General features: G+C 39.5%; 6 protein-coding genes and 1 pseudogene across 9 annotated transcripts in view; 3 read left to right on the top strand and 4 right to left on the bottom strand.

Annotated features, from left to right (window-relative positions):
• ptger4a (prostaglandin E receptor 4 (subtype EP4) a) overlaps positions 1–2046 on the bottom strand; it is a 4317-nt gene extending 2271 nt beyond the window's left edge. The window contains exons 1-2 of the mRNA XM_039804129.1: positions 959–2046; positions 1–466 (exon numbers count right to left, since the gene is read on the bottom strand). The exon at positions 1–466 is cut by the window's left edge and continues 2271 nt beyond it. Of these exons, the coding sequence (XP_039660063.1) occupies positions 1–466; positions 959–1837 (1345 nt within the window). The 5' untranslated portion in view covers positions 1838–2046. The remainder of the gene's footprint in view (positions 467–958) is intronic.
• Positions 2047–11680: 9634 nt separating this feature from the next.
• Positions 11681–24548, bottom strand: mrps27 (mitochondrial ribosomal protein S27). The gene is made up of 11 exons (XM_039804591.1): positions 24454–24548; positions 24099–24176; positions 21564–21634; positions 21378–21436; positions 20292–20406; positions 19652–19730; positions 18627–18742; positions 18416–18518; positions 18163–18305; positions 14260–14421; positions 11681–12142 (listed from the first exon to the last, which is right to left on the bottom strand). The coding sequence occupies exons 1-11, from the start codon at positions 24524–24526 to the stop codon at positions 11894–11896; spliced, it is 1248 nt and encodes a 415-aa protein (XP_039660525.1). The 5' UTR covers positions 24527–24548; the 3' UTR covers positions 11681–11893.
• A 3065-nt stretch (positions 24549–27613) lies between these two features.
• znf366 (zinc finger protein 366) lies at positions 27614–35679 on the bottom strand. 2 transcript variants are annotated; one of them, XM_039804601.1, is made up of 7 exons: positions 35508–35678; positions 32577–33593; positions 32323–32490; positions 31643–31793; positions 30888–31079; positions 29094–29268; positions 27614–29008 (listed from the first exon to the last, which is right to left on the bottom strand). In XM_039804601.1, the coding sequence occupies exons 2-7, from the start codon at positions 33584–33586 to the stop codon at positions 28329–28331; spliced, it is 2376 nt and encodes a 791-aa protein (XP_039660535.1). In that variant the 5' UTR covers positions 33587–33593; positions 35508–35678; the 3' UTR covers positions 27614–28328. The 2 variants fall into 2 exon arrangements, with proteins under 2 accessions (XP_039660535.1, XP_039660536.1); XM_039804602.1 differs by lacking the exon at positions 30888–31079 and having other exon boundaries at positions 35508–35679.
• Positions 35680–37397: 1718 nt separating this feature from the next.
• Positions 37398–39448, top strand: oxt (oxytocin). Of its 2 annotated transcripts, none has more exons than XM_039803752.1 (4): positions 37398–37501; positions 37618–37739; positions 38249–38453; positions 39183–39448. In XM_039803752.1, exons 2-4 carry the CDS (start codon positions 37620–37622, stop codon positions 39323–39325), a joined length of 468 nt encoding a protein of 155 aa, XP_039659686.1. In that variant the 5' UTR covers positions 37398–37501; positions 37618–37619; the 3' UTR covers positions 39326–39448. The 2 variants fall into 2 exon arrangements, with proteins under 2 accessions (XP_039659686.1, XP_039659687.1); XM_039803753.1 differs by having other exon boundaries at positions 37440–37501; positions 37615–37739.
• Positions 39449–49766: 10318 nt separating this feature from the next.
• LOC120560572 (fatty acid-binding protein, liver-type-like) lies at positions 49767–50735 on the top strand. The gene is made up of 4 exons (XM_039803218.1): positions 49767–49902; positions 50157–50329; positions 50473–50565; positions 50649–50735. The coding sequence occupies exons 1-4, from the start codon at positions 49836–49838 to the stop codon at positions 50697–50699; spliced, it is 384 nt and encodes a 127-aa protein (XP_039659152.1). The 5' UTR covers positions 49767–49835; the 3' UTR covers positions 50700–50735.
• Positions 50736–54502: 3767 nt separating this feature from the next.
• LOC120561050 lies at positions 54503–56836 on the top strand (annotated as a pseudogene).
• Positions 56837–59108: 2272 nt separating this feature from the next.
• smyd1b (SET and MYND domain containing 1b) lies at positions 59109–65146 on the bottom strand. 2 transcript variants are annotated; one of them, XM_039803214.1, is made up of 10 exons: positions 64885–65146; positions 64370–64546; positions 63738–63951; positions 62676–62806; positions 62440–62478; positions 61360–61555; positions 60912–61004; positions 60607–60770; positions 60305–60473; positions 59109–59402 (listed from the first exon to the last, which is right to left on the bottom strand). In XM_039803214.1, exons 1-10 carry the CDS (start codon positions 65004–65006, stop codon positions 59238–59240), a joined length of 1470 nt encoding a protein of 489 aa, XP_039659148.1. In that variant the 5' UTR covers positions 65007–65146; the 3' UTR covers positions 59109–59237. The 2 variants fall into 2 exon arrangements, with proteins under 2 accessions (XP_039659148.1, XP_039659149.1); XM_039803215.1 differs by lacking the exon at positions 62440–62478 and having other exon boundaries at positions 59238–59402.
• Positions 65147–70297: the final 5151 nt, after the last annotated feature.

Genomic DNA, 70297 nt, shown 5'->3' with positions numbered 1-70297 from the left:
CTCTACTCTGAGCCTCAACGCTGCCCTGCTCAGACGAATAGGAAGTTTGTGAGTTTCTGACCGATGAAGGTCGTGAACCAGAGACTCTATCTGCTTCATGGCAGCGTTCGTTGTACATTTCACTTCCCTCTGGCAGGTAGAGGAAGGTCTGGGAGCTGCAGGTGAAGTCTTGCAGGTTTTGAGAAACCAGGGAGTGTGAGTCCCGGTTAGAGATGGCAGAGGAGAGTTGATGAGCATCTATACAGTTGAAGTTTTCCTGTCTCTGTTGCCTCCGCGCTCCCATCTTGCAAAACAAGCACTTGATTTTCTCAATGAGCTTGAGAAGAACAGCCTTGCGGAGCAGGATGTAGATCCAGGGGTCAAGAATGGGGTTAAAAGAGGCGAAGCGTATCGCTCGTAGATCAGGGTTTTTCTCCAACCTCAGCTCCACTGGAGTCTTATACAGCTGGTTCAAAAACACCTGAGCCTGCAACGGAAGAAAAAAAAAACTAAGTAAATGGATAAATGTTTCAAAACACATGTGAGAGTCCAGCTGCGGGTGTGTTTCTGAGAGGAAGATTGAGAAGCACACTAATAAAAGCATGGAGCAGCAAAAGAGAAACAGCAGGGCGAGAAAAGTAATTAAAAGCAAAATAACATTATGTTTGAACTTTTTTCTCTAATAATCCGCTTGGTTTGTATCAAATTCCATGTAAAAAAATAAGTATTTCCGCGTAAAAGAGCCGTGCGTAAAAAGTGCGTAATGGATAGAAGAAATAAAGGCAAGAGTAGAAATTAGTGGCTTAAAAGGCGTAAGGAAAAAGTTATTGAGTACAAAAACTATAATGTTTTAACTTTGCTTTCTAATCATTCACTTGGATTTGGGTCAAAATGCTCGACCAGATTCCCTTTTATTTAAAAAAAATATCAGTGCGTAAAGGATAGAAAAAGCTTACATAACGCGGAAAAAATAACTTACAACAAGTGGGATGGAGCAGATAAGCACCACTACCGAAGTGCCTATAAGAAGAATGACCATTTGAATCTCTGCACCGGCCAGACGTCCAAAGCTGCGTCCTCTCCTCTGCGGGTCCACGTTGCGCCCCTGATCGGTTCCCAGCGACATCCTGCGTACGAAGCGTCGGTGCATCCGGATCAAAGCCACGCACACAAGCACGTTACAGATAACAGTGGCGAGAATAAGAATAGAGCTGAAACCCGCATACATATAGGAGTAAGCGGCATCGCTGGTCTTGTTGCTCCTCCACTCTAAAAAACACCAAGTTTGCGGGTATTGCTTCTTCACCTGTCCAAAGCCGCTTATCGGCAGGGCGCAGAAAAGCGCGTTTGAGATGTAGATAGCCAAAAGAGTTAAACCCGCCAGTTTTTGGTCCACATAGTCATTGTAGAAGTAAGCATGGTTTATAGCGACGTATCTCTCCACCGACATGGCACAGATGATACTGAGCCCCGCCAGAGAGAAGAAAAGCAAGGTGAATCCAAAGTACTGGCAGAGCGGGTCCTCTCCGGGCCACGAGCCTTTCACATAAGTGGCGATGGTGACCGGACTGGCCAGCAGTGTGCCCAGGAGGTCCGTGACGGCCAGTCCACACACCAGCGTGTAAAACGTGGTTTCTTTCTGTTCTTTGCGAGATTTACAAAGAACCACGATGGCGATGACATTCCCAACAACCCCGAAAATGAACATAATAGACGGAATGGTCGGGACCATGGTTTTCCCTGTCATGGATTCATTATAATGATTCATTGTTATGTCCTTCAAATGCCGTTCAACACGAGTGAAACAACTTTTCCTAACGCCAGTATTTCCAGTCCAGAGCAGGAGGATCATTTGCATTTGAAATAAGCCTAGGCGACATTGTCAATTCAGAAAAAAACAACCTTATTTGCACCTTATCTTAATATCAAGTAAAAAAGTGCTTCCCCTTGCAGAGCATCATGTGGCTGCTGTGGTAAGCGACGACAACTATCACATCCTCAGCTAGACAGACTCCGACAAAAGCACATTTCACTCGCCACGACAGAGAGATAAAGCCAGGCAACAGGCACCGGTGACTTCATTGAAATAAGGTTCTGCCTTCAAACTTCCTGCAGGGCTCAGTCCCTCCCCTCAATTTCACTTCACAGCCCTCAGCAGCTGTACAGTGGTGCAGGAAAGGCCTTGGACATACCTAAAGCACAACACATCTTGTGCAACACGGTTTAACAGAAGTAAAAAATATATATATACAAAAGTAAGACACTTGAAATTCTTACAGAATGTAAATTTGTGATTTCGAAGTTACCACAAGAGCAAATTGATATTGTTTTTACATTATATTTTAATCATAGATGAGGCCTGAAACCCAGAGCAATTAATGGTCATAAAAGAAAAAAAAAGTAGAATAACCTAAAATAAACTTAAAATAAAGTAATATTAAGAATTAAGAATAACCTTTGCAGAAGCAAGGTAAACAATAAAACATAAAAAAGATCATGTAGGGCATGATATTACAGTAGATATATGGTATTAAAATGTATAATAAAAAGACACTCATAACTGCATAATACTCCAACCTGCTGTAACACCCAAAGAAATAATTCAGTTAGAGAGGTTATCCTAAATTGATTTCCATGATTTCCAATCATCTCATAACAGGATTGATTTAGGATCAATACACTATCTTTGGTTACTCCATAATTATGGATAAGGGTTGACTAATGACTAATGACTAATTAAATATTCCTGGTTCACTAAATGTCATGCAAATATACTGTATGATAAAGCTATCCTGCTTAGTCTTAATGTTTCTTAGATTAAAAACCATGTATAATTTTGATATAAGAACATTTGATCAAGTCTTTAAAATTCATTCATCTAACACATTTAGTAAAACACATGACATGACATGACAAATGACTGCAACATGAAGTAATTTGTGCCCATCATTTATCGTAGAGCAGATAAACACGCTGTCCTGCTAAAAACAGCGATGACACCAGAGTCCCTGATATGATGGCAGGTCTCATGACTTAAACTGCAAAACAAAACATGCAATTATTCACTCTGTGTTGCTTGGTCTCTTTATAAAACACTCCTGGAATCAGATATTCCTCCGTTCAGTCTATTTGGAAGTGATTTCTTTCAAAAGAAGGAAAAGAAAGAAGCTGAAGTCTCCTGTGTGTGTGTAAGCCCACTGTGAGCTGTGAGGTTAATTTAAGAAACAACAGGTGGACTAGAAAGGAAGTCTTAGCGGAAACGTATCATATTTATCTTCAATAGACAAGCACCATTTAGATTGATTCTTCAAAACATCATCATATGTGTGGAAAAAGCAGCAAGGGTTTGTTGTCGAAATAGTAGAATTTTCAATACTGTTAGTACAGATCTGCATTAGTAAATACTGTGACTGCTTTCACAGAACGTGTTGAACCGAGACCCTGAGCCCCGCTGCCTGACGTCATCCCACTAGACTGACCCTGTGCTCTTGGAAAACACACTTGTTGTTTTCTTTGTTGCCAATTTCTGGTATTTATTTAAAAATAGAAAAGGGGGAAACCGTGCTGTGATTATGGTCGTTGTAGCCTTGAAGAAAATAATATTTTCTTAAGCATGCCATTGATACGTAGACTGAATCTAACATCGCTGGCCTTGACATGTCAACACTTTGAAACCTAGCTGTTATGTAATGTGTTTGTGAGTGTTTGCCACCATATGTGTATGTATTAAATATGATTTCAGCCTCCAGTTGGGTTTTTCTGTACGCGTATGTCCGGTTTCAAGCCTCACAGAATGTTCTGTAAGTAGATTTGAAAGATTAGGCTTCTCATGAATGTGCTTTTCCTGGATTTGTTTGTTGAAGTCAGATAACCTGGCCGCAGTGTAGACTCAGAGCAATGACCACCAGCACTGCTGAAAGAATCAATTTTCCTGTAAATAAAGTTATGCTCTGTGGATAGACAATCACACAGCCGAGTGGGACTTTGTGTTTGTGCATTTGTTTTTTTGGTAGACTTTGTAGTTTAAAGAAAGCAAAGAAAAAACAACTTCCAAAACACAGCATTTCTTCCAGGGCTTTAATTCCTGTGCCAAACAATTACTACATTGTGTCTTTGTTGGCTCTATAGACTCTTATATCGTCCAAGTAGTGCCAATTGGTGGAAAACACTCCATAATTTTTTCTCATGTAATAGCTCTTAGGAATTTAAATTTGTAGCTAGAAAAAGAGGGACAATTGCACCAAGGGAGGGAAACTAGAAATGCAATTACAGGTATGTGGCACACTGTTTTTGCCACAGTATTAAGGTGTAGTTCTGGATGATTTCCCTTGCAACAATGCGTCTGTGTTTTGGTTAAATGACTGAGTTCAAGCCTATGATTTTTTTTATGATCATAGTTTGCCACAGGCCTTTTGTTTAGTGAATCCACAGCTACCTGCAGAGTAAAACATGATATGTGTGAACATGTACGAACACAGTCGGTAGCTTGTGGGATGGGTCAAAGAAAACAGTCTTCATTCCTGGTTTATTCTGCACAATGTGTGCTGGGAATGGGACACACTGCTTATTGTACACACCCAAACATTTCATAACTGACAAAACTGACTGTATAAGCACAATTTACAATTTGTAAATACATTTGCATGCTGATGATTTAAACCTTGACAATAATATATATATATCATTTTTTTTCTGAGCTCTTTCTCAAACATATTGGCTGAAAGGAATAGTTCAACGTTTTGAGAGATACACATCCACCTTCTTGCAGAGAGTCAGATGAGAATATTGATACCACAAGTCTGTACAGTAAATATGTATTTTGTTAGCTTAGCATAAAGACTTAAAATAGGGGGAAGACAACAATCCTGGCTCAAAAGAATTTAAATCCACCTATCAGCACCTCTAAAGCTCATTAACAAACATGTTGTATCTTGTTTCTTCCATCTGCACAGAAACCAAAATATTGGCAGGGAACTGTTGCCAGGCAACTGGCATAGACTACAGGAAGTTGCTGGTCTAGCTTTTATGCTAAGCTAAGCTCCTGGCTCCAGCTACACATTAACAGAGAGTGGTTTCAATATTGAGCTAACTCTGGGCATATACAGGGAATACATATATTTTCCAAAATGTTGAACTAGTCATTTAAAAGTTGAGTTGTTGACAAATGAAAAAAACTTTTATCTCAAGTTTTAAGCTGTTTTACATGTTGTAGTAAAACAAATGAACGTATTCACTAATTTATAAACGTATAGACATTTAAAATATAACCATCAACCATTAAACTGGTACTTTCCAATAGAGCAGTTTACAGTTACTTTACTATAATCAGTGGAGTCATCCCTGTTGAATAGTCTAGGATTCCCAGCATCTTTAAGAATTAGCCCAGGTGGATGGATTGTTGTGCTTGACACAGCCTGCCGCCTGTTTTTCAATGTAAAGTTTAGAGAGATTTTGGACGTGTTTATTCTGGAGTCTGGTAGATTTGTAGATAACATCCGTATGCGATCTCACTCATCATAACAAAGCTGCAGTGCAGAGAATCAAATGTAAACTGTTTGAACTGGCACAGAGTTTGACATGAAAACAGAAACACTATGTCTGCTTTTTGAGATTATTCACAGTAGGCATCTGATTAAACTCTGTCATTAATTAGTGGACTGTTGATTCTAAGTCATCAAATGTTATATATAATCTCTAACTCCTTGAAGATATATAGATTCATTGTATACAACTGCTGTAGGCATAAAACATCCAGCTAATGTCAACATCTCTGTTCACACAATTATTGACAGTCATCAAATCCAGAGAGGACAGTTTACTTCTGAGGCTTTCGGATTGCAAAGCCTACCACAAAACAAAAGCTAGTTCAAGTCACTATTACGCACTTTGCATTTAACATTAAACTTTACACAATCATTTTTTCTGACCTTCCAACAGGATGGTTTATCCCTAAAGAGGGTATAACTCATATCATATTAGCAACAGTGAAACAGCAACATAATGGGAAGTTGCTTTAAACGTGTTAATACATCCAAACAGTTCAGAGTCTTTGGAAAAACTGTGAGTCTTATATAACTGCTGTAAAAGTGTACCATTGGTTGTAGACATTATTGTGGCAATCATTAACAGGGAGCAAAAACTCAAAGCCAAATTAGGGACATTTACTGCTAATCTTTACATGACCAGACACCCCTAGCTGCCAATTAGAGCACAATGGAAAAAGCATACAGGATGTTACATTGCTGATGATGCATAAATTAGGCAAAATGGTGCAAACCTACTGCCAAAGGGCCAAACCAAATCACATGAGCAAAACCTGACTGACACTGCATTTAATTTAATCAGCTCATTTATGTTCTAGCTACTGAGTTTGTGAATTAGTTTTGGACACAGTGGATGCTGTTTGTCAACTTCTGCAGGGTCAGCTCATTGAAATGCAAGGGAACCTGCAGTTCCATTTAGATTACTGACAAACATCTTGGAATTCTGTTGCTAGAGCAACCACTACTGGCAAAGTTCCAAATGTGACCTTTGGCCATTTTGTCAGATCTGTGACCATGCAAATATTGACATCTTTTATCTACTGCCCAAATACCCTTGTTGTAGCATTTTCTGTAGATACACTTTTTATAGGTGATACTTGTGATTGTTGACTTGTAAATTTAGTTTTTTCTGCAATCAGTTTACTACTTATCAAGCTAGCCATTGTATTAGCTTTCTGTTGCTAATATGTTGCTAATACAACATCAAGTAGCTGTTCATTTACTGTTGGGGTAACTATTGATGTTATGCATTTTATTATTTTAACTTGGACTTTGTTTACTAGATTAGTTGCACTTCCTATGTGGACTTAAAGGAATAGTTCAACCTTTTAGGAAATACGCTTATCCACTTTCTTGCTGACAGTTAGATGAGAAGATTGATAGCCTACCGCTTTCAGGTGTCTGGTAAATATGTAGCTGGAGCAATTAGCCATTAGCTTAGCTTAACTAAGAATAATAATAATAATAATAATAAAAATACTGATAACAGGTAAACAGCTAGAACTGGTTTTGTACAAAGGTACACAACACAGCATTTTTAAAGCTCACCTATGTGAGGCCAGAAAAAGACAATTCTTCAAAGACTCTTAAAGATTATATCATTAATTTGTATTTTTCACAGCTAATATTTGAAATGTGTATCAATTTTAATTGTATTGTACAAGTAGTTTTTTATTCATGTACTTTTGCCTGATTTTACTTCTAATTCATCAAGTCTTGAAAAGTTAATTTCTATTAAATACAATTTACATTTGTAAAGCCCCTAATGAAATTGCAGAGTGTTATGAAACCCCCTTTAAAGAATATTTTGTAAATGTGAAAGTCCTTTTGTCTATGATAGAAAAACACAAACTAAAACAACCTGGTAAGTATTTTCTTGGATCATGATTCATGTGATGATCATAGGGGAAGAAAATGTGCAAAGCCGATTAAACTGATTAATCATAAATCTTGTTGGCTGCTTAACCACATATTATAAAACTAATAAGCCTATCTCACAAGATAATTTCTCTTTGATGACATAACTAAACAATTACACATGATACGTTGTTTACTTGATGTAATTAGTCTAATTTGGTTGCTCCACCTTTAACAATTAAATTCCTGCTGGCAATTTATCAAAAAATAAAAAATAAGGACTATTTGTTATGGGTGGGTGTATTTTCTTACAGGATTGATTTTTAGGATAACATTTTTATCATGACAGTGTCAGTGTCATGACCGGAGCTACAGTGCTGCTTCAGTGGGACAGATGTAATATGTCTTGCCTGACAGTTACGTCATCCCTTAATACTCAGACATGTTCTATCCACATCACCAGTGTTGGGTCAATAATCTTTCACAAAGCATTGTAGATAAAATGTTGTGGTATTGAGTGGTCAGAGGTTGAGGGAGATAGGCTACTGTCATACTGTGATCATCAAATATCCTAATAAAAAGCAGGGCCATTTGTACAGGAGCTATCTGTAATGTGGCTAGTTGATATCAGACCATTCTTCAGGCAGAGGGGTGAAATGGGGGCATCGACAGTATTTGCACCATATGTCTTTGGAAAAAGTGTATTTTGCGCTAGAAAAAGAACTAAAGTTCCAGTTACAGACTCAACTGCGTTTTTCTTACATTAACAGCAACTGCTAAGTGCACATCTACATCGTGTAAAAAAACATCACAAATAACATACAATACAGTAACTGAAGTTCCTTGTATGATCATTTTTAAAGCGGTCAATTGTTGAGCAAATATCCCATTACATGTTTTTCACTCGGCATTTGTAATAGTCTACTTGTGACCATTGTTTGTTTAACTAAAGGGATTAGTATGCTTCGTCTTAAAAACCCCTCCCACCATACTTTTCCCATTGAATGGAAGGCTGTATTCAAGTTTCTGAACCATACAGTCTGACATCCAGGCCTACTTCTTACAACAATTGGCCAGGTGTGTGGAGGGTTTAATCTTCTTTCTCAAGCTCACACAATTACTTCTGTCACTTTTCATGTGAACAACTGAGTACAACATTACGTTAGTATGTCTTGCCCTTATCTATGACGGCAGGCTTTTCCCCCCTTTAAAGGTGCTGTAGGTAGGATTGGGAAGATCCAGGACTTAGCCAAAAAATTTGAACATCAACAACTTCACAGTACCTCCCCTCTTTCTGCTAAGGCCCAAAACGTTCTCCTAAGCCCCTCCCCCCACAAGGGAGAATGAATGCGTGTGCATGAGCAGTGATTGATGCGCAGTTAGGCCCCCCTCCTGGCCCTGATTGGTGCATCTGAACAGGGAGCAGTGGATTTTTGCAAATCGCACTACAGGCTGTAGGTGGTGCCAGAGGAGCCGGATTCTTTTTAAATGAACTGTTTCATGTAGTTCTATTGGAACATAGGGTCAGTTTCAGCAAATATGACAGAATGTTAGTTTTATAAGTCTTACCTACTGCACCTTTAACTTTAAGAGAGGTGATTAGGTACAGCTCTTTTACCATCGACATACAAAGTTAGTTATATAGTTTTGAGCATACTGGCTTATGTGGCCAGGATTTGTCAGGATTTTCGCCATTCCACATCACGTAAGTATTTGCAACTGATGCACCAGCAATTCATGCAGCAGACACTATAAATCCCCAAAACATACATGTACTGCAGCTAAACATGAGAACAAGTGCATTTTTATTGATAATTAGCATGTTCAGCATTAATTTGAGTTTTGCAGACAACGTGATGCTACTTTCCGTGGCACACAGAGGCTAGGCGTATTTGTTGTAAACAACAACCAATTATTAAACATAGCTCCCAAAGTCCTGTTGATATCAAATAGAAAAATGTGCACTGACAAACCAAAAATGATGTAGTCACAATTTGATACCAACTATGACTGACTGAGAAGGGATTTAGAAATGTTTTTCTTAACACTACACACTACACAATTAAAGAATGCCTCTAATTAATCTAGTAATAAGGTGAACAAAATTATTTTAAGGTTTAAGTTTATAAATTGGTATTTTGTAGCAAATGTATTGAATTTAAAAACTTGTTTTCAATTGAAAAACTTTGCAGACGCTTTAATAGCTTGAAAAGGTTATATATCAACTGATAATGACAAAATAATGGATAAATGAATCAGACAGCAAATAAATCCAATTTCTAATTACCACAGGACGTCTGCCTAATGTATTACTGTTTAATTTGTGAGCAATACACTAATGTCAGGGCAAATAAAAGCCATGCATATCCTCAAAACAAACAGACAGAGAAATTAGACATTATTTGTTTTCACTTATCTCTTTAAAATGTTAATTATGAAGCAGCTGACCTTAATGAATAATGAAAGACTAATGAACACGTTTCTGTGGAGCCAAGAGCAACACAAGCAGCATCATCTCATCCTGTAATCTGCTTTAGCTACAGAACAGGACAGACACAGCGGTCTCTGATAGAAATCACACGTACAAATCAAAAATAGGAACAGAAACCTGTTGACGTAAGTTAAAAGCTGGGAGGGAAAAACATAGTTTGTATTTACATGACAAGGATAAATTGCAGCCATGAGAAAATAAAAACTGCTGTAAGTGGATTAAAATGTGCAAATCAGGCATTTAGTAGAACATATTGTTCATAGTGGAGAGTAAGTACCATACCTAAAAGATTAGATGAGGATGTGCTATCTTTATTATAACTTATTTTTACCAACCTACAAATAATAATAATAATAATAATTCCTGGTAGAGATAAAAAAAAATTTTTTTTACAGTAGCAGGTGTTCTGTATCCAAGCTCAACACTGATATGTCTAATGCATTACCTTTTCTCTTCCAGATTCTGTTCTATTTACATTTGTCAAACAACCCATAACAAACCTCTCCTCCCTCTCCACGAAAACACACACACACACACACACACACACAGGTCTTTTAAAACACTTAAAAGGCTCTGGGCATCAGATGATGTGGATGTTAAACTTCCTGACTTTTCTCCCCTTACCGCGTCTCACTTGATTGACTTCATCATCTGTGTTAGCACACCTGTCTGACACTTGCTCAAACACAAAAAACCTTCAAGCAAGAAATGGAAACACTTGTGTTACTTTTCAAGCCAGTAATTTTAATTTGAGCTTGACGACAAAAAGCCGATAAAGAAGGATGAATGGGGCGCCTGGGTAGCTCACCTAAAGCAGGAGCCCATGTATAGAGGTTTACTCCTTGACGCAGCGGCCGCAGGTTTGACTCCGCCCTGCAGCACTTTGCTGCAGGTCATTCCAGGTCATGTAAAGAACCTACAGACTTAATGTCACGAGGCAGATAGAAGGAACATCTCCATATGATATTCAAAAGGGACTAAACATGAGTAATGACTTCTTTTTTTTTTAACGAGCTGCTCTCTGGAAAGCAGTCAGTAAGGAGACTTCTTGTTTCAGCATTTTGTGCCGCTCATTCATCCCAGACTGCATACCAGGCTGTTTCCCAAGACCATGTTCTGAATACTGAATAGCTGCAACATAATGGAATGAATGTATTATGTGCACAACCACAACAGCATTTTCTTCTCCAAAGATCTATTATCTTATCTTTCTGTGGAGACTAAACAACTCAGACTTTCTATTGTTTTACCAATGAGTGTTGTTCGTGTATTAGCTGATGCTGCACTCAGGTTGATATTTTCACCTTCTAACAAACACAGAAGTGCACTTTGTGTTTATTCTTACAGTTATCGAGATCTATAGTCTCTGATTTATGCTTTCCTTTGTGAACAAGTGTTTCTGACCATAAATGCATTCCTTTGGAATTTGGTTTTCTCTAGATTGGCAATTCTTCTGTCTAATACTTCTTTCAATCCCATGTGAGAACACACACACACACACACACACACACACACACACACACACACACACACACACACACACACACACACACACACACACACACACACACACACACACACACACACACACACACACACACACACACACACACACACACACACACACACACACACACACACACACACACACACACACACACACACACAGGGAGGATGTGATAATAAAATATTTTCCCAGCTTTCCCTTCTTTTTGCTTACATGAGGTCACCCGCCCATCAGGCTTAACAATTGATGTCTGCATACGTTCCAATAATATCATCCCAGAAAAACAATGAGTGTGAGACACAATTTCTGACATAATTATTATATTTGCAGAGCAATACTTATGACATAAGTACACAATACGAGTAAACAAAACTAAGCAGTGGCACAAGCAGATGTAATGTGGTCAATGTTGATATTTCACAATTTTAGAGACATAAAACTCCTATTACACAATTCCAATGTGCATATGCAAAATACAGTTCAGTGATCACTGATTCAGCTCCATCTTCAGAGTCTCTACACCTGCTGGGCTGCAGCCCTGGCAGCTAACCGCTCCTGTTTCTCTTGCTCGGCCTTCTCCCTCATCTCTTTCTCTCTCTGGATCAGCTGCCTGTTCTCGGACTCCCAGGCCTGCACCCGGCTCTTGTACTGCTCCAAGTCAGGTTTCTCTGCAGCGGCCAAGTTCTGCTGGGCCAGAGTGGTCACTAAAGCCTGGAAGGAGGCAGGGTCCAGTTTATCCTGAGACTCCAGCTGGCTGCTCAGTTCCTAGAGAGGCAGGGGATAAAATAAAAAAAAATAAAAAATAGACCAAACGGTGACCTTATCACTTAATTCAAATGAGTTGCGTAAAACCCTCCAAACCAGTGAACTCTGTTCCTCTGTGTTTACTCTGATGTTTACTTTCGAAAACTTTGACTGGCCATGCTAGCAAAGTCAGAGGGAGAGAGGGATTGGGAGATAAAAAAAATATATGGATATATGTCTTGTGCACTGACAAAAAAAACCCAAAGTATATTCTCTCCCAGCTGGGTTCAAAATTAAATATCAACTAAGCCTGAAATCGTACTCATTATACCTCTGTAATGGGAGAGAGGCTCTGGGGGCCCTGCATGCTGCAACCCCACTGTAGTCAGAATTGGATCCATTATCAAATTAAAATCTCCCCCCAGAATAATATTGTGGTTTCCTACTTGTAATTTTTTTCCAAATCTAAAATAAATTTTTGATCATCTACATTAGGTGCACATATGTTAGCCAGAACTGGTTCTTGCTAGAGCTGGGCAATATATCGATATTATATCGATATCGTGATATGAGACTAGATATAGTCTTAGATTTTGGATATCGTAATATGGCATAAGTGTTGTCTTTTCCTGGTTTAAAAGGCTGCATTACAGTAAAGTGATGTAATTTTCTGACCTTGACAGACTGTTGTAACTGTTCTATTATTTGCCTTTACCCACTTAGTCATTATGTGTATATCCACATTACTGAGGATTGTTTATCAAACATTTCATTGTGTAAATATTTTGTGAAAGCACCAATAGTCAACAATACAATATCGTTGCGGTATCGATATCGAGGTATTTGGTCAAAAATATCATGATATTTGATTTTGTCCATATTGCCCAACCCTAGTTCTTGCCCTTGTGTTTCAGCCAGAACGATAATAACTCTTCCAGAATTATCATTCATTTAAATTGCAGGTGCTTGCTAATCAGTGTAATGACCCCTCTACTCCTGTTAATATGAAATGCATATCCTACCCATCCTCCACACAATTTTTCAGATTCCATAATCGACATACAGTTTGCGTTTCTTGGAAAAATATCACATCATGTTGTTGTTTTTTAAGACTTGACATAACTTTCCTCCTCTTGATGGGATATTCACCTTTTTCTAATGTGTACTCTGATGTTTACATTTGAAAATCTTGACTGGCCAGGCTAGCAGAGTCATCAGATGACTGGCAAGTTCATTTCCCTATCCCATCACCATCCAACGTGAACCACAAAAAGCACAACTAACATTTGTAAAATAGACAATTCAGCATAAAATATGCCGAGCCGATGGAGAGGTGACTGGAGAGGTCCGCGCCTCTCACACTATTCCACTCATCAACAGGTGGCGGTAATAAAACACACTAATGCGCCAACAAAGTCAGGAAAAGAGATGAGTGCAAGCTAGTAAACATTGATGAAAATGCTTCATTTAACACATTTGTTAGACCTCAAGGACACGCACAATACATCTTGGTGAGAATCACTGAATGTAAAGAAACTTTTTACAGAAAAACTCTAAAAGGCACTTTTAATACAGCGCTAGTAGTGTAGTGAAAACAAAACGCGGGCCTTTTAAATTCATTTAAAAAAAAAAAAAATCATCAATCAGACAGCCACCAACGAAACCAATTGTTAGTTATCAAATGGCCATTTCAAAAAAAGAAAGAAATACTTTTACCTCTGCATTTGACATCAGATCAAAGCAAGATATCACTATGGCTGCACCCTGCCTGTGAAATCACTGTTTTATTATTATTATTATTATTATTATTATTATTATTATGGAGATGGCTCAACCAGCTTTCTGCTGCACAAATCATGGGCATAAACACTGCTTTAGCCTACAAAGTCTCATCTCATGAACAGACAACGAAGCACTTTAACTCGGTTTAAGATCATTGTTATTTTGTCATAACATATGGTAATTTAGCTAAGACTGTTGATTGTGTGTTACTATACAATTGAATGTTTAACATAAAAAAAAACATAGTATGCTGCCCTCTCAGAGTTACAACCCCAGTCATAACATATGGTTTACTGGCTCACCCTGGCAAGGAAAACTGATGCAAAGCACACCTGCCGTACACAACACCCACCCACCTTGAATCTGCTGACATATTGAGGTAGCTTAGCCTGCTCGGCCTGATCATCTTCATCTACGATGTCTTCCTTCTTTTCCTCCTCACCTGCGGACTCCTCTCCAGAGGAGTCGCTGTCTGAGGTAGAAGACAGTTCCTGCAGCAAGCCATTTATGTAGTCCAGCTGAAGAATAATGAAAAGTCATGTTAAGTATGCAGAAACATTATTATTTTTCATTTATTATGTTTGCAAATTCTACATAAATTGCAGTTCTGAAACAGCCGTAACTGCCTGAAAAGAAATCTGATTCATAAGAAATTACTAAAATAAAAGTCACATATTTCCAATTTTTAAGAAGATGCAATTTGTTATTTAAAGATATCAAAACAGGTGGCCGGGTTGGATCAGTGGGTAGAGCAGGCGCACATGTACTTAGAGGTTTATGCCTCGACGCATAGGTCCAGGGTTTCGAATCCAACCTGTGACGATTTCCTGCATGTCTTCCCCCTCTCTCTCCCCTTTCTCACCTAGCTGTCCTGTATAATAAAGGCGGAAAAGCCTCCCAAAAAATAAAATATCAAAATAGGCATGTAATGATGAAAGAGGCTGAACCTGTTAATGTTGTTAGGACGAAGTAAGATTAACTGTCACCTCAGGGCGGCAGTCACCAGCACCTTTATTTGAGATGTAATATTTCCTCTCTGTCCTACGGGGTTATCTGCTCTGTCTGCATTATTGCTGTGCCGCTGTCTGACACACACCGTTTAGTTCCTGTTGCAGTGATGCTCACAGACATCCTCTGTGCTCCAGGCTCTTCAAAATCTCATTACTATTGTGGACAGAGCTGGACTATTGAACTGGACAGCACAGGCCAGATTAGAGGCGCTACACCAGACTGTGTGTTCGTGCAAATATGTAAAAATAACAAGTATATGACCGCATGTGTTTTATCTCAGCAGATAAAGACTGTCATACAACCCACCTGGAAAGTAACAACAGTCTCTACTGTGTGTCTGTGTGTGTGTGTGTGTGTGTGTGTGTGTCCCCTATATGAAAGAAAGTTTAATCCAGAACAGTCTACCACTTAAAATATGTATGCTTGATGTGAAACCCATGGTTAGTGGAGAAGACCGATAACAAAGACTAGAACCAGGAGGAAACTACGGAGCCCCGGAGGTGACATGGAGGAAAAAAAAAAAAAAAAAAAAAAAAATACATGTACTGGTGGCAAACACTAACTTCGAGATCTCGACTTTCAAAGTCGAGATCCCGAAGTTTGCGACGGAGAAAAATAAAAAATAAAAAAAACGAAGGGGAGAAAAAATAAAATAAACACGTACAGGGGGGACAAACACTAACTCGAGATCTCGAAGTTTCAAAGTCGAGATCTCGACCTCCGATCCTCCCGTCACCACTAGTGTCTTTGTCCGGTCCCATCTGGATCAGCAGGGACCGGCGCAAAGCAGCGGCAAAGCGCGGCAGGCAGCGTACTCTTCCCTCGGCCAAAGAACACAGCTGCCCCCGGGCAGCAGAGTCCGTTGGCGGCTGCAGGATCTGGAGCTCACTGCCCGTCCTGGGAGCCAAAACCGACACCACGCAGCTGGAGCCCCAGGCCGTAGGCTACTGCTGGGACGAAACATGACCGGGGGACCGCTGCAGCAACGGAGGCGACGCTGTGTTCCTCCCCGGGAGGATACGCTGCCCCGGCCGGAAATCTCCGCCTCCGCTGACTTCTGGACTGGATCACTTTGTTCACTTTGAAAGTCGAGATCTCGACTTTGAAAGTCGAGATCTCGACTTTGAAACTTCGGGATCTCGAGTTAGTGTTTGTCCCCAGTACGTGTTTTTTTTTTTTATTTTTATTTTTTTCATAATTTTTTATTTTTTTTCATAATTTTTTTATTTTTTTCATAATTTTTTTTTTCATAATTTTTTTTCTCCGTCGCAAACTCGAGATCTCGACTTTCAAAGTCGAGATCTCGACCTCCCCACCCCTGGATCACCACTGTGTCTTTGTCCGGTCCCATCTGGATCAGCAGGGACCGCGCGTAGCGAGGGCAAAGCGCCGGGCGCAGCGGCTCTTCCCCTCGGGCAAGAACACAGCTGCCCCCCGGGGCAGCAGAGTCCGTTTGCGGCTGCGGCGGATCTGGAGCTCACTGCCCGCTTCCTGGGAGCCAAAACCGACCACCACGCAGCTGGAGCCCCAGGCCGTAGGCTACTGCTGGGACGAAACATGACCGGGGACCGGGTAGCACGCACGACGCTGTGTTCCTCCCCGGGAGGATACGCGCCCCCGGCCGGAAATCTCCGCCTCCCGCTGACTTCTGGACTGGATCACTTTGTTCACTTTGAAAGTCGAGATCCTATGAAAGTCCCGATCTCGACTTTGAAAGTCGAGATCTCGAGTTTAGTGTTTGTCCCCAGTACGTGTTTATTTATTTTTTTCTCCTTTTTTTTTTTTTTTTTCATAATTTTTTTTTTTTTTTTCATAATTTTTTTTTCTCCGCCGAGATCTCGACTTTCAAAGTCGAGATCTCGGAAGTTAGTGCTTGCCACCAGTACATGTTTTTTTTTTTTTTTTTCGTTTTTTTTTTTTTTTCCTCCATGTCACCTCCGGGGCTCCGTAGGAAACCGCCTATTTCATTAAAAAAAAATTAAAATTAAAAAATAATAGTAAAATATGCCTTTCACATTTGGAAGCCATCATGTTTTCTGTTGTTATGCGATATCAGGGTGTTATTCATCCACTGGCCAAATGGCTAGTGAATTTTCACATTTTACCAGCCACTATTTTTTTGGGCTGGTGAGTGAAGCAAATCTACTAGCAACTTGCATATGTTACTAGTATTTGGCTGGTAAATTGTGCTAATTTTGTGCCCTGTGATATGATATAATTAAAAAGGGACTGTACTCAATATTTAGAACATTAATATAGTAGTAAACAAATATTTGCAATGTAAAGATATAGTGGAGTGGGGACAGTTCACCTCTGGGTCTTACAAATGTAACGGTCAGGACAAAGGGGGCAATGGGGGACCACGAGCCTCCTTGAGCTCATCACTTTTATGCATGATAAGGATCTTTCGGATATCTACCCCAACTTTTGGACTGCTCTGAGGATTGCACTTACTCTGCCAGTCACTGTGGCTCAATCAGAGAGGAGCTTTTCAAAACTAAAGTTGATCAAGTCATACCTGAGGTCAACCATGTCCCAGGAACGACTCACTGGCCTTGCCGTCATCAATATCAATCACTCAATAGGGGAGCAGATTTCATACAATGACATCATTGATGATTTTGCATCAAGGAAGGCCAGAAAGGCCAGGTTTTAGTTTTAGTTTGTGTTTTCTGTTCTTAGTGCAATAGTGTAATAATCAGATTCTCTTTAGTGTGTTTTCACATTTGTGTGATGAAGGATTTGTGCTATTTAGAATTTCGAAGGGGGTCTCGCCCTGGGTGTAATTCAATTTATAACCGCCACTGGTCAGTGCGTTTGGCTGTGACAAACTATAGGTTTTTCATGTATTGGGGAACAGTCTGTGAGAGCCGTGTGGAGGCAATCACAGCCTGCAGTATTTTTTTCTGTATTTCGAGTACAGCTTTAAGGATGCACCAATCCTGCATTTTTATTCTCCTGATACTGATTACTTCAACTCAGGGTACCTGTTGATACCGAGTAGTGATCTGATACTAGTGCTCTCTTTGCCCCAAATTTAAAAGCTGTTTACCTCACTAGTGTGTGTTTTATGTAAGGTAACATGGTGCCAGGGATTAACCAAATAAAACACGTAAATAGCTTTATACTATTGTGGGAGCAATTTTCTGCAAGAAAGTTTCTTCTTTCGGATGATTCATTTGTGTAAGATGACACACAAACTGAAATACTCTTGAATTTACTCTGAATTTGATTTTCTCTGTCCTTACTGTGTCTTTAGACAGCTTGACGTCGCCTGAAGCAGCAGCCACTCTCTCCATGACAGCCAGCGCTCGGCCCAGATATCCATGGGACCAGAAGAGAGGCATCCCTTTGAACACGGCATGTATGCCCTTTAACATCTCCACCTTGCCTGGATGGGGAAAGAGGAGGAGAATAAATTAAACCAACATCATAATGAAAGAACACTGATGAATTACATAAAAAAATACAACACTGTGGGGGAAGAAGCTCAAAACACACCTAGCAGAGCATTGCCAAGTAGCTGAGCGCTCAGGCCAACGGTGTTGTCTTGCTTCAGTCCACAGATGAGCAGTGATGCTCCCAACGCCCGCTCCTCTGACACCTGACCACAGTGAGGAACAAGTGTAAGCATCTTATCTGGAAGCATATTCGTTAGTCCTGCTGCCACATTGACGTGCTAATAAGTTGCTGTTGCTGCTGTTTCACTCACAGAGAGTTGTGGTCTGGTTGCTAGGAAACTGCCCAGGGCATACAGAGACAAGATCTGTGTGGTGGGAAGGTCGAAGGCCTCCTGAAGCATCACCTCCTCAACCACAGAGCATGCGCCTGTACAATGACAAAACAAAAACATGAAGTCATTTCAACATGACACTTTTGCCTTGGTGTTTTAATGGCTGACAATAAAACTCACTCATCATTAAAAGTCATGAAACAACAACACTGGATTTGAGTTGCAATACTGGAGTTGTACAGTATGTAAGCACTAAATCAGAATCAGAAATACTTTAATAATCCCAGAGGGAAATTATTTTCGTTACCACTCCAGATATACAAACAACAAATAAAAACAACATATATTATCAATACTTTAAACATATATAATAAAAACAAATATACAGTAATAATATATATAAGATATGAAATGTACAGCAATAATGTGCAAATAGTGCAATAAAAAAGAGAAAATGAATTGTCTGTTGAGATGATTATAGTGCGAAAAAAAAAGGAGAAGTGATTGTCTATTGTCTATGTTTGAGATGAGATGCTTACAGAGAGGGGTGTGTGACTCTCTGAGGGAGATGTTATAAAGTTTAATGACCACAGGCAGGAACGATTTCCTGTGGCGCCCTGTGGTGTATCTGGGTGAGAGGAGTCTTCTGCTGAAGGTGCTCCTCTGCTGGGCCAGTGTGTCGTAGAACAGTCAATTCATTATTTTATCTTATGTAACCACAACTTCAACACTACACTAATACTATGTGCCTTCACGATTTGCCAAATAATGTGTTTACTTTCTAATGTTATTACACAGAAATATAATCAGGCTTCCGCTTCACCTCTGTCTTTTACAAATAGGGAAATACATGTTTGAAATCTGATTTTAGTGATTTTACAGACTGGCAGTCTGTTCCCATTGCTGGAAGTAATACAAGTTAAGAGAGTGTCTGCAGAGACTGCACTTTAATCCAGTCTGTCTGAACCTTATTTTTTCAAAATGTTTAATTGAAAAAGCCTTACTTTTAAAGTCTCCATCCTTAATGTAAGAATCTATGAAAAGGTTGAAGGTGAAGTCATCTGGGAATATTCCATACTGGACCTGCACACACACAATTTCTTTAAATTATTTATCTGTGAACATCGACTGTTAACCCTGTATGATTTAATAAAGAGGGTGTATATCACACAATAACACAACTGCTGATTCCTAATGCATCACTGACATCGAGACCTCTTATTTCACAGCAACACGACACCAATCGCAACATCATCAGAGGCGGCCATACTGATAGAGCACACCATTTTACCTCACTGCAAACACGTCATTGGCTAGTATACGTTTGTGCTTTTGGAATAATTCAGTGATTCCCAAATACTGCAACTTAGTCGGGAACAGTACACATGCTGGGCTGAAAATGTCAAACATGTTTGATGTTATTTGTGCTGCTTACATCAGTTGGAAAATGCATCTGGGTGGTTAAGATTGGATCTGTGATCGCTCACACTGCCAGATAACTGCAGCTGTCGGCCCCGATCAGGAGCCTCTGATCAGATTTCCTTTCTGATTATAAAGATGGGCCTCCTTTCCATCGACCAGAGTCTTCTGAGTTCAGTTTATTTGTTTTAAAATTAAGTGGTGGGATTATAATGTGTTGTGTACCTTGTTTTTAAGTGTGTGCAGGGCCTTCTCTCTGGCGCCGTATTTTAGACACTGCCTGATCCAGCTGTGAATGGTCCAGTCTCTCAAGTACCAACAGTTTGGACTGTGACGAAACCTGGAGGGATGAAAAAATACATTACTTTGTTAAATATTTTATATCTCCATTACACTTCAGCTTTATTGGTGTGCAAGATAAAATGATAGAGCAGATGAGAGGAAGAGAAGATGACATGCGACCACATTTGAATGGCACAAAAAGAAATTTGGGTGCCGAACCAACAGAAGAGCAAATAGCAAATTTGACAGCTTCATCCCGAAAACTCAGCACTAATAACAGAAACAAAAGTGTCCAAACACATTAAGAATAATTGAATCTATTAACAATAATAACAACAACTATTTACAAGCTTACCAAAGGGGGAAGTTTTTTTTTTTTTTTTTATTAAATATTTTTATTAGTTTTCACATTTACAACAAATAAAACATGCATTACAAACAAATAAACCAAAAACAACACTGGTTCAGTTACATACATACAACCAAAAGTTATACAAATAATGGGAAATCAGCTCTTGCTTATTAAGATCTTTCAGGGAATCCCCTTAGCAAGATGGCAGAAACATCAGGCTCCAAATAATTCAAATATGGCTCCCAATCTTTGAAGAAATGATTTGACTTTGAATGTAACATGCATGTCAGGTATTCCAGTGGTACTAACCCAAACAGCACTTTATGCCAACCCTTAACAGTTGGTCCTTTTTGGAAGGTCATTATTTAATTCTCAGTCGATTATAAGAATGCATGTGCCGTGAACAAGGGTGCGATCAGGAAATTTACTAAATCTTATAATCACAAGAATGGGTGCAGATTCCAGAGGAAGGAGTAAACAGGAAAGGTCTGGAATTGCCCCGAACAAAGAAAAGCATGTGACTGAACATAAACCTAAACAGACAAACCAAACAGACAATTTAAAGAAAAGACACACACAACATTGGTACAACACAAAACCAAGGAAGCAGCAGAAATCTGACAAAGAAAAGAAGAAGCAGAAACTGATGCAGAGTTAGTAAAAATCATCCCTCTTACTTGTAAAGGTAGTACTCTGCTTGATCAACCTCCTCTCGAGATGAAATGTTGTCAACAAACTGAAATAGAAAATGTAAATATTTGTGGAAAACTGTGACCCTACTGCCATTAAATTCAAACGTATTTGTTGAGTTATCAGTGACAGGTTCACTAAAAAACAAACAAATAAAGGTGATTTAAGCTTACCCGTGACACAGTCAGAGAGCTAACTGGGAGATTCCGGTCGTATGTCCTGTCCATAGTGGTAGCCAGTACAGCTGTAAGTTAAAAAACACAAACAGTAAAAAGACTATTATACAGTTTATCATGTCATATACTAACTATTCAGAGTGTCTTTTACAGTATGGATGTGTATGATTATATTTACACTATTGAACAGTTACCATTTAGTGAACCACTAGACTGCAGCGTTACACTGCCACCCTGTGTTCATCAAGTGCACACGCAGTAACATTTGTTCGACTGCTGCATGCAGCTATTCATGCAACAAAAGTATATCTTCATTCTTTTGACATAAAAAATAACTAGGGCTGCAATTAACGATTATTTTCATTGTCGATCTATTCATTGTTCATCTATTGATTATTTTTTCGATTAATCGATTAGTTATTCGGTCTAGAAAAAAAAAGAAAAAAGGAGCTCCTTTTCCTTCCAGGGAAGTGCGCTCCTACCCAAGACTAACAATTGACAACTCTGTGGTAGTCCCCACCCAGACTGCTAGAAACCTGGGTGTGACACTTGACAACCAACTCTCCTTCACTGCCAACATTGCTGTAACTACCCGATCATGTAGATACATGCTGCATAACCTATACCCCAACCCGCCCACTCTGCTCTGCATCAGCCAGCCTGCTTGCTGCCCCCTCTCAGCGAGGGACAACTAATCACTCAACGAAATCCCAACTGTTTTCTGTCCTAGCACCTTCAGGGTTGAAAGCACTTAATTGAAAGTCGCTTTGGATAAATGCGTCAGCGAAATGTAATGTAATGTAATGTCTATAAAATGTTAGAAAATGGTGAAAAATGTCAATCAGTGTTCCCCCAAGACGGCATCCTAAAATGTCTTGTTGTGTCTCAATGACTCATTAATCGATTATCAAAAAAGTTGGCAACTAATTCAACAGTTGACAACTAATCAATTGATCAATTAATCTTTGCAGCTCTAGAAATAACCTGCAATTAGTCTGTCTGTCTTGAAAGAGGGATCCCTCCTCAGTTGCTCCTCCTGAGGTTTCCTATATCTAAAACCACTTAAACAAGCTTAACTATTAAACATTTAGCTGCACTATATTAGAACTTTACCTAAAAATACAACATAAAACAGAATTTAAAAAAAGGACTCTGGCTCATTTAACTTCTTTCCTTTCATTGTGCCCATCTTAGTAGCGCTTGTGTGCGTGCGTGCGTGCGTGTGTGTGTGTTTGCGTGTATCAGAGAGAGCGTGTGTGCTTGTGTCAGAGAGAGCTTAAAGTGATGGTTCGGAGTAATTTCACCCTAAGGTCCTTTGCACCATGACCTCGAGCCAAACACTCCCCCAGAAGCTTTTTTCACCTGGGTCTAACATTGGGAGAGTTAGCGTGAATAGCGTTATCAGCTGAATAGCTTAGCGCAGGGGCTAATGGATCCAGTGATGTATCTCGTAAGTTACCCCACTAATAATGCCCGAAATGATACCAAACTTCTACACTAGTACAAATAGTTTATGTACTCATAAAACGATGGATTGTAAAGTTTGTAAGTACACCAGAAGTGTATGTAAATAACACTTGCCTGTTGGCTTCTCGTCTCTGCTGCTGCTGTTACTACCGGGCAGTAAGAGTGCTTAGGGCCGTCTACAAATTACAACACCGAAAAGAGATACAACAAAAATATTTATTAATTTAATGATTAAATAAGGTAATGTCTCCAAACTTACCTCAATTACAACTTGTCTCCTGGTAGTTATACTACAGCACTTACTTAAAAAAAAAAAAAAAAAAATTAATTAATAAATATTTTTGTTGCATCTCTTTTCGGTGTTGTAATTTGTAGACGGCCCTAAGCACTCGTCTAACTGCCGGCAGCAGCAGCAACAACAACAACAGCAGAAGCCAGCAGGCAAGTGTTATTTACATACACTTCTGGTGTACTTACAAACTTTACAATCCATCATTTTAAGAGTACATTAAGTAAATTCTGAATCTGAAACGTTCTCTGTCAGATAAATGTAGTAGTACAATGTTTTCCTCTGAAGTAGAGGTACACAGTAAGTCAGTAGTAGGCTATACAGCGCCGTTGCATATTAAGTGCAATGGTACAATGGGTCTGGACAAAGCTTCAAGCAGCAATACCACAGGCCAAGCAATCGGCCTGTTCCAAATAGGTACATTTTTAATGGACACTGTACTAGTATTTTACAATTCAAACTTTAAGACTAAAATATATCACCTATTGCACAGAAATGTGTCCTCTTTTTTTCCTAAATTTGGAAGACATAACCGGCATATCCTATGCAGCCTTAACTCGTAATCCAATTGTAGACATATATAGACAGACATATTCACATTCATATTCAACAGTGCTGACCACATCTGTGAATACTGACATGTGGACTAGGTGACAAAATTGCTTCCCCTGGTTAATGCCCAAAATCCTGACCTCCGTGCACGTTGGAGACCCTAGTTATTACTCATTAAATGTAGCTAATATGTGAATATTAACATTAGCAGTTTGAACTCTTACCCAGGTTCTGAGGATCTTTCTCTCTCGCCTCCCACACTTTGGTATCTGTGTAAGCTGCTGAGAGCAACCATCTTCTGGCTGCGAAGACAAACAGTCAACCAGGTCATGTAGATACAAATACTACATGTTTATAAGCTGGTTAACATTACTTTAAGCGTGTTGAAACCTGAGATTTGCAGTTAAAGTAGCCGGTTAATGTAGCTACATTGAGTAAGCTAACAACATGAACTGGGGACATTTAGCTCCTAAACATCCCAAAAAATGGCATTGAAGGACAAAGAAATAGAAGTTAAACAAAGAAATGCAATCATATAAAGCTATAGTTTTATCGTGGCTGTATGTAGGATGTGCGTACCTGAAAAAGACGGAGATAAACATTTAACTTTGACAGCTGCAGTCACACATCGCTTCCACACGGAGGCTGCCATCTTTGGACGATACCATTTCTTAGCCGTGGTGGGGGGGGGGGTGTTTGAAATTTCCCTCAAACTTACAAATATCCTATGCAGCCTATGCAAATGAGGGTTGTACCAAAAGTGAGACAAAACGGACAGTATTTTTGCCTTTCTTTTTAATGTAAAGTAAGTTTCTAATGAATAACGTTGTAAAAGCGCAAAAAGAGGCCGAATTTACAGTTATTAAAAAAAAAAAATGAAATACATTTATTTTATTAGCCTTATTTTATTAGCCTATTAGCCTACGCCTACAACTCAGAGCAAGTTCAAATTAAACCAAAAATCATAAACCAAAATCCACTGCCAGTGCCTAAAGTAATTTAACAAAATAATTCAATTTTTGGCAGGTTTTGGTGCCTGTCCATTTAGATGTATGGATGAGAAATGAGAAAAATATAAATTAGTTTTTACTTTTTTTTATTATTATCCATTTGTGAGATTCTGCACATTTACCCATTAATTAGAAATCATATAGTGAAAAAATAAAGATTTCCTTTTCCAAAATACAACTACAGTCTATATTTAACCCAAACAACTTGAAGGGATACCTCTTTATACAAATACAGTATCTATATCTATCTATCTATCTATCTATCTATCTATCTATCTATCTATCTATCTATCTATCTATCTATCTATCTATCTATCTATATATATATACCATTTATTTATTATTAAGTAATAGCCTATTTTAAAGCTTCTTACATTTTGATCTACCATGACATCTATATCTATAATGCATACATCTTTTTTTATTTTCCTTAAGCAATGTTCTTGAGCAAAATTGTTGTCAGATTGATTGACATCAGTAAAACGCACACATAAATTGGTTGGCTGTGGTGAATAAAATTAAGCCTTGACATTAAATAAGAGTAGAAATCTCTTGAATGTAAAACTCTTAATATAAAAAAAAAGAGCAGAACACTTGAACAGTACAGATGTTGTGACAATAGAGGGTGCTGTTAATGCAAAGAGGAGACAGGCCAATTTCAGTATATCAACTGAGGTAGAAGTGCAGCAGCTTCACTTTACCCTGTGGCACTGCACATAAAGCCCTGAAAAGTCCCAGTGTCGGTTACTCAGCATCATGGATGACTGCTTCCTAAGCTTGTCAGGACATTAGATGTATCCACTCATAGCACACCCTAAAACAGGAGGGATGATAGCACAGCTTTAACATATTCGTCTGTGCACAGCAGTGCAATTGACCTGTTGTCCTCTCACCACTCTGCCAGTTTTTGTTGTTTACTCGTACTACAGAAGTACAGCGCTCAGCTATAATTACAGTAATCTTTTTGGGCTGTGGGTCAAAGCAGGTGACAGGTTGAGACTAGGGTGGGACAGTTTTGTTCAACAAAACGTGGAAGAATTTGAGCACCATCTCGTTTTCTCATTCACCAGCAAAACAGGAAGCTTACCCAAGCTGCACTAGAGAGACCTGACAGGAACTAAACATATCTACACGCACAAGTGGGGATACAGCTATCTTTTCAGGAATATACTCTGACTAATTTATTCTGTTCTATGCTATTGTTGTGATTTGGTGGTGCACTGCTGTGTCCTTGTATCGCTATTGTTGGAGCCAATAGTGTGCAATAAATTTCTATCAAAAGTCCTATCTGAAACTTATTCCCACTCTACGCTCCTCATTTAAAAAGTGTTTGTGGATGTGGTCCAATGATGCAAAGAAGTCAGTCAGCCAAGTATTTGTTTTTAGGATCTCAGGTACTCGCATCTCATGTCTGCTTCCTTTTTATATCACAGCCATAACATCATATAGCAAATTAGCGTCTGAATAGGTAAGTGAGAAACAAAAACCACATTATAAGACATTTGTTTATTCAATGTAATTTTAGTGGGGTACTGTTTTATGCTTGAGCATCAACTGTACAAGCTAGTCATCATATTGATTTTATTCATTTGCACAAGTTAAAACCAAAGAACATAGAAATTATGTGCAGGAAGTAAAAAGTAAAAAAAAAATATATATATATATAAACTGTATGTCTAAGGCCAACCTTAGCATGTGTAACAGTAAATGTTTTACATCAATTGCTTTATTAACCGATTCTTACCACAGGATTCATTTTCCCATCACTACAGTATCTACCTGTTTACCTGCGTGTCAGGGTGATCTTTGCATTCTCATGATCTCTCAAGTTTCAGTTCATCAAAAACACACAGGAGTGATAGAATTATCTTATGAAACACCATCTTTCATGAAGTCTCTGAGGTGTGGTCAGTTATATATGTTGTTCCTCAGAGATTGAACATTATGATGCTGCTGAGAGGAGCTGATTCTAGATAGGAAAACAGTAAATCCACCTTCTGTGGTTCTTCTCTGGAGCCAGTGGTTGGGATTGAAATGTGTAGGTGAGGAAAGGAAAGGAGAGGAGGATGTGAGAACTTCCTCAAACTGTTTGCAGTTTCGTACTTTAGGACATGGTGGTCGTCGATGGTAGAAATAGAGAAGCGGCTGTTCTGCATTTCATCTGACAAGAAATGGCTCGGTGTTTACCTGAACTGGCACGACAGAGTATAGCGGTAAAATGTAATATGTGGATTGAAACACAGTAAATGATACTTTAAATTACCTTTTCGCTAAATTACTTTACATATGAGATATATGTGAGATATCACAATGCATGATGCACTGTATGATGTATGTACATATATATATATATACAGTATGTACATATATCATTCCACTAGTATTTCTATTTTCAGCGAGCCTTCTGCAATGAGCAGAAACAATGCTTTATTTTGAATCATACAGACATATGAAGCCTTTGTCTGGGACACCCACTGTGTCCGTCACTGGTGTTTGATCACAACCTAAAAGAGAGAAGGAGAGAGGTGTTTTCTCTTCCTCTTCCTCTGCTTTGAAAGAGAAGCAAGAGGAGAAGGGCAAGCTTTTTGAAATTCACAGTAATCATCTCTGGCTTAGTAACGTATGTGTCAGACAGAGAGGATTGAGATGTGATATACCATTCCTTAAAACCAGTCATAGGGGTGTTTATAAGGTGCCTAAAAACACAAACAGCAGGTTCATTGCAAGGGTTCATGCGTCCAAGCTTTTATTTTTGTATTTATTTAGCAGAATCATATTCAGATGACCACCATTACACTGCCATACAATAAAAACATAGCCATCCTTACAAAACTGAACTAACAAACGCATATACATAAAAAATAATCTAAACATTAATCAGAATCACAGTTTATTTCATAAAGACACTCAATGAATTAAGAAACTCAAGCTTTGGCATGTCTGTTAACAACACAATGTCCCACAAACAAACAAAACAACAAACAAAAGGACCTCAAACATGCACACTGGTTTGAGCAATTACACATTTTTGATTATTATATCATAGATTTACACATTTAAAAGAGTCATAGGCAGGATAGCATATTTGAGTCAATATTGCAAAATAATTTGTAAAAATGTATTTTTTTTGCATTTTATACACAAAAAAGCCAAACCCAATCAAATCTTTTTCACTCATAAAATGTACATAAACCTAGTTTCAGTGACTGTTTATCAGTGTATATGTTCTGCTTTTTTTGCTTCACAGTTTTGTATTTCCGTTACTTCATTGTTATTTTTTGCTCTTAATAAACACCATATGCTTTTTGTGCTCATCTCTATACCACATTCTTCATAATCAGTTTCATTTAAAGACCTACACATCTTACTTCCACTTTCCTGTCAGAAGAACACCAGCCTTCCCTAAAAACCTGCATCTTCTTGTCATTTTTCTTCTATTTTTTCTCATTCTTTGTCTTGTTTTTCCTCCTGTGAACCCGTAATTCCCATGAATTCACTTGTGTGCAAATGATGCACTCTTTCACCTGTCTTTGATCTGCTCTGGTTCCTCCCTGCTACATCACACAAGCCATCAATCTGCTGTTTGCTTTGCTCTGGCTCATCATCATCATCTTCTAGTTCTGAATCAGAGTAATAATCATAAGACTTTCTACGGCCTGTTTCATGCTGGTACACCTGGTCACCTAGCTCTAAATCAGACTCATAGGCCATCTCAGACATGTCTTCTGACTGTGAGCGGTGCACCTGTTCCCCCCCTTCTGCTCCTGACTCCCTCTCATATGTCTGTTCATCTAAACTATGCTGATACATTTGTTTCTGCTTGTCCCCTGGCCTTAGAACAGCTGGAGACCCCTGCCCTCTCTCCTTCAGCTCAGGGATGTACTGGTCTTCGCCTGCCGGCTCATGTGGGTCCACCTCAGGGCTGTACTGGCTCCTTCTGTACAAACTCTCCTCATCCTCCTCCTGACACGAGCTTCCAGGGACGCTCTCGCCATCCGACTGGGAGACACGGAGGCTAGGAAGGCCCGGGGGCTTCTGGGAAAGATCAAATGGCTCCTCTTGGCTGAAGCGGGTAAGGAGGCCCATGGGAGTGGACAAGCAGAATCGCCCTCTTTGACGAAACACTGAAGTCAGAGAAATAAGAAATTACATCAAGCAACTTTTTCAGCAAAACAATGCATTTACCATTTACAATATGTGCATCCTTACATCTTTCATCCAGCCCTCTGTCCATGACACCATGTTTGACCTTCATGTGTCTGGTGAGGTTTCCCTTCAGGGTGAACTTGCTCGGGCAGTAAAGGCATTTGAAGGGTTTGCTGTCTGAGTGGAGATGCATGTGGCCCATTAGGTTATGCATCCTGTTGAACTCCTTCCCACAAAGCTGAAAGACAAAGGGAGAGAAATGTATGGCCAGGTAAGTTGCCATTAGCCAAATAAGAAATGTAGTAATTTTTTACATGGCTGACATCAAATTCCTTGCAACTCAGATGGGCACAATAACTTCCTGGAGTCGCCGCTGGAAACTGTCCCCAGCCAAGAAATAGTCTGGCACATGTTAACTTTGGACAGAGACAAGCTAGATGCTTCCCCCTGTTTCCAGTCTTTATGCTAAGCTGAAGGTACATATTTACCATACATAAGCAAGAGTGGTATCTTTTTATCAAACTCCCAGCCAGAAAGCAAATAAACATATTTCCCAGAATGTCAAACTATTCCTTTAGGTAAAAGTATCAATACCACAGTGCTAATTTACTCTGTCACAAGTAAACATCCAGCATAAAAAATTCCGTACGGATGTATTATCAGCAGTTACATTTAAAGTATGGAAAGTACTCATTTTGGTTGTTATATATGTTACCTTATTACATAATATTAATTGACCGAGGTGGTGCTAATTGTAACTAATTGATATACTGTTAGCCGTTTAGTCAATGACAACAAATTATCTTATTGAGGCTGATAATATGTTTTGTAAGTCAAATCTCAATCTGCAAAGTAACTAGATAACCCTCTAAAATGCAGTAGAAGTAAAAAGTAGCAGAAATTAGTAGTGCACAAGTAAAGTACAAGCAGCTCAAAATAGCATGCAAGCACAGTACTTGATCACTTTCCGCCATTGGCTGTTGTAAACACTATTTGGGGATATGAAAACAATAGGCAAACACCATCCACCTATTATTTTTCTTTCTCTGCCAAATCTCCTTTGTTAGATGACTAATTATTGCAGATTGCTGAGGTTGTAGAGCAACATGTAATCATAAATGAATGTGCAGGCATTCCAATATACATAGACACCCTTTCTCCCTCCTGGTATCCTTGTTTTCCTCTTTTCCTCTTTGCCCCCCCCCCCCTCTCTTTCTCTCTCTCTCTCTCTCTTTGACACACACACAAGAAAAACAGAAAGAGAGAGGAAGCAACATCGAGACAGGGCCAGGAGGAGAACAGGGAAGGGCAGCTCCTGCGCTGTCCTTCCTCTGCATTCTTTTTTAATAGGGTGGTCCTTTCCTTCAGGAGGAGAGAGGGACTGTAAACTGTCCAAGAGGACCGTGAGAAAACAGGAAGCTCCCTCCAGCAGCAGAGAAAGCGAGATGAAATCTATTTGAGGGCCCTGTTCTCCAGGGAGGCTGGAGGGCCATTGTTAGAGAGGCAGTTTGTGCGGTGATATCCTTCCTATGGACAAGGAGGCTCCTACTGCCAAAAGCCTCTCTGCTATCTGGTCATCGTCTAAGTCCTCGCACCAAACACCAAGGTCAAAACAGACACTCCAGAAAAGTGGGGAAATCCTTTAATAGCAGCTACCAAGAAATAGTAAAGGTTTGGTTCTTGGCTGTGATCATTGTGTTACCTTTAGACAAAGCCAGGTTAGCTGTTTTCCCATTTCCATTCTCTATGCTAAGCTAACAATGTGTGCTAACTATTCCTTTCCTCAGTGAGCGAAGAGGAATTGAAGGCCAAAACACAATGCAAACAGCCCCATCTGACATGTTAGATTTGACCAACCTTGCATTTATAAGGCTTGATGTCAGAGTGGACGATCATGTGAGCCTTGAGAGTCTGTTTTTGGACGAAACTCTTGAAGCACATGTGGCACTGGTAGGCCCTTATGTTGGTGTGGATGAGGACGTGGCGCTTCATGTTGGCCAACAAGGTGAACTCACGACCACAGATGCGACACTTGTGCTCTTTCACCCCCTGAAGAACAAGAGAATGTAGCGGTGTGAGAGAGTTATCTAGTTAGTTTAACCTCTAAAATCCCACTGATCTGATCTGTCAGGTGCATCTGATTTTTTGTGGAGATCTAAAGTTTCCAAAAATAGGTATGTTTTTGAGGAAAATGTGTTTGAAATTATGCAAAGATATCAAAAGTATTGGCTTTAAATATGAACATTGTACTACTTCAATGAAGGCTTGCTTACATAGTATATTTATACTGTCAAACAGTATAGCATCAGGTTTTTCTTAAGGCTCCTAAAGGGGAAATAAAAGAACTGGAAAACTGGATGTTAAGGGGTTAAAAATAGTTTCAGGGGCCAGAATTTGAGGGGATATTGCTTTGAGACAGCTGCCAAAGTAGCCTACTCTATGAGCCATCGTCACAATCCAAAATGTGCACAAGGAATAATGGAAATGTCTTGATGTGACAGCAAAACTCTGGTAGATGCCAAAAATCCACCCTTTTACTTCCAACATCTGTCAAAAAACAAACAAACGCTAATGCTGTGTCTTTTCTCTTTCTCTTATTTAATTAAACCTACTTTGTGAGTGAGAGTATGCTGTTTCAGGTGGTGAGACTGGATGAACTCCATCCCACACTCGCTGCAGATGTACGGTCTGATGTCTTTGTGTTTCATCATGTGGTTCTGAAGCTGGCTCGGGTACTGAAAAGTCTTCTGGCACTCTGCACACCTGCAGGAACAACATGTAGACAAATAGAGAACTGTAATGTTAAAGCAGTACTTCAACATTTCAGGAAATGTGTTGCTTTCTTGCCAAGAATTAGATAGATCGATACTGCTCTCATGTTTGTACGGTACATATGAAGCTACAGCTAGCAACCGGTTAGCTTAGCGTAGCACAAAGACCAAAAACAAGGGTGAACAGCTAGTCAAATGTAACAAAATCTCCTTTCCAGCACCTTAGGTTAACATATTATTTTTCTGTTTTTTAATCTGTGCAATAAAGGGGGGTTATGTGGCCAATTTTGTTACCATTGGACAGAGTCAGGCTACATGTTTCCGCCGTTTCCGTATTTATGCTAAGCTAAGCTGCTAGCTGTAGCTTCATATTTAGTGTACAGACATGAGAGTGGCATTAATCTTCTCATCTAACATTTGAACAAGAAAATGAATAAGGGCATTTCCCAAAAATGTCCAACTATTGCTTAAACAACACAATCAGACATTTCAGCATAGGGTAGAGCCAGTTTAGAACTCACCTGTACAAGGTGGGCCCACGATGGGCGGTCAGGTGCCTCTTTAGCTGGGCCAGTGTGGGGAAATCCAGACCACACTCCACACATACGTTCTCCTGTCCTTTCTCGTGCTTCAGCTCATGGGCGCGAAGCTCACTGGGGTAAGCAAAACCCCTGCCACACACACTGCAGCTGGAAGGGCGGATAAAGTGTGTGATAGATTAGGATAAAAAAAAAAGACAGTTGAAAATAAAAAGCACTTGCTACTATTAATCTACCTGTATGGCTTTACGTCACTGTGCTGCATCATATGTCTCTTCAGGTGGCTGGTCTGAGTGAAGGCCTTGTGGCACACCTGGCACTTGTGGGGCCTCATGCCCTGGTGGGTGAGCAGGTGTGTGTGCAGGTGGCTCAGCTGCTTAAACAGCTTCCCACACAGGTGGCACCCATGTGGCTTGATGCCGTTGTGCCCCAGGATGTGCGTGACCAGGTTGTACTTGGAAGTGTAGGACTTCTCACACATACGACACTTCCATCTCTTCTGGTCTCCACCCACGTCTACATAATAGCTGTCATCCACGTGGACGTTGAGACCGAGCTTTTCAGCACTAGTCGTTCCCCTGCTAGGAGGTCCGTCACGGCCACGGTGCCCGGGGCGGAGGTCCTCTCTTGGGTAGAAAGAACCAGGGGAGAGGTGCATGACAGGGCCGGGCATGAAGAATGGGTATGGGAGGAGGCTGTGGTGGAGAGGTGGGAAGTACGGAGGGTGCAGGAGGAGAGGAGAGGGAGGCCAAACAGGGGAAGGACTGAGAGGCTCCTGTTTCACCTGTGCAGGTAGATTCATACCTGGTGATCTGTGATGAAGCTGCAGTCTGTTGAGCTCGATCATACCAGGGATGGGCTTAGGAGATGGGGAAGGAATGTGGCGAGATGGGAGGGAGAAGCGGCTGTGGGATAGGTGCGCCGTCTTCTTACTGCTGCTTTCGTCTGCCTCCTCTGCTTCTCTGTCAGGAGATTCACCTCCTTGGGTGTCCATTTTAATAGGAGTTCTTTTGCGTTTTTGGGATCCTTCCTTTTGGGTATAACTGGTGCCAAGCATGGGAAAGAAAGCAGGGGGGCTGAACGCACTGTAGGTGTCCCTACTAGGTGATATGCTGGGGTAGCTGGGAGGGGAGAATTTAGGGTGCTCAATGTAGAGTGGAGGTGGGCTTAGGTAGAAACTGTGCTGAGATGCTTGTCTTAGAGGAGGACTTCTTGCTGGTGAGAAATTCACTCTGTCTGCTTCCATCTTCTTTCTGCATTAGGGAAGAGTACAAGAAGTATTTAAATTAAACCTCATGAGATGTTTATAGAGGGGATGTGTCTCTTTGACAAGGGACCCCTTTTTGGTCACAAAGCAAAGTTAGGAATCACATATTTGAACAATACATTGTATAATCATGTGTCTTATTATATAAAACATAAATCTGAAAATTAACTAGTAACTATAGCTGTCAAAAAAAAATTGTGGAGTGAAAAGTACAATATTGAGAGCAGAAAGTGCCAGTACTTGAGTATGACCACACACATGTAGTTATACTTGCAGCCCCCAAAACAGACACACCATTTGTGCAAAAGGAATTTGGACAAAAGATTTGGACAAAAGTCTATCTAATGACTCTGTGTCTGATTTCTATTTATGACATGGAACTGATTCTCTAAAGGTTTCTGTGGAAAGACTGTAACCGGGACATATACAGTATTGTGTCGACACCCACACCTTTCGCTGTTCAACCTGAAACCTTTCACTTCTTTCTTTCTCACAGATCTCCTCCTCTCCTGAAATTAGGAAGTTATCTGTGAAATGTTCACCTCTACCTCCCGCACACTTTTCACTTCTCATGTCTTTTTTCTCTGCTCTGTTCATTTTTTTTTTTGCGCTGATAGCCAGGAAGAACTTCCTCTTTTTCTCCTCCACTGTTACATTTTAATCTTTATCTCTATGAGCAGCCTAAAGTCTGAGGTCGATTAAATAACCGATAAGTTTAAAACTGTAATATGGTAAGATGTTATAGCTATGAATAACATCTTCGCTGCAGTTACTATGTCCATACTTTAGTGTAGACAATAGTAATGGGTGAAATGATGTTGATACTCAGAGGGGAACTGTCGTACTTCTGCATGACATCCAAAATGTGCCTAGCAATGTTGTACATATCTATCCATTTCTGCAAATAGCTCAGTGCTTATCAATGACAAAAGTGCTGATCCATATAAATCCACTGTAGCATGACCACTAGTTCTACTTTATTGTCTGCTACATGTTAAAATACTTTCCTATAAAATGATACACACAAAATACACATATATCCATATGTAGGGCTGCAACTAAAGAATATTTTAATTGTCAATTAATCTGCAGATTATTTTCTGATATAATCATTTCATTGTTTGGTGTTGTCAGAAAGTGCCTGTTACAATTCCTTAAAACCCAATGAGACATCTTGGTTTGTTTTCTCTGACCAAAACCTAAAGATATTCAATTAACAATCTCATTGATTAAAGAAAAGCAGCAAATTATCATAATTTAGAGGCTGAAATACAGAATATTTCGGTATTTTTGTTTGAAGAATTTCTCAAACGATTAATCAATTAACAAAATAGTTAATTTTCTGTCAATTGACTGATCAATTACTACACTCTTAACATGAACATCCAGATTTACATCATAATTTGATTGAATGATCTATAAGTCATGTTTTAAAGATGACAACAAGCGAGGAAGATTATGAGATGATCTACATTCTAAATTCGTCATTTTCTTCCTGCAAAAACATACTTTAAAAAACTTAAAATCAGTGCAACACACTCTCTAACAACAGGGAATGTTGCTTAATATCAATAAAAATGGAAATACACAAGGACACAATGTAAATTTGTGATTAGTGAAGGATAGAAAACATAAACCACATGCAGAATGCAAGAAGAATGTTACTCTGCTTCTTCCAATGATTTTTTTACTTTATCAGATGCATGATGAAATTTTCCCTTTCAGGTAGTTTCAAGCACTCTCCCGCTTAAGGTGCACTGTGCAGAGACAACGGGCTATACTTTGCCACACCATGCATTCCAAACAATCCATTAAAAACCAAGCCCCTCCTCAAATGCCAGTCAGTGCTAAGTAAGTGTGTGTGTGAGGCTACAGCGAAGTCTGTGTGTGTGGAACTTACCAGCTGAGTGTAACAGAGATGTGTGTTTTCTGTGATGCTGTTGGCTGAAGTGCTGCTGCAGCTGCTGCTGTTGTACCTGTGTTACTCTCCCTCCTGCTTGCACTGCAACTCTCCTGACAATGAGCCGCCTGTCCACGGATAGCATTTGAAGTGACTTAAGAAAGAGAACAGGAACAATCACTTTGTTCTCATTTTTCAGATGAGTACCTTCGGAGAGAAGGAAGGAAGGGAGGGGAGAGGAAGTCAACAAGCCTAGTGCCTTCCTGCAGAAAAATAAGGAAACACACTAGATAGACATCTCCATTTCTCTATGAAATAAGGATTTGCACAGCTTTTGGAGGAATTGTGAGATTTGATGTTGCACAAGAAAACAATGCAGTTTGAATGTTTACAGTAACAGCTGTGAAGTGGCATGCTGTGATGGAAGAGGATCTCAGTCTGTTTAAACCAGCTATTTTTTTTTCTTTACAGCTCAAAGAAATACATGTTAGGAATGACTGATTTCATATGTAAAAGGGAATCATTCTTTTATGTTTTTAGATGGAATATGAAACGTTGTGAAGCTTGTGAACAGCACTAAAAGTTTTTCAGCTAAAGATATTTCAGGTATTTTAGGTTCCAGCAGATAAAGTTCAAAGTCAGTCTGTTAGGTGCATATGGTCTATTATACAGGGGCTGTTCGCTATAACATAAACACTAATGCAATTCACAAAAGAAAAAGAAAACCTGCAACAAACACCACTCCTGTAAAACTTTTATTCATTGTTTCTTTCTTTCTTCTTTCTATGGTAATTTTGTGTTATTATAATTGATTTTATAATAAGTATTTCTGTTAGTTTGTCCACTTCCTGCAAAACCATAATAGATAAAAACAGTAAAAGACAATGAAAAATCAAATCCTAAAAAGATGAAATGTGTCAACCATAGAAGGTGTCAACACAGCCACTAGGAGGCAAGAGTGGCCCATTGTCTGAGTGACACTTTATGACAACAACTTGTCTTATTTATGTTCACATGGTAACTACAGTTATGTTTTATGATCTGTCTGTGCATCTGAGATCTAAATAAACTAATGTCGGTCCACACCTCAATGTCCCACTCCTCCCTTTTGGCACAGAAGTTGGCGAACAAAGACAACGTTATCAATTTATTTTAAATTGAGATGAGGTGGCAGTTAGTAGATCAGGAGGGAGCTGCGGTAATTGAGCTCATATCATTGAAACAGTGAGATTGTCTTTTATGGGTTGTGGCCGATCATTAGCTGTGTTAATTAGCTCATAGGACCAATTAACCTCAGACCTGGACAGCTGTGCGTCAATTCCTGTGAGGAATTAAGGACTTTATTAATAGAAAGGAATATTTTTAGGTGTGTGTGTGTCTGTGTGTGAGTCTTTTTCATCATCATCGTGTTTGTTTACAAACATCCAGAATACAAAAAACTCAGCACTTCCGAGCCAACATGGCAGCTCAGCAGGCCCAGGATCAGAGAGGGACTATTCTCATGACCTTTAAAAGCAGCTTTTTTCACACTCCACCTCTGTCCCGGAAATATACTTAATCAAGAAGAATCCTTAAAATGTATCTCCTTTTTTTTATACAAAAGCAGATCAAAAGTTGTACTACGTGTCCACTCGTGCTTTGAATAATTCCATTACACTTCCTGACCTCTCTGACTTTCCTGTCATCTCTAACATGCATGGTCACGAACCACAAGCCCTTCTGTAATAATTCTCAACAGCAAAAAGCTAACCAGGCCACAGAACTGTCAGGCCCTTTTGACCCGGCCTGCCCAGTGGTCAGCTTCATTTCCGGAGGTGGTAGTAACTAAAACGGGCTCATTAAGGATCTCTAAGTGGCTTTTGGGTTTCTGTGTCACTGTCAGAAGAAGCTCTGGAAGTATATAAGACATGTCAGAGGCACCAAGAACAGAAGCATCGACGAGCATCTGGAACCAACACTTCAAATCTACTGTTCATCAAGAGATTGAGCGACAAGTGAGTTTTGTTTCAGTGGATTTCTGGATATCTGTCAAGCTTAGATTCTGTGGTTCGTTTTGTGTATTTGGGTATTAACTATTTTTTTCCCCCCATCTTTCTTTCACTCTCAGCAGAAATGACTGGAGCCGCTGTGTCCACATGCCTACTTTTTCTCCTGTCTGTATGTTCATCGTGTTACATCTCTAACTGTCCTATCGGTGGCAAAAGGTCCATCATGGATGCACCTCTGCGAAAGGTGAGCTGCTTTAGCGCTATTTAAAATTACAATTCCTTCATGAAGTTACAAACTAGATGCAGCAGACTGACAAATGTCCGCTAGATTAAAAAACGTTTTGCTGAAATCAAATCCATTTTATTTATATAGCCCAAAATCACACTTCCCAAATGGTTTTATAATCTGTACAGCATACGAAACCCTCTATCTTTGCACCTTTGATTTGGATAAGGAACAAAAAAAAACTAAAAAGAACAAAAAAGGAAAAAACCTCAGAGAGCAACAGAGGAGGAATCCGTCTTCCAGGATTGAATGACATGCAATAGATGTTGAAAAACATCTATAAAAATGACAGTAAAATTACATTAAATACATGAAACTCTCATGCTTAATGAAACTCTCATGCTTAATCTGAAATATCACTTTAGAGAGCTAACGGAAACACCAGTTCATGATAAATATCCTCTATATGCTCTAAACAATGCTAAATGGTTTAAAACAATAATAATCAATTCAGTTTCCTCCACCAGTGCATGCCGTGTGGCCCCGGAGACAGGGGTCGCTGCTTCGGCCCCAGTATCTGCTGCGGGGAGGGCCTCGGCTGCCTGCTCGGCTCCCCGGAAACGGCTCACTGCGTGGAGGAGAACTACCTGCTCACCGCCTGCCAGGCAGGAGGGAGACCCTGTGGATCTGAGGGAGGACGCTGCGCTGCTTCAGGACTCTGCTGTGATGCAGGTCAGGAAGTCCTAAAGTACAATCTGACAGTGGTGGAAGAAATATTCAGATCCTCCTTGACATGAGTAAAAGTAGCATTCTATCATAATAAAAGTCCTGCATTTAAAAGTAAAAGTACAAAAGTATTATTAGCAACATTTAAGTATAAAAAGTAAAAAGTACCCACTATGTTGGCAAAATGGAGTTGTACTGTTATACTAAACTGCATTTTAATGTTGTAGTTGACTGAAATGGAGCTGATTCTAGTTATTTCATGTGCTATTGGGTAGTGTAGTAGACTGTAAAACAATGCATTGTATTCTTTATGCTCATTATAGGTATTTAAGAATGTTGAATTGGTAAAGTAACAGTTACTATAGCTGTCAAGAAAATGTGTAGGTGGAGTACAAAGTACAAGATTTCCCTCTGAAATGTAGTGGAATAGAATTTTTTTTTGTTTTTACTTATGTACAGTACTTGAGTAAATGTACTTAGTTAATTTCCACCCATGCATATAGGATTGATTTATGTGATTTTCTAGTATCTTTCTATTCTATTAAAGGCTTTGATTTAGCTACAGCAAATGGGACAAATCACTGCAAGTGCACTTAAAGAAGCAACATACTATGTCTGTGTGTAAAGGTTCATGGTCCTGATAACAACATCTTCTAAAGTGTATGGTTGCAATAACAATCTTCCACGTTCTTAATAACTCCTTATTTATTTGTTTTTGTCAAAATCCTTTTACAGAGAGCTGCACCACCGACCAATCGTGCCTCATCGAGGAGGAAGGAGACGACCAAACCAGCCTATTTGAAGGCAGCGACCCCGGTGACATCATCCTCAGGCTCCTGCATCTGGGCGGTCACACTTCTCATCGAGTTCACCCATGAGCTGCTCCTGACACCGAGGTCTCATGAGAAACTCTTCCGCCGTAGAGACAACGTGGGACTTGTAGTTGTAGTTCATATAGTTGTATTGCTATGTTTGTCATCATCACTCTGTATTTGCTCTTTCCCCTGGAGTACTTCTGTAGAGTGCCTTTGTCAATATATTTTTCTGTATGAAAATAGGGATGAATACTGAGTGGTCATCCAGATATCTGCATGTTGAAATAAAGTTTTGAGAGAGTGTAAAATGTTGTTTTGTTATTATTTTACTGACTGAACCTTGTAAAATTGTTTAAAAGGCTGCAGTGTAGACAGTTTCAAACACTCTAATTCCTTTTCTTTATCCAGTAAAGAACAAATCAGCATAAAGCTTATCAGGCTGCAGTGTTACACTATATTCCTCTATCACCAAAAGTACAAAGCCTACAGCCCACAGCTGTCTTATCTTTTCAGATGTTCAGCTTTGCATAATCCTGTCACTGTCTGCTGTGTGAATTCAAGGGGTTCTCACATGACGATATGTGTGTTTTCATTGCCTAATAGTTACACAAAGATCACTGTTGCAACCGTTATGGTGCTTATCTTGTATGGTAGTCACCTTTGATCCATTTTTTGTTAACTGTAGCAGATTAAAGAATTCCCTCTTAAACACTGATCACAGATTATTGACATTGTGTTTGATTGAATCGTTTTGTCATATCTGAGTCGGCCCTGAGAGCTCTCTTTTTTCAGGAATTTTACATTTAATAGTGACCTGAGTAAAGTACTTACTCTACTCACATTTGTCAATGTGAGTAAAAAAAACTACTTTTAACTATAATTTCTGTCATTCAGTAATGCATGACACTAATGCAACCTTTTTCATTTCTTTTTTCCCCAGACTATGACTCTTGGTGGCATTGTGTGCAAGAGGACGAGCAAACGCATTTAAATGTCTGCACTTGGGATAATAAAATGTAAATAAGGCACAGCGGTCTTTTGTTTCTTTGGACTAAAATTGTTATTGAAGGGTCAACTCAACTAGCCGTTAAGAATGCAGTGTTCAAAATCCTGTGACTGTGTTGCATTAACATTAAATCAGAATGCTTCAATTTGTTGTTAAAAAAATAAGTGGGGCACCACTCATTAAAGACACGGATAACTGACCATACCTTAATTTAATAATCTGACGGTCTGCAACGTAAATCCATAACTCGGTGTACAGTGGTGTAATATACTTTTAAACACAACATTTACAATCTGGTCTTTATAAATGAAGAATTTAACTACTAGGAATACTTCCAACACATGCATAAATTGAGTGGAGGAGGTGATAACACAAAAAATTAATTAATTAAATTAGGTATTTCGCAGCATCACACAACACTATCTAAAGGAGATTATACCACAAAGGCCCTGATATCCCTAAATTTTTCCTACACAACCCAGAGAGCATCAACCCTGTTCACAGGCAAAACGTTTTGACCTACTCAGAGGAGTGGCTGGAAGATGACTCATCCAAACATTGCAGCAGCGGTTCTGCTGGGCTCGAGGAACTGTTTCCTCAGCTGGTTATTTCCCTCAGAGCAGCTCCGCTGGGCCGTTTGTCTCTCTCTGCAGTAGTAGGTAAAGTTTTGGGTCACCACCAGAGGAGGTGCCAGAGATTTCTTTTGCTGATGCTATGGGGTTTCTCAACTTCTTAGTGAGGGTGTTCTGAAATTTAAGGTTTCCCATTAAATATGCTTGTTGTCACTGTTCAATTTCTACTGCAACACCCCTGGATGTGCGCACATACGCAGTACCCACTCTGCAACTGTTGTGTCATTCTGTGTTGAACACAAGGTAAGATATTCAGCTCAAGAGATACAGATGTAAAGTTCAAAAGCCTGCCTATGTAAACACACCTCTGAATATCTAATTTCACACAATTATGCCACTGACAGGGCTTGCACACAAGCAGCAAGCAACAGACAAGATTGTGCACATTTTAGCTTATGATTCTTAGACCACAAAGTCATGCTGCCAGTTTCCAACACATCAACTAAAAATGTACAGTATTCTGTTCAATAGACCTCATTTTATATGAATGAGTATCACAATAGATGACTATAAGAAATCAGAATTTGTACCTCAACCACCAAATGCTTTACATTTATAATAGGCAACAGAGAAAAAAAATATCACGCACTTTTTACCATTAGGCATCTTTATAACAACAATGCTAATATCATCTACAGCAATGCTAGCATCCTCAGCAGCAATCACAGGTAGGTCCCCTTCCTCATCTATAGCTCACTATATATATCTATATCTCTATTCACACAAAAAATTATAAACAAACCAGAAATTTCTTAAGGGTGCTCTGGCTAGCCTAGGGGTAGCTACAGCACCCCCAAGCCCCTCCCTGGCGCCATCTATGGTCACCACTAGATGCTCACCGTGGTGTTGGCACTGAGTCATCGGATCCAACATTTTGGCGCGTCAGAACACAGAGATGGAGAAGATGATCTTGTTTTAATTGGAGCAGTTTCTCTAACTCTTTGCAAGCTTCTTTTTTTTTTTTTGTTTAGATTTCTTTATTTAAAAGGGACAGTGCACATTAATCAACATGAGTACAATGTCCAACAAATGTGCCAGATTTAGGCTAATTTTCATCTGTAGTCCCTAGCATGTTGATGACTTAAAAAACAATAAATACAATACAACAATACCAACAAGTACACATAAGATAAGAACAACATATGCTTAGATAGGTAAAAACATATCTGATACTACATAGATACATCAACACATACAGAGACAATACTAGCAATGTAACAAACATTATTCTGTAATTCTTAAGTACTTCGTTCGGACTTGGGGATTCTAGGGGGGGGGGGCGTCTAAGCGGGTGGATTGCAATCCAGAAGATGGGGTTGCAGGAGAATGTCCGGAGAAGGTGTGACAGGGGGTCTCAGCCACAGGGAAAGGGGACGCAGACAGAAAAAGGGTCGCAGCATACATGTAAGAGAAGGGAAGGAGGGAAAAAAGCCAGTCTGGTGTTGTCTCTTAATTAAAGGTCTTGGTCCGAGGGCAGATCACCCTGGCCACTCCACCCTTCTGACCTTTCTGACATTAATTATCCTAAACTAATCTTTTTTGATATTGAGTGTTCAAGTCTCACTAACCTAAATCTCCCATGACTGAACTCTAAAGGTTTTTAGCTGCAAGTAGAATACAAACATTGCTAAGATTATTTAACATAAAAACATAATTAAATATTGTGAACAAACCATGAAAAGCAATCACATTATCAAGGATGGTGTCACAAAACAAAGCGTCAAGGCAATCTTATGTCTGCAGATATAGCTTATATACTGTATTTATCTGTGTATGAAGAATTTAGGCAGAGAATAACAGATTGGCTGTTTGATTAGACCACAGGCTTGGGTTCTGAGTCAATTCTCCCCCTTCCTCCATAAGGGGTCACAGTAGCATCACTGTTGCAACAGGTATTGAGGTTATGGTTGGGGTTTTACCAGCTGCTGGAAAAATGTGGCAAACCTTATAGAAAAAAAGAATGTATAAAATATTTTATTTGTGCATTTTAAATGTATTAGGACATGAGCATTGTGAATATAAAAGGAGGAAAACAGAGAGAAAAAGGATGAAAAAAAGGAACAGAAAGTGGAGGAAGGAATGAGGATGAAGGAAGGAAGGGAGAAAGCAGTAAACTTGAACCTGACAATGTCCAGTCAGCAGTTTTTTCAAGTGTGATTCATGCAGTGTCATTAGATGTTAGTGTTGGCATCCAGGGCATTGCCCTCAAGTGGTTTGCCTCCTATTTAGCCGATAGGACTTTCTCTGTTAACATTGGCAGCCTTTACTCCTCCACAGCCCCTGTTTCTTGTGGAGTACCCCAGGGTTCCATTCTGGGACCTATTTTGTTTGCTCTGTATATGCTCCCTTTGGGCTATATATTCCGCCAACACAATGTTTCCTTCCACTGTTATGCCGATGATACACAAATCTATTTGCCGTTAAATCCAGGGGATTCAAACTCGGTTATATCCATTCTTAACTGCCTCCAGGATATGAAATGCTGGATGGCGAAAAACTACTTACAGCTGAATGACTCTAAAACAGAGGTGATTCTTCTTGGTCCCCCAAACACCACAGCAAGCATAGCTAGCCACCTGGGTCCGCTGTCTCTTAACCTTCACGTCCATGCCAGAAATCTTGGTGTCATCTTTGATTCATCACTTTGTTTTGAGAAACAGATCAATTCAGTGTTGAAAAGTTACTTTTTTCAACTCCGGAATATTGCCAAACTGAAGACCATTCTGTCTTCTGATGACATGAAGACTGTCACCATTGCATTAATCTCCTCCAGGCTAGATTATTGCAACTCACTGTTTCTGGGTATTGGCCATTCCTCTTTGTCAAAATGCAGAGAGAAAGCATCACACCAATCCTGGCATCCCTGCATTGGCTACCTATTAAATACAGGATTGATTTTAAGATTCTTTTATTTGTTTTTAAAGCCATTTGTGGTCAGGCTCCTCAGTATATTTAAGAACTCCTCAGCCCCTACTCCAATTCCAGGCCTCTTAGATCCTCGAATCAATTATTTTTTTACAAGGTTAGTGGGTAAGGGAGATTGTGCCTTTTCTGTGGCAGCTCCAAAGCTTTGGAACAGTCTCCCACTTTGTCTCAGATGTTCCCCCTCCATTGACAGTTTTAAAACACATCTCAAGACATATTTGTTCTCAATGGCCCTTGGTTGCTCTCAGAGGTTTGTAGCATCTTAATATGATATTGTACTGATATTATTGTTGTTGTTTTTTTACTCCCTTAGCTTGATTTTTTTGGTGGGGGGGTGGGGGTGTTTTTTTTTTTGGGCCATTTTTGTAACTTTTTTTTTTTTTGTGTGTGCTATATAAATAAACTTGACTTGACTTGACTTGACTTGACTAGTGTGACTTTAAATTGGATCATTACATTCATTTTCTAAGCATGAACTAGCCCAAGTAGGCTAACAGGCATTTTGACTTTACACTTTTAACACTTTTAAGGGTTATCTAATTTTGGTCTAGTCACCATGCACTTTTTTCAACTCTAGTTATGTTTCCATCTAATTGTCAAGCAAATTTTAAGCAAACTTTTAAAATATTGCAAAAAAGAAAAAAAAAGAATGCGAATTAGAAGCATTTCCATCAACTATTGAATTAATAAACTAGACTACGCAAAGCATAGTTTTGTCACAAGTTCAGGTTAAGCATGGTTGTAGATTGCAAACCGGCTTGCTAAATCAAAGAGTTTAGAAGCTAAATTCTTTGGCTAAATGGAGAGAGGTAGCATTGTACAAGCTGGCCACCTGTTCAGAATACAGGGTTGTGGCAGAGACATTTGGTGTCAGCGAGACAACCGTTCACCACTGTGTATACGCGGAGTGCAAGGCCATAGGATTCAAGCTGTTGAACCAATATGTCAATTTACCCAAAGTGGCTGAGGCAAAGGCTATAGCGCACCGCAACTTCACTACACACCTTGTGCCACAAGTGTAAGGTGCACTGGATGGGACCCATATCCCGACCCTTCCTCCATCCGATAGATACCGGGACTATAGTCATGTGAGTTACATGTTCGCTACGTCACAACTTATTCGGCAAAGCTGTTTCCAGCTCCCATAATGCGCATTAAATAATTTTCGAAAAAGTCAAAAACCACCTCAAGCGAGCGTAAAAACAAAGACGTTTTTTCGAATTTTGCCGTTTCCATCAACCTTATCTAATGCGATTCTTCAAAATGCACATAAAAATACATTGATGGAAACATGACTTCAGCCTTCATCTGCAGTGGTGGATCTTGAAGTGGGCTAGAGATGCATTAATTTGAGACACCTATGACTGCAGTGCTGGAGTTTGAGAGTATAAAACAGGCAGCTAATCACTTCTCACTCCTACCTTCACTATCTGCCATCATGTCTAGTCCATGTCTAGTCCAGTACCAGCTGAAGTCTCAGGAGAACTTTGAGTGTTTCATAAGGGCCATTGGTAAGAGTTCAGCTTTCTTTCATAAAGTGTTTTAAAGTGATGGTTCGGAGTAATTTCACCCTAGGGTCCTTTGCACCCTGACCTCGAGCCAAACACTCCCCCAGAAGCTTTTTTCACCTGGGTCGAACATTGGGAGAGTTAGCGTAGAGTAGCGTTATCAGCTGAATAGCTTAGCGCAGAGGCTAATGGATCCGAAGTGTCTCTTAACATTACCCCACTAATAATGCCCGAAATGATACCAAACGTCTACAGGAGTACAAATAGGTTATGCACTCATAAAACGATGGATTGTAAAGTTTGTAAGTACACCAGAAGTGTATGTAAATAACACTTGCCTGCTGAAGGGAATCAAGTCTGTCACAGAACTAGTGGATTTAAACACAGTTGTCAATGTGAGTAGAATAACTTCTGACAGTTTTGCATGACTAGTTTCTAATGACTTTCTATTTATTTTCCAGATGCAGCAAACGCAAATAAATATCTGCACTTGGGATAACAAAATATAAAAAAGGCACACCTGTCTTGGTTCTTGTTGGATGTCACTGTCAAACTGGCAACTAGCAGTAACAAACATGGATTTATTAATTACTAGTACATATCTGGAAGAGCCATAAAGAATGCAGTGTTCAGAATTCATGTGACTGGTTGGCTTTTTCTGGGGTAAAGTGTTTTAGAATTGACCAGGCTAAAGTCCTGACTCCAGGGAGTTTGAAACATGTAACCATGCTAAATCAACTTGTGTTGGAAGTGTACAAAAGCTGCTGACCTAGCTCAATGTAACTTCACAAATATAGCTATGTTCACACATGCACTGCAAACCTGAAATTATCTAACACCGGTGGAGCTGTATCCGCCAACTCTCTGTGTATTTTGGGTTTCTGTTTCACACTCTGAAGCTCATAAGACATGTCGAAGCACCAAGAACTGGAGCATCTGGAACCAACGCTTCAAATCTCATTACGACATAAGTGACAAGCTAACCGAGGAGGGATCCTTCAGGACCAACAGACATGCAATAGATGTTGGAAAAACATCTATTGCAGAGAGAGCTAATGGAGACATTAATTTATAGTATGCTCTAAACAGTGCTAAATTGCTTTGACATACATTCTAAATAACTTGGCAATAGTACTTTCACAGTGTATGTCTTGTGGCCCCAGAGACGAGGGGCCGCTGCTTCGGTGACATCATCCTCAGGCTCCTGCATCTGGCCAGTCACACTTCACCAATGAGCTGCTCCTGACACCGAGGTCTCATGAGAAACTCTTCCGCCGTAGAAACAACATGGGACTTGTAGTTTTAGTTCATATAGGAGTATTTCCATATTTGTCATCATCACTCTGTATTTGCTCTTTCTAACCTGACCCTAACACTAACCCAGGTTGGTCCTTCTCAGGGCCTTTTGCTGGATCTGGTTAAAGTTTGTTGCATATTTTAGTGTTGAGTTCTCATTGGAAAGGAATAAAATTCACCTGTCTTCATGTGTAAGATTGCTGAATGTAGTAAGGATATGGCACAGCAAAAAACATATGATGCACAAGGCAATCATATGGTGAATTGTATTGCAAATAACTATTATTGTGCCAAGTCTGTGCTTGTACTGGCTAAAGATTCAGCATCTTCTCTACTGACCAAGCATAGCACCTATATATTATGAAAAACAATACTAAAATTGTATCAGCTACATCAGGCACATTCAAACTGGACCTCAGTTTTTCTTTAATACATTTTCAAATATAAAATACTATTGATACCATGGCTTGGTTGAACACTTGATGGTTAATATTTACTAAGAGATGTACATCCATATTGTTCAGTATGCCCAGGTAATCGACATTTTAAATTCATTATTTAATCGTAATCAATGTCAATCCGTTGCTTCCCATCTTGGATTAGTCCCGAATTGTAACTAATCTTGACTGAGGGTCTAGACAATCATCGTCTGGTTTTAAAATCATCTGCGCCTTGAGGAGTGCCATCATCACACACATATATTATCTGGATAGGTCGCCAGAGAAGTTATTGCTGAAAAGCGCGAGTTTCAACTTGTGCATGCTCATGACCACGCAACCATGTTCATGTGTGATGTGGTTATCTTTTCCGAGCTGCAGTTTATTCACCGTTGCCTGTTTTCAAATGATAGAAATAACATTAGTTGTATATCACTCTCACTTTAGTCCCGTAGTCACAGATCACAGCCCTGGAATTGGCTGCAAGCAAGCAAGACACACACAAACGGATCGCCAGATTAGAGAGAGATGCACTGCAAGCTAGCACATCAACTTAACAATACTGTTATTAGCTGACATCAAACTTGGAGAGGAGGGAACACAAGTTTACCTGACTGTTTCTGCATTTCACTTCCAGTGGTGTGTGTTTTTGGCTGGACCGCAGGGACCAGCCCTAGGCCCTCGAAATTCTGTCCCTCAGCCACTGAATCACTGAGTCGCTCTGTCACTGAGTGATGAAGTTCCATCATCGGAGTGAATGAAATGACGTCTGTGTTGGTGTTTCCCCATTGGCCATTGCCCTTTAAAAATGCATTGGTGTGACACAGGCCTTCAATCAGCTGACTAACTTCCTCAATACACGATGGATGTTGTTGCTGCTGCCACCCATTTCAACAGAGTGTAGAGTCTGTAGAGTGCTACAGAGCGGGTTAAAGTATCGCTTTCTACATGTCTATACTTGTTGAACAGGTGCATTGAACAAGTATTGTCTTTTTACTTGCAAAGGTTTTATTGCACTTACTTACAGTCACGAGTAGTTATCCACCGCGTCCTCTTTAATCTGCTGTCCACTAACTTCGCTCTATGTGTTTATGTTTGTGTGTGTGTGTATGTGGAGCTCAGCCCCGACACCAAGCAGAGAAGAGGCTGAAGCGTGATGATAAATACTACAGTTTTTGCCCTGGGGCTCGCTTAATACCGGGTTCCCTAAATAACAGGATTTTCCTTATTCATTGCGTTCTTTTGCAATGTTTTTATATTGCATACATGGTCAGCACTATTACAGATTAACCTTTTATATCTATATTCACATTATGAACACCACCACTAGCTATCCCTGCAACAATTTACCACAATTAAGCACACTGACCATACACGGTCCAGCCATATACTAGGTTTTGAACAAGTCTTGTTTCCTTTTTTGTGATCGGATACTTCCATTTCATCCTCTTATCAAAGTTGTAAACATCGACACACGAGGGGTAGGCGGGCCCTTGTGAAATTTGCAGGGGCTTACACAACTTTCGTAGTGAGCGTATGGGCCAACCAGCTTTGTTTTAAGCTCTCTCGTAGATCATTTAGGCGCTCTTGGGGTTCTTCTGGTAGCCAAGTGGGTCCTAAGCAGCTGCTTGGTTCACTTATGCATTGGACTGGCTCAGATCTGAGGGATTCTCACATGATGTGTGTATTATCGTTGCAACTCCAGTGACACAATATCACTGTTGCAACAGTAATGCCGGTTATCTTAGAGTAGTCACCTTTGATCAATTTTTTTGTTAACTTGTGTTTTAACCAGCTCTTGTTCAGTGCTAGAGGTGATAGCAGGACAAATTTCTTAGAAAAATACACTCATTCAACACTGATGACAAATTATTGACATTGTGTTGGATTGAATAATCTTGTAATATCTCAGTCTGCTCTGAGAGCTCTCTTTTTTCAGGAATCTTATCTAGTGACCTAACTAAAGTACCTTTATAATGAAATGTAGAGTAAAGTTCACACTTTGTAAGTTACTATGTACTGCAGCAGGGTTTTTACCAGCTACTGCAAAAATATGGCATATTTGTCAATGCTAAACCTTATAAGAAAACTGACAAAAATATAATAAAATTTTTAATCATATTTATGCATTTGAAATATTTATATCAGGACAGGAGCTCTGTGAATATAACAGGAAGTTTGAAGCGCAACTTATCTAATTGTTAGTTTTGATCATTTTCTTTTTTTGGCATGAATCCATGAAACTTCTCTTAGAAATGTTATCTGTGCTTTCCCCATTTTAGACAAAATAAGGGGAAATGTTTCCTCTGATTTGCCAAAAATGTTTGCAGGCAAACTTTAAAAAGTAGATTTTACCAATGACATTCAACTCACAGAGAAAAAACATTTTCTCTTAAACTACATATTCTGTAAACATTGAAGAGGTGCACAGTAAAAAAAATAAAAACAAGAAAAAAAATTGTAAAATGTCATTATATGTTGTAGATGACTTTGAATGAGATCATTCCATTCATTTTCTATGCATGAACCACAAGTAGCCTAACAGACATTTTGACTTCACACTTTTAACACTTTTAAGGGTTATCTAAGTTTGGTCTAGTCACCCTGTACCTCGTTCATCTCTGTCTTCATCTGCAGTGGTGGATCTTGAAGTGGGCTGGCGCTGCCTTGATTTGAGACACCTATGGTTAATGATTGCAGCGCTGGAGTTTGAGAGTATAAAACAGGCAGCTAAGCACTTCTCACTCACTACCTTCACTGTCTGCTGTCATGTCTTTCTCTGGAAAGTACCAGCTGGAGTCTCAGGAGAACTTTGAGCCTTTCATGAAGGCCATTGGTAAGAGTTCAGCTTTCTTTCATGAAGTGTTTTAACCAGTAGCTTTGAAAGTGTTCACACTGTGATTTTCAAAGTGCTTCTTTAACTGAACTATTCCTTGACAAAGTTGGAACATGAGAAGTTTTTGAAATCAGACACTGTTAATCTGCTATATTAGATCTATTAAATTACAACTGAATGAAAACTTGTCAGCCAGGGAAATGCAACATTTCTTGTGATTGGTGGTTTTTCAACCAACTGCTTTCTGTCTCAAGGTCTCTCTGATGAACTCATCCAGAAAGGCAAAGACATTAAGAGCATCTCTGAGATTGAGGAGAATGGTAACAACTTCAAAGTGACGGTCACCACCGGCTCAAAGGTCCTCGTGAATACCTTCACCATTGGACAGGAGGCAGAGCTGGAGACAGTCACTGGGGAGAAGGTCAAGGTAAGCCAGCACACTCAATTCAGTGTATGCAGAACAAACAAATGTATGCAGACTTCAACTCTGTTACTAAATCCTCTTGCACATTGGTCAATAATTGCTTAACTGTCCCAGCTTAAAACCTATCTTGTATCATGTTTTTTAAGGCCGTGGTTCAGCGTGATGGCAACAAGCTGAAGGTCTCCCTGAAGGGAATCGAGTCAGTCACAGAACTAGTGGACTCACTCACAATTGTCAATGTGAGTAGAACAACCTGATTCTAATTTCTGTCAGTGTTGCATAATAGTTTCTAATGACTTTCTCCTTCATTTTTTTTCTTCAGACTATGACTGTTGGTGGCATTGTGTACAAGAGGACAAGCAAACGCATTTAATGTCTGCACTTGGGATAATAAAATGTCAAAAAGGCACACCGGTCTTGGTTTTTTCTTTTTTTTGGGGACTAAAATGTCACTGAAAGCAACTGTTACAAACGTGTTTTTTTATTTATATTTCTTTATTTTATTTTTTAAAGGCCCTGAACACCCACACAGGTGTTTATAGTTAATGTGGCTGGCTGGACCTTTTCCAGGACTGTGTGGTTAGACTGAGTGACCTCTTCCTGAGTCCACTGTTAGTGTAGTGTTGTTGCACCTGTTAGGGCGGGACAAATTACACCTTTGTCATCCTTATTGGTAGAATTTGTGACCTAATTTCCTAATTGTGTGTGTGTGTGTGTGTGTGTGTGTGTGTGTGTGTGTGTGTGTGTGTGTGTGTGTGTGTGTGTGTGTGTGTGTGTGTTAATTACTATTACATTAACTGGTACAGCCATAAAAATGCAGCGTTCAGAATCCTGTAGCTGGTTGGCAGGGTAAAGTGTTTAGACTGATTACATAGTGTGCAAAATGTTAAGCGGCTAAATCAACTTGTCTTGGAAGTGTACAAAACTGACCTCATTATAGCCTCGTTCATGTACTGCAAACCTGAAATTCTCTAAGACGAAACCCAAATGTCCAGTTAGATCGGACATGACACGCTTATCGTCCTCCCAGCTCCCTTGGGTTTGTGTCACTCACAGAAGAATCAATGGCCCTGTAAGTGAACACATACAGGTTATTTGACTCAGCTTTTTGTTCTCAGAGTACAGACAGCTAAAACATTTTGATAATGTCCAGATAAGTTTGACTATATAACACATGTTGAGGACTGTTAACAGTAATACATAGGGCAATGGACATTATGTCCCACAGTAGACATTCTCTAACAAGGCTCATAATTGCAGAATTAATGCTGAAATCATAACTGGTTATTATATAGGTTAAACGGGTTATATGAAGCCTTGGAAGTATAAGACATGTCAGAGGCACCAAGAACCGAAGCATCTGGGACCAACACTTCAAATCTACTGAGATTTAGCGACATAAGTTGTTTCTGTGGATATCCGTTGAGCTCAGTTTCTCTGGTTTGCTTGTATATTTGCGTATTACCTAGTTTTTTCCCATCTTACTTTCACTCAGCAGAAATGACTAGAGTTGCTGTGTCCACATGCCTCCTTTCCTCCTGTCTATGTTTAGCGTGTTACATCTCTAACTGTCCTATCGGTAGGAAAGGGTTTATTATGGATGCACTGCTGCAAAAGGCAAGCTGCTTTTACCTATAAACTCAGACAAACTGCAAATTGACAAATGTCTGCTTGAATAAAATTTGTTTTTTTCCAAGTCAAGTCCATTTATTTATCTAGCCCAAAATCTCCCTTCACAAAGGGTTTTATAATATGTACAGCATACCTCAACCTCATCTTTATACCTTGATTTGGAGAATGAAAACAAACAAAAGAACCTTAAAATGAATCCTTAAATAGATAGGAAGCCAATGTAAATAGGGTAAGACTGGAGTTGTCCTACTGGACCTGGTCAACAGCCTTGAAACAGCATTCTGGACTTGCTGAGACAGGTGAAAAGGTAAGTTAAGATAAGCTGTTTAGACTTCACAGCTGAAGAAAGGACTCCAAACACTAAGCAACCTTGGAAGCTGTGTTATCTGAAGCAATGATAAGGACCTCAGTCCTCTCTGCAATGAGCTGTAAAAAGTTGTTTGCCATTCAGTCCTAAATGGCAGTCAGTCATTTAGTCTTATCAGGCTTAAAAGAGACATACAACTAGATATCATCAGTGTTACGGTGATATGAGATACCTTTAAATTGGCTAATAAGAGTTATCTAACTAGTGTCGTCACCCTGTACCTCTTTTATCGCTGGCTTTCTTCTTCTGCTTTATTATTGGCAGTTGGCAACCATCTTTAAGGTGCATTACTGCCACCTACCAGACTGGATTGGTGAGCAGTTGATATCTCTGTCTTCATCTGCAGTGGTGGATCTTGAAGTGGGTAGGCACTGCCTTAAAGGAATATTTCACCGCTGGAAAGCTGAATATATCTTTAAATTGGGTCACTTATGTAGTAGAAATGTGAAGAAAAAAATTGAAATTGGTGCCTTCTAGGCCGAGAAAAGCCAGAAAATGTGTTTTGGTCTTATATGGATGAAAAACACCAAATCCCAGAATGCCCCTGCTTCGTTGCTTTGAGTCCACTCCCAAGCCACGCCTACCGCTTGACAGACCCGGACAGACCGACAGAGGCATTCAACTCAACTCAAGCGTGTTTTATTGTCATTTCAACCATATACACGAAACAACGTTTCATCGTGACTCAAGTGGTGTTATACATTTAACATATATAAAAACGACATTATATAAAAACGACATACGAAACAGGCTACATTTAGTACACACACTTTATAGGCTCCGGAAGTTCAGCTAACGATACTAGCATTAGCGCTTGGGTGCTGTAAACACCGAGCATAAACACAGCCGTGAATTAGTGTGTAATGTAGAATGGTCGGCATTTAACAGTCACAAACTCCACCAGCAGTTAGCAGTTAAATGGATACAAATCACCACATTTCTGCGCCACTCGGTGTTAACACAGCCCACCTCTTTTACCTGGCAACAGAGCATCTCTAGCTCGGAGGGCTAGCAGGCCTGGTAGCTGGACAGTCCGGTACACTATTCAGGCATGTTTCCACAACAAAAACACAACAGTCTCTGAACTCACGTTGGGAGTGTCGTTGAAGTTGGATGTAGTCCAGTTTGTGATCTAAATGAGCGGACACTTGCAAGCAGGATCCGTAAAGTTCAGCTAACGCATACTAGCATTGGTGTAGCTAAACACAGAGTATAAACACAGGCGTGAATTAGCGTGGAATGTCGAATGGTCGGCATTTAACAGTCACAAGCTCCACCAGCAGTTAGCAGTAGCTAGTTGGATTTTATTTCTACACCAGTCCACCTCCACGGGCCGGGCGAGAGCAGCCTGGTAGCTGGATAGTCCCGGTTCCGGTACACTGTTGTTCAGGCATGTTTCCACAACAACAAAACACAGCAGTCACTGAACTCACGTTGGGAGTTTCGCTGAAGGAGGATGTAGTCCAGCTTGTTGTTTAATGAGCAGACACTTGCAAGCAGGATGGCTGGGACAGGTGGACAGCTAGCGTTAGCTTTCCACCTAGCCGATGAGCATGTCCCCTAGCCGGCTAGCGGCATTGAGCGACACCGCTGGTCTCCCTGCGAGCGAAAAGCTACGTGAGTGTGCCGAGTATTCCGTCTGTAATAACGTTTCCTCCATATTCTCTGATCTGTACCGATGTATCCCGGTGGTACACAGTCCGGTAGTTTGAATGCAGATAATTGTTGTAAATGTTTTCTGCTGAAAACCGGGAGCCTGTTTAGCGAAGATTCAAGATGGCTGACAGTCGTTTTTCGGAATACCTCGGCCAGATTCGGCAGTCCAACCCCGTGTGGGCGTGTTGAAAACATACGGAAGTAGATCCTACTACTGGCTGTAGTCCTGTTGCCTCTGGCCCAAAAATCTTCCAATGACGCAAAAATCGTCATTTTACGTCATCGGAAGATTTTTTCCAGGCCCCAAATGCAGAAATCTCTCGTCTCAGGGGGACATGAGGGAGGGAGGCACGGTCATTCAGAAATACTATCGGGTTTCTACTGATACAAAGCTGAATGCTAAATCGGTGAAGTATCCCTTTAATTTGAGACACCCGTGGTAAATGATTGCAGCGCTGGAGTTTGAGAGTATAAAACAGGCAGCTAAGCACTTCTCACTCCTTCCTTCACTGTCTGCTGTCATGTCTTTAACTGGAAAGTACCAGCTGGAGTCTCAGGAGAACTTTGAGTCTTTCATGAAGGCCATTGGTAAGAGTTCAGCTTTCTTTCATAAAGTGTTTTAACCAGTAGCTTTAAAAGTGTTCACACTGTGATTTTGGAAGTGCTTGTTTAACTGGGCAATTCCTTGACAAAGTTGGAACATGAGAAGTATTTGTAATCCAAAATGGTTAGGGACCGTTCGGTATTCATGGAATGGACCACCGGAGGAAAATAATGGAGGGTCATGTCTTTTTATTCTTTGTTGAGGGGAGGGTCACCCAACTTTTGTATTCATGAAAACAGCAAAATTTCAAAGTGGCTTGTTTGGTGCATACTTTTCCATGTAGATCTCAGTCTTGGCCCCCCATCGCTAGCAGATGGGTTTGACCCAACAAAAATTGCAACATCACAGCAAAACAAGTTTGGAGTTGCTTTCTTTGAGAATGCAACCCAGTGTTTCCCACACATAGACTAATTTGTGGCGGTGCGTCATACAATCAACACCGGCCGCCAAATATTGCGTTTCGTTATTATTATTTTTTTTTAACACTATTTAAAACACGCAGCGTATTCGTTCAGCTGCATTCCTTTCCCTGCTCTCCTCCGTCTCTCTGTCGCTCACGCGTCTGTCACACACACACACACACAGATACACACACAGCCCCTCCCCTCCGTGCACACAGCATCTGTCTCCAGCAAAACGAGAGAAAGACAGCTGGAGAAATTTCACGAAAGTTCATAAAAGGTTGATAGGCTATCTCGTGAACACCTTTACACAATCACACATTAAAAAGTCCTATAAAAAATATTTTATATTCTGAATACAGTGTTGTCAGTGTGTTAATGTTGGAGTCCCAACCCGACCCTTAGCAAAAAGCGATTGTGCCTGCTTTAGGAAGTTAACTAGTCGCAAGTAAAATGAAGTTGGGTTGTCAAGGTCAAAACACTATATGTAGCAGCTGTGAATCAAATAAACTTATTATAAATAATGTTATGTCATTTTTTTTACTCTTACACTGAATGTTTGCTGCTTCAATCCAGATGAGCATTGAAAAGTCTGCGACTGAAAAAGGCATGTACCGGAGGTATCAGTCTGAAACAGAGCTGAACAGTCTGACCAGTGTAATTAGTTATGTTATTAATTTTTTTACAATATTTTCAGGCTTCAACCAGTGCTGCTCCAGGGTCACTGGGAGAGAAAGAGATTTGTTAGGCATTGAAGAAAGAGTAGGAAAGGAGGACAGCATCCAACAGCGTGTCCTCCTCAGTTTTTCATACTTGATTGTTACGAAAATAAGTATCAATTTTCGTAAAACGGCCCATTTTGGGGCTCTAAATAGTTGATTTCTCGCATAAAAAAAGTCTCAGAAATGAATTTAGTAATGAAATAGCAGACGAACAATGAGACAACCTGTAGGGGGACCGAAGCGGGAAAAGTCAAGAGTGTATGTCTAGTGTTGCTTTAACTTTCATGTGAATACTAGTTTACTAGAGGTGTAACTTAGTATTTGAAGTAATGCAGTAATGCAGTAAGTGTGCATTTAGTTTCCATGCTTATTGTGTTTCCACAACAATGTTAGTGAGTAAATTTACTGAAATGGCCACCATAATAGTGGTGTGCGATGTGTAAGATGAGAAAGCAGAGGTTACAGTCCCTTATCCGACTTGTCTAACAATATTAATTTGCTAAATTACAACTAAATGAAAACTTGTCAGCCAAGGAAATGCAGCACTTCTTGTGATTGGTGGTTTCTCAACCAGCTGTCTTAAGGTCTCCCAGATGAACTCATCCAGAAAGGCAAAGACATTACGAGTTGAGGAGACTGGTGACAACTTCAAAGTGACGGTCACCACCATCTCAAAGGTGATAGTATATACCTTCACCATTGGACAGGAGGCTGAGTTGGAGACCGTCACAGGGGAAGATCAAGGTAAGCCAGCATGCAAAATTTCAGAATAAAATTAAACGAAGTTAAACTTCATCCTTTTAATGGAATAAAACAGGACTCTAATGTTTAGATCATCATGCACACTAGTCAACATTGCCTAATTGTCTCTGATTAAAATGTATCTTGTATGCTGCTTTTTAAAGACGGTGGTTCAGCGTGATGGGAACAAGCTCAAGGTGTCCATGAAGGCAATCCTATCCATCACAGAACTAGTCGATTCAAACACAATTGTCAACATGAGTAGAAAACTTAATTTCTGTCATTTCTGTTACATGATTAGTTTCTAATGACTTTCTTCTTTTCTTTTTTCTCCAGACTATGACTGTTGGCGGCATTGTGTACAAGAGGACGAGCAAACGCACGTAATGCCTGCACTTGGGATGATAAAACTTAAAAAAAGGCAAAACTTTCTTGGTTTCTTTGGACTAAATGTCACTGAAATATCAAAACTGGCAACTAGCACTTAATGTAGATTTCTTAAATTACTAGTACATTATCTGGAAGAGCCATACAAATAATGCCATGTTCAAAATCCATGTGACTTGGTTGGCTTGGTTGACGCAACTCCTGTGTTGGAAATGAACAAAAGCTAAAAAAAAAACTCACCAGTCTTACATCTGGCTGAATGTGATTTCCCTCATTTTAGCCCGTCATACATGCATGTAGACCTGAAGTTATCTAGACACCCGGGGAGCTGTGAGAAAGTAGCTTAGATTGACCTCGCTTTACCTTGCCAGCTACAAAATCCGTAATCTTGGATTGAGCCAGTGTGAAAATAGTGAGTGTTTCATGCCGCTCGTGCAAAACGGTAAGGAAAACATCAAGGGTGGAATTCACATGAAGACAGCAACAAAATGTCTATAGACATGAGATTAGGCAATAAGGGCCGACCATTCATCAGACAATTCAAGAAACGACAAGAGACTTATGACCAATTATGAGGGTACGTGACGCAGTATAATCCGCCATGTCCTGTCGGCTGCACTCTCGGTGACACCCCTCGTCTGAATATAAATCTAAATGAGAATGTATGCGACAGACAATCTCCTGTGTGCTACATGTGTAAAATGTGAACTCCGTACTAGGTACCTTATTCCTCCGACATTGTCCGGAAGTTCACATAAGGGCTTCTCTTACAGCAAAAGAAGTCTTGCAGTGTAACAGGGCTATACATTTGGAAAGTGGAAAGCTTGAGAAGAATCATAAAATGACAAAATTGGGGAATACCAAATGTAACTGCATGCTGAAGAGTTGGCCTCAGAGTGCAGGGACACCCATTGAACAGCAGGTGGGGAGTCTGACTTGCTACAGAACATTGTAATGTGTAGTGACCTACATGTGTAGGGAGTCAGGGCACCTCCTGCTGATCAGTGTGACCTAACTTAATCCAGTTGCTGGCTACAGCCAGTGGTTAAATTGGGCCGGGGCTCTCCGGGGCTCAGCCCCAGCACATAAGCCTGCTCGTTTGTCCGGATGTGCCTGCTTGCAGTCTAAATATGTCCCATAAAATTTTGACCAAGCCGTTGAACCGGTCCTCGCTGTCTCGTCTTCTCCAGCGGCAGGGCCCGGCTCGCCTCCGAGCTTTGGAGAGCCCCACTCAGTGCCGTGAGAGAGAGAGAGAATGGGAGAAGGAAGTTTGTGTGAGGTGGACCTGATCACTACAGACCCAAATCTTCTCAGCTGTTGCTACTGCCATATGCTGCACTGTATCTTCATGTGGCACATTATGTTTGGCACATTGTATGGGTCACTTCTTATATCATAACAAGGTAATACAATGTGTAATCAAGTGATGACTGATTAACAGTAATGTAAATGTTAAATGCCCTAATACCTGTTGATACTACAACAATGCAAAGTATAGGCTCTTAACCTTGCAGTTTTGCAAATATCATGTAAGACTCGATTTCTCCATTTCTTTGCACAAAACTCTCCAGAAAGTGCCATTTAACGGTTTATTTTTCAAATTTTTTTCCCGGGCATACTGTGTCAGACACACTCTGGTGTGCTTAGGTGCCTCTGTGTCACAGCTCTTTTGGAAAAAAAATGTAATCCAATGATGATTTCAATATCAAACTTACTGAAATTGTCCTCCATAATACTGCCCACTTTGTGCAAACATACTGTCTTGTTTCAAACAGGGCTATAAAAGAACGATCCATACCAATATTTCCCCTGAACAAAATGCATTTTTAAACTACTGATGGGAGTAACAGGATGTATCTAGTCCACAAGGTTGGCATATGGAAAAGAGTGCTTAAGAGAGAGAGATTAAATTGTTTTTCAAACTCAAATTACAAAACCGTTATCTCAATGAACTATTTCATTACATGTGTGCAGGCAACACTTATTTAAAAAGCTCGAGACATCTTTGGGTGGGTAGTGGGATTCAAAACTTTGCCTAATTCAGGGATAAAGTATTACATACTGGTAAACATTGGAAACCATGTCCATTTACCAAGAACCGATTTAGTTTCATTAAAGGACAAGTTGTACCTGCTGAGCATAATGACCAACAGGTGTACAAGACTTAGTGCCTTGCACTGCAGATTTAAAAGTCTATATTTTTTCTCTCCAACATTATAATGCATTTTTGTGCTTCCACTTGGTTTGGAGTAATGAAAACAAAATGCACAAGTCTGACATGACATATTTTTAATGAAAAGTGTAACTACAAAAGTGAAATGAAAATGATGTGACTAAATGTGTTGACTCACACACCAAAACTCAGAAAAAGATTAACAATAAGTAGTTTTTCTTGATCTTTTTACTTCTTTCGGTGGAAGAGATTCTTGATTCCCTCCTCCATAGAATTGGGCTCATGCATCATGGCCATTGGTTTGTTCTTCAGAGCTGCCTCTCTCATACTGTGGTAAACATACTCGTTCTGCTTGAACATCCTCAGTTCCATCTCTGTTTGCATACGCATCGCCTGTGGAAATATCAGGAAAGACACATCAGCGCTATAAATGTTCACCCATTAGTTAGCTATAGGATAGTAAACTGCAGGCTTGGCCTGTTTTTGAGTGCACAGTTTTGTTCACTTTGTACCAGAATAGTATTTACAGTAGTCCACAGATATTGACAGCCATACCACAGCTGCAAACTGCATCAAATATAAGTATTTTGCATTTCTCGTGAAAGCTCAAATCTAGCCAAAGAAATTTGTATTGAACATGTTATTTAAAGGAGGCACATCCAAGTGCAGTGATTTTCAACCTGCTTGAAAGCAAGGCAAACAGCTAGGAACACAACACTTGACATGGCAAAGTTGTTAGCAGACAGTTGCTTATTTACACATCCAGCAGTCACAGAGCAACAGAAGCATTTATTTATTTGTCCACCTGTTGAATCTTAAGTCCAATACTTCCCAATACTCTCTTTCTAGATCGGTTTTGAGTCTCCACCAACTCCTGAAGGAAATATCTGGCTCTTTAGCTGCTAAATGCTCCACTGTGTTCAACATCTAGTCTTTAATGCTTTTAGTTCAGTGTACAGTGGGTTTTAGAGCGTTTTGCTGAAAATAGCTGCCAGTTGGGTTTGAAAATGACGCTATGAGAGCGGTGAGAGTGACCCAATAGAGTAAAATTGCAGAACGGACAGCTAAACAATGAACTGAAAGTCACTATAAAGCTCTGTAAAGCAGTCGAGGGGAGCTGCAGATTCATTCATTATTATGAAAAATATTGATTATAGCAGCTTTAACATTATTATCTATGGAAATTGGTAACATGGCAGTTTACCTGAAAATAACATTTAAGCAGAGTCCAAGAAAAGCTTAAACACATCCAAATGCAGTTGTGTATGCCGATTCTGAGACTATAAGTTGTTTACCTCCAGGTCCTTGGTGATGGGATGTGTTGGGCCGTGGGTGACCATGAGAATGGCGTAGGCCTTGCAGATCATCCCGTGGCCAATCTCGATCTCCCCAGCTTGCCAGTGAGTCACTCCTGCTCGCATGGCAGCCATACCGAGAGCAGCATTGTTTGGGTGGTACAGTTTCCTGTCAGGTGAAGAGATTTGTTTTATTTTAGAATTCATTTCTTCATGGAGACTCAGTGTGTTTATCATAATCATTGGATAGAATATGGTGCCTATGTGTATCACAACAAACTGCACAATATCTCTGTACTCACATGTATCCCTGCACCATTTTGCGGGCGTATTCTGCAGCCTCATTAAAGAACTGCAGGTAAGCTTGCACCTCACTTAATGTGCTCCACATCCTCAGCTGGTAGATGTGAGTGTCAGCCAAAACCGGCTCTGTCTTCTCTATGCAATCCTTGCAGATTTTCACCACCTGAAAAGAAAACAACAACAACAACATAAATAGATACATCTTTAAAAAAACAAACAACATTGAAGTTGGATTAAGTGCTGGTAAGATAGAAGAAAAAAAAACGTTTTTTTATTTGGTGTTGTAGGTGACTTGATACAATACCTCATGGTAGTTGCCATTTAGTCGAGCATTGTCCATCTTCTCCAGCATTTGAAAGCAATAATCTGTTGCCTCTTTCACTTGTTCCTCTGTAGGCTACAAAGTGAAAAAGGGGGGCATTGATCAACTTTTAGATAATGATAAGAATTCCTGGTATGTGATATAAAAAAAACATTGAAATATAGTCACTACCTTGAAGTAATTGAAGTTATTAAGTAAATTAAGTTTATTCCAGTTCTTTTTCTTTACCTCACATTATGTGAATGCAGGCCCTTACGCACAGTTTGGAGGTTGGGAATTATCTTTGCTTAAAATAGTTAGTGCTGTTCTGCTTCTCATGTTTCCTGTCTGTCATTAACAGCCATGTCAGTACAACATGTAGTGAGTCTTCTGGTTCTTGAAAAACTACATCAAACTCAACACAAAGACAAACATGTACAACGACACAAACCTTGACACCATCCACTTCCAATCCCCCCAACTTCAAGTCATCTTTGATGTTGTTCTTGCAGTGCTCACATGTGCAGTCAAAGAAGTATTGTGTTTTCAGGAGCCTTCGTCTCTCCTCTGACAAATTCAGGAAGTCCACGTATGACACCGTCAGCTCCTCTCCCTCTTCAATCTTACCTAAAGAACGCAGCTCAATCCTGAAGAAGAAAAACATAAATCAATACAAGCAGAATTTAGTTCAATTAGTCTTTCATTTACAGTTTTAGGTTGATGGTAAAACCCTGTTCTATACTGTGGCTTTCAATTCAGTTAATCCAGTTGAAGGACTGTGTGGTTATTAATGAAGATTATTTCGAATTTAAGCCTAAATTTTGTGAATGTACCATTTTTCTAAAAATGTAAATGCATTAACTATAAAGCAGCAGAATATTTTAGTCTGGAACTTTTCTCTTGGGATATTTTTGTTAATTTATTGTTCAGCTAATTTAAGTTTTCCAAGTTGTATTTGTTTTCTTTCCACATTTAACAAATGTGCGACAAACCTATCCACATTTAGTAAATGTTAGGCTTAATTATGAAATAATAATGGATATTAAACTTTACAAATGTATTTACATGAAATATTGTTTCAGCCTGGTGTTATATGGTGTTAGTGGTGAACTAATAGGAATGAATGTTGTTATAAATGAGAATTTAATACACTCTTACACAGCAATCTGTTTCAGCATGATGGACAGACACACATTTGTGATCACACAGGGACAAACACACAAAGTGACCAACCACAGGACATGAGTGAAACTTTGTGTGGACAGAAAAATAATACCAGCCTTTTGTTATACTAAATAAGTTAAATTCAGGTTAGAGCATTCAAGTAGCATGTTGACATATTGATGTGAATACTGAGCCACATCAAACCTACAGTGCATACCACAGAGCACTAATGACAAAGACTTTAATTTTCTACAGTGGATGGAGGAGGGAGAATGCCGGTTATGCATACTGATGTGTTTATTAAGCATTTAATGTCATAGTCTATAGTAAATAAAACTTTGAAAAGGCTTAGGTTGAGGTAACGCACCTCCGTTGAGAATGAAACATAGTATTCACAGCCGATTGACTGAAAGGCAAACAGGAAGCAGTTTTACACCGAATGCAACTTGGCAAACACACATTCACACAATACATAACAGCACGCAAACACGCAACACAATAACATTTTACATTTTTAATCAAGTCAGAGTCAATTTCAGCTGATTACAAACAAAAATTTGAAAGGGCAAATAGAAACTAAATAGCTTCTTTTTTTTACTTTACTTGCCGTGGTTGAGGATCACGGTGCAGTTTGGCCAGCAGTCATGATTCACGAGACACAAATTAGCGAAAAGACCAACTCCCACCGCCTGAAGGCCTCTCTGGTCACTCACAGTGAAACCGTTACAGTTAATCTGAGAAAAAGAGGGCAAATACTAATGTGAACATGGATCGGTTAAAATGTAGGAGAAAAATAATGAAGGGGTTAGTGTAATTTGTGCATGTTGAGAATTAAAAAAACAACTTTTTATCACAAGATAAATCTTAGGGGCCTCAAGATGATAACATGATATGAAATAAACATTTCTACAACACAAATTATGTTCTCCTTTCTGACTATTTTCTAATCTTTGCTTCTTTTTTATTGTGAAATACTTCAGGCCTCTCAAACCTACAAATGAAACAATATTAAAAGGGAACAAAGCCCTTTGGTTGAACTGCTGTACAATAAATATTGTTTTGCTTTGAAAATAAGGTTGGGAACCACATATTGTCCCATTGTAGGCTACCCCAGAACTGGGGACTGTTTTTTGCCTGATTATGAAACTAGTTGATGTTATATGTTACCACCACTGGTGGGTTGATTAACGGTTACTTTGGGCAGTTTTTGTCAGCTCATGTGGTATTTTTGTGTAATTTGTCATTACATATACTTTATATTCACCAGGTTAGCCACTGGTAAAATATGTTACATGGCCTAAGCTGCAGTGTGTATACACCTGTTATTGTTACAGCCTGGACATGTTGCTAAGCACAGGATTTCACAGATAGATATACAATTTGTGAATAGTTAACAAAGCCTGGCACATTGTGTTCCAGCTGCCATCAAGTATTAGAGTTAATGTCACAACTCGTGGATGAAAATATTTAATTTTACGAGTTAACAAGTTTTGGTCTCTGTGAGGCTAAACTGTCTAATTTGGTGAAGAGGGGCAGGTTCAGCTTACTAGCTTTCTGTTCTTTAAAGAAAAAAAGGCCCTGATTCGGGACACAATTATACGGTTTTAGATGCAGCCACATATTTGAAAATGAGGGATAGCCAATATAGGGATAACATAAACGCACCACTCCAAAAATATGTGAGATGTTATCAATCGTGTGCTGCTTGCTGGTACGGGGCCAGAAGTCCAGGAAGTTGTGGATGTCCACTTTTAATTCCTTCAACTCATCCTCTTGCATGTCATCAATGTGGTCTTCCAGCTCCTCCAGGGTGATCAGCTGCGTGTCAGACATCACACTCCCCTCTTTGTCAAGGCGCCATAAGATGCGGGCCACCAAGCTGACCACAAAAAAAGAGGAGTATTAGATGACAGGTGAATAAGAGGGTCATGATAAAAATCAGGCACACATTATCGAGACATATTATTATTAAAGACTTATGGACACTGACTATGTACAATATGTATTATTGTGGTAAAATAAAGAAGACAAAACTGATGCAATTCAGTAATAAACACTACAATCATGTTTTTTTTTTAAATCAAAATGAGCATTGCACCTAAACGTCCTCCTCTTTTCCGACAGACAATAGCACACTGTGGAAAACAATTTAAGAAAAAAACCTCAAAGAGAAAAATTAGAAGAATTTGTGTGTGGGTTTCTTTACCTGTGCTTTTAAAAAAAAGGAAAAACAAATCTAAAATCAGCATCATGTAACAACTTTCTATGACTCCCTATTTCCTTTTCCTTTCACTTACCGGATGTTCTCGTTCGGTACTTTGCCGTAAGCTTTGATGGCCCCACACTCTTGCTTGTGTTCTGCCCAGCCGGCGCGCTGGCAAGTTCGGTCACAATAATGACCAAATTTGCACTGTCCACACCTCTGTAGCTTGTCTTGTCTGCGGAAACAGCTGTGGCAAATACGCTCTGATAGACTGCAGAAAAAGATAGGAAAGATGTTATGATCCCTATATTACAGCATCTACGATACCCTTATAGTTGTCAAAGGAAGAGTTAAGCACCTTAAGGGTGGCCAAATGCTGTGTTATGTTCTCCTTTTGATACGAATTTCTACCAATTTGAAAATGATCTTTAAAAAGTTAATTCTTTCTATATTATTTTCAGATCACATCATGTCATCACAAAAATATTCTCAACTCAACATCCTCCGTCTTCCTCAGCAAAAATATATTGTTCATCTGCCTCCAATATCCCCATAATGACCACATCTGAACACATCTCCAATCCTTCCCAATTTGTATCATCACTGTACCTGTCAAACACAACAGCTGAAATACTGGGCTCAGAAAAAATGACGTCTCCAGCCCAAAACTCCTTGGTAGCCTTCAGACCTCTCCCCTTTCCAGGTGAGTCAAATATTGCCACATTCTCCATGATTCCTGCACTGGTTCCTGAGATTCAGTGGTGAACCGATGAGTGTTTCAGTGGAAGAGAGAAGCTAAATGCAGCGATGGAGTACTTGAGAAACTCATACACTAATCTGTGCCCTCTGTTCTCTTCAATGACAACTGCACATTCCACACCAGCGGTACTAAAATAGCCGTCCACCTCTTGAACTGTACCAACAGTCACAGGAAATGGGTTGATGGGGATTTGTCTCATTAGCCCACTGAATAAATCAAATTTATTGTCCTGTCAATACAACCTCGTCTGAAAGTAACACCACAGAAACTCGCTGTCGTTCTCTCAGATTCTTAGATTTCTTTTAAATTTGTGGTAGAAGATGTCCCCACCCCCAACCATGAATTGGTAGGTGCCCGGTCCCTGAGGGTTATTTTTGGCCCTCAGTTGGGGCTGTCTATCAAGAGCCTGTGGTGACGTTGGACAGCTGCAAGGAGTTTGACAGAAACAGAGCTGATCTAACTCTCTGCTTCTACCCTGTTCGGGTGCTTTCTATAACTTCCTCTCTCTCTCTTCTCTTTAACATTTATTTTAGTAATAGACTTTAGGGTCCCCACAAATATGAATACGAAAGTTTAGTCCTGCCAAAAATGAGTGGACAAAAACAGTGTACAAACTGTATACACACTAAATCCCCCTCATGTACATGTGCATTCACATCCTCACATTTTCCACCATACGTTTTCTGCTTGCCGTGTATGGCAGTGCTTCAGAGAATTAGCCAGTATCTACAAAACACAACTTTTGATAAAGCCTGCACTGCTAACCCTTTAACGTTGAAGGTTTCAGCTGAATTTTCAGTCCTGCATTGTATCCAGATTCTTTTTTTTAACATCAGAGTGCTCTTCTTCTAAAATGACCACGATGACTGAAAATACTGAAGTCTAATCTATCGATTGATGTATTATATGTGCATATTCATGTAAGTTTTCATATTATTAGCATTCAATGAAAAGTCTGTGTTGTTAATGAACAGTTGTAAAAGGTTTGAGATTGTCCAAATACAAGTGCATCGTTAATTAGTGCGTAAATTATGCTTTACATCAGCAACTAACACAACGAACAGATGACAACAGAAATAAATTGCAAAAGGTTTAAATTATTTAAAAATAATTTAAATTGGGCTATGTGTAGATATTTTCTTCCATTACTTTACAAGACAGCATCACAGATTGAACACTATCAATATCACAGCAATTGAGCAAATATATATATATATATATATATATATACAGTGCGAAGTATTCGCCCCTGAACTTTTCCTTTGCCACATTTCCATAATATAACTGTAATTTTTGTGAAGTACAAAAGTACAAATGTAACGAAATGTATTGATATTTCAATTTTAAAAAATAAAAATAATATTAAAATACTAAGTTTATTGCACCTTTTGTGCATTAGTTGGGGTTGTTTAGTTTTCATAGACTATTTTCTGCACATGAGTAGTAGTGGTAAGCGTTTACAATTCTCTTTCCACAATTCTCTTGTCAGGTTTTGTTATTTCACTTAGTTTTTGTAAATTATTGTTTTTGTAGTTGTTAAGTTTATTTTATGTGTATTTTTCTTCCCATCATTTTCCTCTCCCTTTGAGGCACCCTTGTCACCACCATGTTGAGTGGGGATGGTGTGTTAGTATGAGCTGTGTTGTTTACATAACGTTTGCATTGTGCCGTTCATTTTGGTCATCTGACCACACCTTCTTCCACATGTTGGTGTGTTCCCAGGTGCTTTTGCAAACTTTAAACACACTTTTATGATATCTTAAGTCTTTCTTCTGCCTCTTATAAAGCAGTTTGTGAGATGATTGGTTAGGTCACCATGTGTTCGTGATATTCGTTTTGTATGGTTGACTTTTTGTAGTGGTTTATTTTGTTCACGTTTTGGAGTTAGCTGGTTTTGTATCTTTTTTCAAACGGCCTGCCTGGTTTCTTGTTTCTGTTTCTTTTACACGCCTCTGAGATATCAAGCTGTTTATCCTGTTCACACTGTTTTTTATTTAGTTTATTTTTTTGGGGGGTTATTCGGCACTTTTCGTTTTATTTGTTGTTTTTGTTTGTTTCTTGGCGCTTGTTGATCAAAAATTACTTTATATTTTTGTTGGTGGGATTCAATTTCAGGCATGTATATATTTCTGATGAAAAGATCTGTCCTTGATTACAAAACCACAAAATTAAGGGGCATTCACAAGCTTTGAGGCCTTCAGACAGAGCACTTATTAAAGTATTTCCCAACATTTTTTTGTTTTCTATATACTGTACTATGCACATTACAGTAATTTGTGTACATAGTTTGAGTAAAACAAAAAACACATGTAGCTAGTCTTCTAGTATTCTATTTGTTTCTATCCTTAAATATTTCACTTGTCATTGGAGAGCAGCAACCACGTTGCCTGGGTCCAGCCAAGAACAAGCAATACAGAAAGTATGATAACAGATTTAAAAGGTATTGCAGTACAATTGTGGATTCTTCCAGTACAGTATGGCTCTAAATGATCTTTTGAGTGAATTAGTTTTTTAAATGTGGGAGTGAGATGTGATCCCTTCATGTATTCATTGATTTACATGAGTGGACATCACTGTCAGTCTGTGTTTAACTGAATAAATCTGTGTGTGTGTGTGTGTGTGTGTGTGTGTGTGTGTGTGTGTGTGTGTGTGTGTGTGTGTGTGTGTGTGTGTGTGTGTGTGTGGGTGTGCGTGCGTGTGTGTGTGTGTGTGTGTGTGTGTGTGTGTGTGTGTGTTAAAATGACTGACATAATCAATTAAAACAGCTTGTGCCTCACAGGGTTCAACAGGAAGAGAAGATAAGCAATGTCACATGCCAAGATTAACTAGATATAATAGTTAGTCTTGGCATGTGACATTATTACTACTATCAGTGACTTTAAGACTATAATGTGGTTAGCTAATAACAAAGCTGTCACTCTGATTGCAGTAATTCTTCAAACAATAGAGAAAACAACAACCTTTGAGTCACTTATCAGAACACAGTGATACCATTAGTCCTAAGGCACTAAAAAAAAATCAAATGACCCAAGCCATTAAATGGCTGATCCTAATACTACATTTATTTTCATTGTATTAAAAGTGTATGATATCTGATTTGTAACTCTTCCGGCCCACAGGTTATTAAACAGCAGATAGCAGCAGAAATATACAAGGAGCAGGAGTCCAACTTAGCTAAGCTGGATGGTATACATAACAGTGCCCCATAGTGGCCAAAGAGAGATATGAGAGATGAAGCTATGGTCTTTCCCCACCATGCTTACAGCAGTATTGCAGCTGTGAGTCCCATTACAGACTGCCAGGAAATACACAACACCACTGCCCCCTCATGGACAGTCAAGCAAGTAATACAGAAAAAGGGGCCTCCTCTTTAGAGATTTGCCAATTCAATAGTTTATAAAGATTACATTGACCTAAAGATGAATGGACAACAATACTGTAGAACCACACACTACCCTACACTACATACCTATAGAAAACTGGGATGGGGAGTAAGTAAATGCATTGTATCAGCTAATCACAAGGTACTATAAATGTCCTCTGAGAGGTTGAGAAACCGAACAGAAGGAAATGCTTTGGAGTTTTGGATTTACTCTGCATGTGTGCTTTGGGCCTTGGATGTTCCTATCCCATTCTGCAGGGGGCACCTCACCACTTCGGCAGGAAAGAACAAGGATGAGCAAAGAAAAAAAGTTAACTTCAATGTGTGAGTGACTGTAGAAAAAGAGATAAGTGGAGAGGATATAACAACCATAAAAATACAAATATTTGTTATGTAAATGCTGAAAGACAATGCAACAGTGTTTACACTTTACAACACCAACACACACTCACTCATGCACACCCTACACCACTGCCTCCACTGATTCCTACATATCATTCTGTATATAGTTAATTTGGTTTTATTTGGTTCAATTTGGTTTAATAAAGTATTGTTTAAACATTTAACATGGTGTTGTCTACAACTTTATGATTACCTGAGCCAGGTCATTACAATAATAAAAAGCATAAAGTGAACATCAGACAATCACCAACAACTGAGAGGTAAATCCAAAGGAGTTTATTTTTTACAGTGGAGGAGAGGTGTACTAGTGTAGTAGTTATAGTTTTGAAGCATTGTTTTGTCCTCTTGTCAAGGTGTGGTGGCTTAGCACATACGAAAAAATTGCCAAGAGGTGGAGAAACATCTAAACCAAGAGAATTCAGAAAAGCTCAGATGTTTCTGCCAAACAATAGTGATAACAATAATGATAGGAACAGGAACAAGAGGGCTGCACACTGGATAAAAAAAACATTTTGAGTAAAAGACAAAGAATCTGGTAAATCTTCAGAGTGCATTGGTGTATGTGTTCAAGTATTACTCTGGAGAAAACAAAACAAACTAAATATAAAGGAAAAAAGGAGATGAGAAAGGAAACTGCTGTCTAACAAAAGGTCAGGTCACAGAAATATTTCATAGGGCATAGAGAGAGAAAAGGAGGCATCGAGGAAATGCAAAGTAGACAAGCAGTCACAACGTGCAACACAACCCGACTGAGGACGGACACATCTGTTACAGACCGCTGAAGAAGTCTTTTCAAAGTAAGAGCAGAGGGATCTTTCTTTTTCAACACAAAACCAGGACAACCTGCCTAATGAGTTACTGTGTGACCACAAGCAAGTCAGTGATTGGACTGAGCAATCACATAAAATAAAGAATTTTAGTTATGACAAACCAATTCAAATAATTTCTATAGCTATGTCTATTAATTTTAGTTTGATTATTACATGTGGAGATAGAGAACAGGATGGGTCCAATGAAAGTACTGAAATATGAAATAATTTGACAAGCACTGATGTCCCTTTGGGCACTGAGGTTTTGTTTTCACAATTTTGACAAACCAAACAATTAATCAATTAGTGGAGAAAATAATTAGCAGATTAATCCAGGGTCCACAATTCTATACAAAATTGTTAAATATCTCCACCTCAACCAACTACAGCAGTAATATATGCCTTTTACATGAATGCATGAGTAGTAATAATCCAATGATATAATATATAATAGTATAACAATCACAGGGGACATGTGTTTGCACTGAGTACTTTTACCGTAAGTACATTTTCAATTTCAATTTCAATTTGTCAAGTAAGATTTTCAATGCAGGACTTTTACTTGTAATAGAGTATTTTTAAAGTGTGATATTAATAATTTTACTTAAGTAAAAGATCTGAATACTTCCTCCAAACTGAGATGCCAAGAAATACTCAAACAGCAACAAC

Source organism: Perca fluviatilis, chromosome 6, assembly GCF_010015445.1.
Source record: "Perca fluviatilis chromosome 6, GENO_Pfluv_1.0, whole genome shotgun sequence".
NCBI lineage: Eukaryota > Metazoa > Chordata > Actinopteri > Perciformes > Percidae > Perca > Perca fluviatilis.
This window is presented reverse-complemented; position numbering and strand designations above follow the sequence as displayed.

What these genes read in the sequence shown, in the direction of transcription:
- mrps27 (XM_039804591.1), bottom strand. Translation starts at nt 24,526, where the DNA reads ATGGCAGCCTCCGTGTGGAAGCGATGTGTGACTGCAGCTGTCAAAGTT. An exon ending in TAAGGATGGAGACTTTAAAA is followed by an intron (nt 18,743 to 19,651) that starts GTAAGGCTTTTT and finishes GTCATTGTACAG; the next exon opens with GCGCATGCTCTGTGGTTGAG. An exon ending in ACTTGGCAATGCTCTGCTAG is followed by an intron (nt 18,306 to 18,415) that starts GTGTGTTTTGAG and finishes TTCCCCATCCAG; the next exon opens with GCAAGGTGGAGATGTTAAAG.
- znf366 (XM_039804601.1), bottom strand. Translation starts at nt 33,586, where the DNA reads ATGGAAGCAGACAGAGTGAATTTCTCACCAGCAAGAAGTCCTCCTCTA. An exon ending in AGTGACGTAAAGCCATACAG is followed by an intron (nt 32,491 to 32,576) that starts GTAGATTAATAG and finishes CCGCCCTTCCAG; the next exon opens with CTGCAGTGTGTGTGGCAGGG. An exon ending in AGCATACTCTCACTCACAAA is followed by an intron (nt 31,080 to 31,642) that starts GTAGGTTTAATT and finishes CTTGTTCTTCAG; the next exon opens with GGGGTGAAAGAGCACAAGTG.
- oxt (XM_039803752.1), top strand. Translation starts at nt 37,620, where the DNA reads ATGACTGGAGCCGCTGTGTCCACATGCCTACTTTTTCTCCTGTCTGTA. An exon ending in TGGATGCACCTCTGCGAAAG is followed by an intron (nt 37,740 to 38,248) that starts GTGAGCTGCTTT and finishes TTCCTCCACCAG; the next exon opens with TGCATGCCGTGTGGCCCCGG. An exon ending in AGGACTCTGCTGTGATGCAG is followed by an intron (nt 38,454 to 39,182) that starts GTCAGGAAGTCC and finishes ATCCTTTTACAG; the next exon opens with AGAGCTGCACCACCGACCAA.
- LOC120560572 (XM_039803218.1), top strand. Translation starts at nt 49,836, where the DNA reads ATGTCTTTCTCTGGAAAGTACCAGCTGGAGTCTCAGGAGAACTTTGAG. An exon ending in GCCTTTCATGAAGGCCATTG is followed by an intron (nt 49,903 to 50,156) that starts GTAAGAGTTCAG and finishes TTCTGTCTCAAG; the next exon opens with GTCTCTCTGATGAACTCATC. An exon ending in TCACTGGGGAGAAGGTCAAG is followed by an intron (nt 50,330 to 50,472) that starts GTAAGCCAGCAC and finishes ATGTTTTTTAAG; the next exon opens with GCCGTGGTTCAGCGTGATGG.
- smyd1b (XM_039803214.1), bottom strand. Translation starts at nt 65,006, where the DNA reads ATGGAGAATGTGGCAATATTTGACTCACCTGGAAAGGGGAGAGGTCTG. An exon ending in GTGATCCTCAACCACGGCAA is followed by an intron (nt 62,479 to 62,675) that starts GTAAAGTAAAAA and finishes TTTGCCTTTCAG; the next exon opens with TCAATCGGCTGTGAATACTA. An exon ending in TGGAAGTGGATGGTGTCAAG is followed by an intron (nt 61,005 to 61,359) that starts GTTTGTGTCGTT and finishes TTCACTTTGTAG; the next exon opens with CCTACAGAGGAACAAGTGAA.